Genomic DNA, 72,089 nt, shown 5'->3' with positions numbered 1-72,089 from the left:
GACAAGGAAATTTGCTGGAATGTTGCTTTGCCTTTTCTGTGGCCACCAGCTCCTGTACAAAGCCGAGTTCTGAATATCAGCCAACTGTCCTTTGTGAAAGTCACTTAAAAGAAATTGCAGAAAGTGCAGAATGGAGCATCAACATTTAGAATTTTGAATACTGTTAGAAAAGGGAATAAGAATGGATCTCTCTGCTGGATCAGAACCTTTACTTGTAAATGGATCCATTCAGCTGTTTGCATAGATCCAAAAATGGATCTCAGTTCAAGGATTTCTTATGAACCCTCTATTAGACTTAAGAAGGGCTTTGAAAACTTATTTTTAGACAGTAAAGGACAGAAGTGATCAGCAGAATGATGGAGTCTGACCTCCTGCATAATCCTGCATCTCCTCCACAGCAGGACATGAGCTGCTTTTTGTAATGAGATGAAGTGAAGCCAAAATTTGGAGCGGTGGCTGTTGCGTCTGTTTGAATGGCTGTGTTGGGTATATGCCTCTCTGGATTTGGAAACTGACCCTGAAAATCTTAAGGGTAGCTAGACACATTAAATTTCTCTCCTAGGATTGTATAACAAACATTTCTAAGCCTGACACATTCTGTGTGACACAGGAAAAACCCCACATTTCGTTTTATTGCAGACATTACTGTGAGTCTCAGGACAGTTGCGGTGGGTGAGGGGGCACCTTTGGTCAGGACTGTACAAACACAGCAGGCATTGAGAAGCCTATGGTCTAAAGGCAGGCAGGGGCACAATGTGGAGATCCACAATCTAACTTCAGAATAGCTGGATCAGGCACTGGAAGGAATAGAAATGCTGCTAAAGCACTGAACTGAGCTGCTGCTATTTTATATTACTGCTAAATGTGAAAGAGCACTAAAACATTTCAGGAACTGGTATAGAAACAGAAATCTATATATACAGCACGTTGTTAGGTAAAGGGGGAAAGCAGAAAGTAAAATGATTTCCCCTTTTGTCACAACTTAGTCACAGACCTACACTTAAGAAAGTGACCTTAGTGTGATGTCAGGTTCCAGAAGGACCTGGACTGCAGCCAACGGCCAGAGAGAGATCACAGGAAGATTTGGAAATTGTTCTGGAGGGAGTGACTGGAATTTGCTGAGAAAAGGAAATCAATCCAGACTGGCACTTACAGGGAGATAAACAGAGGTGCTGTATGGGAACATCATTAAGGATACCAAACTCAAGAGAGAAAGATATAAGAGGCAGATAACTTTCATCTCTAGAAAGGATAGTAGTTCATAAAAATTGCACATGTGCACATATCTGGTGTGAAACAAAAATGACAGTTTCTTAAGTGCATTGTGTTAAGAAGAGACCTCACAACCATGGCAATCAACAGAGGATATACCTTAAGGAGGAATCATACCTTATACCTTTGGATACACCTTGGAGGAATTCATTGTGTTCCCTCCAGACTTCAGGATGATGGAGGCTGGGTTAGTCACTGGCAGCAATGTGTCTGGGTTCTCCATTCTGGGACTGGTGGACATTCAGTCACATTCACAGGAAGAAAAGGAGGCTGCTGCTCCCTGATGCTGCCACAGAGTACAGGAGTGGGTGTAGCTGCAGCAGCGGAGGCAGAGCCATGCTTGGGAGCTTCTCTCCTGAGGTGTCATGGAAGAGAGCTTGTGCTTCCAGATATGCTGAGAAAAGGGCAGAGCATACAGATAATTGATTAAATGCTTCTGTAGTCTATTTCTCAGTAGGTTAAAAAAATGGACTTCTAGCCTCCAATGATTTTACAAATTCATTATTTTGTGGCTAATTCATATTCTGTTATACTGTATGTGTTATTGTTGTGGAATGAATGGATCTAATGGGGGCTATTTTCTTACTATCATACAGCTGTAGAAAGCAGGGGAAAAACAACAGAAGTATTATAATGAACCAATTCATACAAACGTTGGTTTTGCACTAAAAACTGAAGGAAGTTCTGTGTCCAGTCTATTCTATTAAAAACATTCCCAAGGCCTCCTTATGCACCTGAGCTCAAAATTGGCATCTGACTTCCAATTACATGACAGGGCAGTTTCCTTCAGCAATATGAGAAAAGAAAGGATCTGCTTGACTCCTCTGCTGCTTTCAGCTGTGACTGTGGTACTGCTCTTCTTCACTCTGTGACTAATTGCTTCTTCAGTGCACCCCTCAGAGAAATCCTTTTCCCTTCTCTTTCCCCTTCCATTCCCTGCTAGTTTTCCAAGAGATGTCCTGGAACTTCTTCCTCTATCCCTTTGTTTTTCCTTGCACAATATTACTGAGATGGTAGCTCAACCATCCTTACCCTGACAACTTGCAGGTCTTATCTTGTCTCCTTCTTTCCAGGATAATATTTTCTCCCTCTTCTGATTCTTTCCTTGGGTGTCAAGTTCAAGACAGTTCATTTACTTGTCTACAAACTTTTCTACTGCTTTCTTAGATGATCAAACACTACCACCACACCATCCACATCAATCAAAGTGAAAAACTGATCCGGAGCTCATTCCCATCCCTCTTAAAATTATGCAAGACTGCCAACAAAAAAAATATCATGAAGCTGACCTCCCTATATCAGATCCAGGGTTTGTTAAATCCCTCTCCATTTTCACAGATTGCATCTCAAATTCTTCCAAAGCAACAGACAACTTTGGAAGGACAATAGCTTTAACAGTTAGTATTCTTCCAAGCTCCATTTTCAGGCAGAATGAATTTAGAGCACTGGAGGAGAACTGAGTAAATATTCTCTATCAACTTTATTTTTTAATGATGTCTCCACAGTTTTACACCTTTAATATTAAAGTTGTGCTAGTAATTAAGGAATAGTGATTGTGCAAATCATTTAAGTAATTGAGTTAGTGAACTGAGGTTACTCTGCAGTTAATGAGGTTAAAATTGCTGGCTCCTGTATACAGTATTTAATCCTGTGAGTAGTCATTTTGAGGTCATTATTGCCTGTACCAGTTTCTTAAGGTAGCTTTGATGCACATATTTTGTCTTTAAATTACCTGCCCTTGACTCACGAAGTACTATTTTAAGGGATAAGAAGTGTGGAGGTATTTGTGCAACTTTCAGTTAGGTTTTGAATTATTGCAGCACTTGAACAGGGGAATTTTTCATTGGTTAAAATGTCACTGAAAACACACTTGTACCATCAATGTGATACTTAAGAAGACGTTATACTGTTGACCTGATGTCAGCTCTTGTGGGTTGAAGCTTTTTTTTTTTTAATAGGAGTTTTGAGAGGATGGGATATAAATCCATATTGAAGATGAAATTGGTGGCTCAGCTATGGCCTTCCAGCAGTGATTTCCTCTGCCTGACCTGCTTTTAAAATCTTGTTATTTCAAATAATCTAAATTGAAATTCACTCAATAGCTTTTTAAAAGAGTAAATAAAGGGCCGCGTCAGAGAGAAGAGACTTAAGCAAGGAAGTCGTGTCAGTCATCCAGCCTGTAAAGCGTTTTCCACAGAAGCAACTGCAATGTATGGAGCAATGCAAAAAGCAGGAAAAGCCCCCCTTGCCTCTGGAATAGCAGTGGTAGAGCCTGGAACATGATTCCACACCCCTCCCAGGAGTTTGGCCTCTGCACTCAAGGCCAGGTCTCTGGTCAGAAAGAGATATTTGAAAAGACTTTTTTGCCTTGGGGCTTTTTTGACCAAAAGCTGGAAGAAGGCTTCCCATGGCAGAGGCTTCCAACAGCTGCTTGGGAATGAGATTGGTTCCTGCTGGGGACACTCTGCAGTGGGTGTTGCAGCCTGTTGCATGTGCCTGTTCACACACTGGAGCCTGGCCCTGACTTGGGGACTGATTTCTTGACCTCAGGCCTGATTATTTATTAAGGAGTGTTCAGCCTGGAGAATAGAGAGGGACCTTGTAGCAGCCTTCCAGTACCTAAAGGAAACGTATAAAAAAAAAGAGGGAGAGAAATGTTTTGCATGGGCATGTGCTGACAGGATAAGGGGTAATGGTTTTAAAATGAAGGATGGTCAATTTAAATTAGATATAAGGAAGATGTATTTTATAATGGGAGTGACAAAACACTGAAAGAGGTTGCCCAGAGATTCTCCACCCATGGAAATATTCATGATCAGTTTGCAGGTTGGTTCGACTTGGTGATTTTTAAAAGTTCCATTCCAACTCAAAGTATTATATGATTCTGTAATTATGGGCTTGCCTGCTCTGAGATCTTACCTCACACAGTGTGATGAGATGGCTCTTGCTGCTGACAGCATTGCCTTTGCTAGCTTTGTCACCATGCTTGGCTTGCAGCTTCCTCTTCCTCATGGAACAGCTCCCTCTTGCTCCCTCCTGACATAGTAGGACTAGAGAGCATCAGAGTACATCAGATAGGATGCAATTATAGCACCACTTCCCTTCAAATCCCTGTGAGTGAGGCTGACAGATACCACGATTTGCATCCTCTGAGGGTAGCTCATTGAAAATGCTATTTTCAAGTCTGAAAAGTAGAGGAAGAAAATCAGAAACACTGTCCTTTGAAAAACTTTGCAAAGACCAAAGAAAAAACTACTTTTGGCTTGCTCAGGCATTCCTTGTTTTTTGCTTGCTGGCTTCAATTAGTGGGTGATCTATCACTGACTTTTCAAAACTGAATTTGGAAATCTTTGTCAGGATGTTCTGGAAATCATAAACCTAAGTGGCTTAAAGAACCTTAAAAAATAAAAGGAATATTCATAGGCCCACCTCAGAAAATCACAGAGTCCTCAGTGTTAGAGGAGGGAAGGATAATTCTGCACTTGTGTGGCTTCTGAAATGCTTTGCCTGCTCAGTCATCAGAAGTTTCTTGCTGCTTTAGGTATGCAGGCACTATTTAAAACTTTGGTATCTGATTCTTCCAAACAGAATGTTTGGAAGACAGTGTGGCCCACTTCACCCTGCCAAGAAACCTGTAACTTCTGGTCACAAGAGCTCCGTGTGTTCATTCCTTTCTTCCATATGGTGGGAAGAGGGATTGGAGAACAGGGGGGGATCAGAAATTAAAGGTGGCTGTCTTTTACACTTCTTTGTCTATTTACAACAGAATATGAAGATGATACACTGGAAAAACCAGCTAAATTTCAAGCATGGCAGTACCATGAGTGCCAAAAGAAAACTGACAGTCAGGCACCAGTGAAGTGTGTTGTAAGTGAATGTCATGGGTCAACCATCGTGGGTGTCATGGGTCATGTACCCCTCAGACACACTCCCCAGTTACTGCAAAAATGACTGGTACCCTCTCTTGCATTTTTAAACTATTTTTTTTGTATTCTAGAAATGGTTCATGGGAGATACTGCCATGGCTCAGTGCCTTAAATAGTAGCCATAAAAAAGGACATGCAAAGATCAAATCCTCGCTGGGAGATAAAAATCATGATCCATCAAATTAGAAATGTGCTGGCAAAACATCTTGTTTTCTTGGTGTATGTGATAAGGTCATAGGCAGTTGCTTAATAATAACAACATAAGAGCATGAAAACTGTTGAAGATGTACCCTAACACAGCCATGTTGCCTGTGCTGTCCCTCTCCCTGCAAGCTAATCAATGTAAGTTGGAAAAAGTCAAAGGCCTTAAACAATCAAAATGAAAATAATGGAGGCTGTCCAGAATAGTTGTTGTACATGCTGAGCACCAGGAGCAGGTATTGCTGTTTGAATATCCTAAGTTGCCTTAGCAGGCATTTTAAGGCTATTAAAGGCACTCTGTCAATCCTCTGAATGTTTGTAGGTTGGTTTTGTGGTTCATTTTTTTATTTTTAAATTTTAATTAATGGTTTCCTATCTTCTTAGTATGCATTAGAATTAAAATATGAGTGTGTATATATATATATATATATATATATATATATATATATATATACAGCTTAAAAACACAGGTTATTTTACACTATTACCATCTGGTGAGTCTTACTGAAGTGAATATAGCTATGCTCCTCTACCACAGGCAAGAAGCTGGAGAAAGCAGCTTGATCTTGAAAAATCAATTTTTTTTTCTATGGAAAAATATGAACATTAGAAGATAGCATTTCTTTCCTACTTTTGTTAAATGACCTTTCATATTCAGACTTAATCTATTGGCTGCTATGCTTAAAAGAAATAATACTGAAATACCCATGAAGCTGGTTGCATAAGCCAGTTCTGCTTTTATGGTACAGAAATTAGTCTTTCCTGTGGTTTGCTGAATTCTCTTCATGGATTAATAAAGATCTATGAAGATAATTTCTTCACAGGATGGAGATATTGATGAGTACATTCAGCTTTATTCTTCAAGTCCCAAGGGGCAAGAGTAGCAGTGCAGTACTGATCAGTAGCTCTTAATCTTCATCCACAAATGGCAGTGTTCTGCTCACCAATACCTGGTCAAGGAATCTTGTTGCCAATGAAAGTTCCCATTAAAAGTACCCTACTTCAGACAGCACGTGGAACCACAGGAAATGAGTTTTTCACCATGAGGGTGACCAAGCACTGGCACAGATTGCTCAGAAGGTTGTTGAGTCTCCTGTCCATGTATCCTTGGAGATAATCTATAGTCCTCTGGATAAGTTCCTTGGCAGCCAGCCCTGGGTGGCCTTGCTTGAGCAGGGAAGATTGGACAAGATAACCCCAAGAGATCCCTTCCTACCTCAGCAATTCTGTGATTCTGTAATATTAAAAAAAAAAAAAAAAGGCTTTTAAAATTTGTTTTTCTTTCACTTCAAACTGAAATTTGGAAATGTATGGGTGTGTGTGGAAGTGGAATGTCGGCATCATTGTTTGCTGGGTTTTAGACAGGAAGGCAGAGAATTTGCTTGGCCATGTATAGTGAGATTTAGTTTTCAGATTATGAAGGAAAATATTTAAATTCTGGTTGGCATGGCCAGCATAAAGGCAACAGGGAGGATTGGTAGGCCAGAAGTGATTCAGGCCTCTGCAGAGGAGAAGCCCACAGGGCAGTGAGCTAAGTCCCTCTGAAGAGGTCACTGAGTACAGCAGGAGCAGAGGTCCCTGCCACACCCACAGTCCTGTGTTTCAATTACCAGCTGAGTTCCAATTAAAGCATCTCATTAAACCTCGAGAGCATGCAGACTGGAAAATGTGTCTACTCAAAGTGGAATTTGGCTAAAATAGGGATGGTAACGGGAAGGATCCTTTTGTAAACATATATAAATGCCCAGAATCTTTGAGCAGTCAAATGACTGTATTTTTACCTTTTCAGACATCAACTTTTGCAGCAAACTGTACTCTGTGCATTACTTGGACAAAGATTGGATCAAACAGATGGGTTTGCTTGCTACTCATGTGAACAAGTGAAAATATCTCTTCTTGTGATGAGCTCTCAATCTTTTGTTGTGTATTTTCATAGAAATCCATAATTATTAACGTGTTGGGTAATTTGCGTTTATCCAGAGTCCTTTACCTCCTAGTTTTATTTATCAGTCTCACGCCCTTACATGTATCCAGCATGAAAAATGGACATTTCCAAGTATGCAACACAGTTACATGCAAGCATTAAAAATTAAGAGAAAATATCTTCCGTTCCATATAACTCCAAAGAATTCTACCTAATATTAAATACTTAAAATTGAACTCACTAAACCATGGACTTCAGAAATATATGTGGTGGCCTACTAGTAAATCTGACTTCTGCATGCACAAAATACAGGGAGAAGACTTCCCTGTGAATTCAGGGAGAGGATTGCTTTTGGGATGACTGAAAGTTCAGATTCAGTGCCATGTTTTACTTTTTTGTCTCTTTTCTGGGTGATGCTGAGTTCGCTATGAAGAGATACCTTCAGCTGCATAAGGAATAAGCTTCAGTTCTTTAATATTGCAGCAGAAGAGAAACTGTTAATGTTTCCCTCCACAATCAAGGAGGTGATTTCTGCATTAAAACTCTTATCTATTATGCTGTGCTAATTATATTACAAGATCTTGAATGGTACTCTTGTTTTTTTTCTTTTTTTGTCTTCCATTGATAAGTAATCTTAGTGCTAAAAGCCCTATAATAATACCATGTTTCTTCAGTGACAGCATGCTGATATTGACTGCCAGCAATGCAAACAATTAATATGAGACTGGGCAACTAAGCTTTAGGATATGTAAAAAAGCTCTTTGTGAGCCATACATGAAGCTTTTCCAAAGACTGAGTACAGTTAGCTGGTGAAATAGTCTATGTGTGAAGGGAACATGTCCTGTGAGTCTGATTTAATATCACACCGTTGTTGTGAGTGGATGTTAGATTGGACCTTACCCATCGAAATGCAGTGTACGGAATGAAAAGTCTCACTGTTACAGTCCTTGAAGAAGGCAGGTGTGAAATCAAGAGCCCAAGCATGGAAAAGTATTTACTTGCAGAGGAGAGGAAGCATATTTGTTGACTGAGATTTACCCCAAAAATGTAAAGGGAGTTGAACTTAGAACAAGCTGATTGGCTGCAGGATGATGGTTCCGTGTTATGAAGATGTAAATATGTGTGGAAGTTACCTCAGTTTCCCCGACTGCTTTAAGTGAGGAAAGCAAGATGTGGGCTGTACATATTTGTCTCTCTAGTGAGAGATATTTATCTCCAGTGAGAGATATGAACAAATGAACTGTAGGGATCTAAGACAGGACTGAGAAGAACTCGAGGTCAGATGTTAACTGTTTTGAGAATTTTACATAGCACCAGAGCAAAGAGCTTTTGCTAGGCTGGTCACCAAATCCCAACTAGTTTGTTGTCCGTTCCAAGCATCTCAGAGAGACAGCTATCCTCATATGTGCTGTTAGTCTTGTCCAAGTCAGATTATATTTGTGGGGGGTGGCTTTGAAAACCAAACAGTTGAAGTGTATATTCCATCTGGTCAGACAGGCTTCTTGATGACAAAATCATATGCTTATCAGTAATCTGGGTTGGTAAAAATGGTCTGTATCACTTAGTCCTTCATTGGGGAAGTGTCTTGCATTCTTGTACTTTTCTTTTACAAGATCAGGGTAGGGGCAGGAAGGAAGGAAGAAGAGATGGCTCTAGAAAGCATTCAAGGATTCCAGGAAATTGGTAGGCTGGACTTTTTAATGCTTGTGAAATAATTTCTGACTCAGGCTTTCAAATGAAAAAATGAGATATTAGAAAGATGATAGTCTTTTATCTGCTGAGGAAGATGGATTGGTATGACTTAAGATGTCATGTATATGAATGGGTGCTATAAAGGGATCATTCTAATGACATGCTGTAAAAGACAACTGTCAGGAATAAATTATTCTTCTCTTCTGATGATATTGATGATAATGCACTCAAATTCCCCATGACACATTTCCTCACCTAAAGTTAAAAGCTTTTCCTAAAATGTTTAAAGGTCTTTGTTGTTCATTTCCAGCTCCATGAAAAACATCAGGTAGTGGCTTACATAAGAGCAATTTTGCCTGCAATTAGTATGTTTGCATACAAGTACACAGGCTTTGATTAAGCAGAGGAAAGTACTTAAGTGCAGATGTAAGTTCCTTTCAGCAGTGAAGCAAAGAAACTGAAATACGAAGAAAGCTTGACTTCAGAAGTAACAGGACTGATAAGAAGAGCAGCTCTGAGCAGCTGAGCAGATCAGGGCTCCATCAGGGATGGAGAGGAGCTGGATGTAGCCACCCCCAGGGATACCTGTGCCAAAGTCACATCCTGCCTGGGCAGTTTGAGACCAGCACCACTCTGTACTTGTTTGAGGAGCAACACTGGGAACAGAGGGAACGAAACACAAAAGGCCAAACCCAGGGACCTGCCCGCAGGTATTGACCACCAGCTGTCTTAAGAGCCTTGAGATGAGGGCCCTCAGGAAGGCTGAGGCTGGAGGAAGCTGCCCACCACTGCACTGCTGCCAGCCCCTCCTCCCTGAAGTGCCCGTGACTCACACGCAGAGCTGTGGGCACCAGTCTGCCTGGAGAAGGCAACAAACCTGCATGCTTGAACATGCTTGGGGAAAGGACACAACATGGGGACTGTAGCCATGGTTGACTCATAATGGGACATTGCTGAGGGACTGGGGTTCATGGGCAACCCACAATGGGGAAGGGAAACTGAGGAACGTGGCAGGAAATCTTAACCATCAAGGGTTAGAACGAATTGCACTGCTTCAGCCTCCTATGCAACCATACCTCCCTGGAGGAACTTTGGTGCACTGAGATCAAAAAAAGGCAAGAGTAAAAGCACTTGAGAGCAGGAAGGGGAAGGTCAGGAATTTAAGTAGGTTTTTGCACAGTGATTTCTGTTTGGTTTTTTTTTCCTCTCACTGTGAACCAGTGATTGTGTATTTGTGTTGGCTGGCAGTAAATTAAGTCAAGTAAAACTCTCTGACTTGATGCAGTTGTAACTTTGACAGACTGGTACAAGAAGTGATGGGCTAAATTACAGTAAAGGAAATGTACCTTGAGCATTTGGAGTTTTCTAATGGTAAAGGAGGCTGATCACAGCCGGGGTTGCTGAGGGAGGCTGCGGAGCTGCTGGAGGATTTAAGAGCAGATTAAATGAACTTCTGTCAAGAACAATTTAGAAGAAGTTGATCCTGCCTTTGGGGCGAAAGGCGAATTAGGTGACCCTCTTGAGGTGCTGCTGAGCCCTGTTGCATTTGATTTCTATGACATGGACATGGTCTTATGTACCCCTGGGAGAGAAGAGGATACTGAGCTTAATTATTGGAAGGCAGTTTCAGTCAGCAGGAGGTGTTTCCTGAGGAGAGATGGGTTGAGACAGAAGGCTGAGGATGTTAAAGAGGTGAAGAGTGCAATTAAATGAGATTATATAATGCTGTATTTGTAACTAAATGACAGAAAAGTGAATCCTTTTTCATTTAACCTAGTACTGACCATGTGCCTCAGAACAGTCTTCCTTAATTCAATGTATATTAAAAAATTAGATCCTCAAGTGCTCTTTAGGTCACTTTGTGGACAGGGAAATGCTGGCCTAGCTGCTGCTTACAAATTAGGGAGCCACCAAGGATGCACTCACAGGCTCCTCAGGCTGCAGCTGCTTTAGCCAAAATGATTACTAACTCCAGCTTCAGCTTGACTGTACACACTCTGTCTCAAGCACCTTGCAGCCCTCCTGGCAAGGACAAGCACAATTTCATCCTTCTGCCTACCACAGTAAAGCAGATGGCTATTTTGAGATTAAGGCCATGTTGGCTTTGAACTGCAGCCTGTAATGAACACCTGGATGGAGTTCTGCTTTATTTGCAGGTGACTGAGGTACTATTATTAATTATTAAGCCATTTCTTGAGATATTTAATTCTTTCTCCCCATTTTTTTTGATGAGTAAGCAGTGCCTTTATTGCCTGTAACCAAATAATCATCCCCATTTATCATACTAATTGTGGCTTAATGAGGAAGGACCTGGGACTGGGGGAGTTGTCTACCCTAAACAACTTTGGAATGTAACTTCCTGTGGTAATGAGCATAGGCTGTAATCATTAGGTATGCTAGGTGCTATATTTATCATGGAGCTTAAATGCAATAAAAATTCATCATCTGGTGGTAGGCTTATAAATCACAATGAATTGTCTTAGTAAACATGGAAATATGAAAATAGAGTATGAATAGATATAAGATTACTTCCTCTTGTATGATTTTGCCACACAAGGAGTAATTCCTTTTCACTCTAGTGTAGATGGATCTGGAAGAAAATCAGAGCAAAGATGCTGTTCTGAACTGCATATAGCTTTGGGAGGAAGACTAGGTTTTGCTTACTTATGCTGCCCTCCTGCTTCCATCCCTGACCCAGCATATTTCACTGGAAGCCCTTCTGTAGAGCCCTTGGATATGCACTGCAGCCTTGATAACCTCTGGGGTTTTTCAGAAGGGAGCAGAATACTGGACCTGAGATCTGACCTGTGGATTAAAATGAAAAGTATGGTCTGCTGCAAACCAACTGTCTATCTGCAGAAAATTACCTTACAGTTAAACAGACCATGCCTTTTTCTTCTGTTTTTATGTTTTACCATGAAATTAATTCACAAAGGTTTTAAGACAATAATGTCTGTACAGCACAGAAGCCCCATATGAATATTTTGGAGAAAATATCTTTAATGCAGTGGATAATTCACTCAATGTTTTGTAGAGTAAGAAAATATACATACAACTACAAGTTGTTTTTGAAGTCCTCCAATGAGACAATAGGAACCAATAATATCTGCAATCAGAAACAATGAGAAGTTGTCTTTTTCCTCTATGCTATGTAATTTCCACAGTAGTTCTTAAAGTGATGTAGTATTGACTATTCAGTATTAATCAATATTGACAGGAGTATTTATTGGGAAAATAAAGTGTAAGCTACTGTAGTTTTTCAAAGCTCTTTTTATAGCACTTGATTGCTTGGAAGATGCAAAGGGAACACTTTGTGAGAAAAACATCCACACTACTCAGAACAGGCATTAATGATAATAATTGCAGGTTCAAATCTGGATTAATTATATGGGCACTAGTCTGTACACATCTGCAAATTCATGCAGTCCAGTGCTAAGGTGTTGGGAAGGAAAGGAAGGAAACAACTGTCTAGCATGAAAACTGTAAGGATGATATTGGGGAATGCGAGCTAAGACTAGTTTTCTGTTATTCCTCTCTTATAATGGTACCTTCACTGAAATTCAAAAGGTGTGCATCACCTCTTTCATTTGCAGATGCAGTCACCCACAAGTTGAATAACTGGCTAGAATCTTGCCTGTCCCTCTTGATCTTGACTGCAGATTTACAGTTCTGCTTTCTCTGTCACCTTCTTGCAGTGCTGCCATTGATTTTGGCATGGGACTGATCCAAAACACGTCCACAAGCTCTTGAACCACCCCTGCCTTGGTTTTGGGCGCAGAGGTTACATGTGACGTAAAACAGGACGTCATTCCTGGGAGCACTGCTCTCCTCAGTGCCAGCTGACCAGGAGGAGAAGGGATTATTTTGGTAAATGCACACCTATCTCCAGTGCATCAGGTTGCTATTCCATTGTAGTTCTGTTCTGGCCTTCAGGCTGTTCTTTTTCCTTGTAAGAGTTGAAATACGGCATCATTGTAAGAAACAGAAACAACAGAAAAAAAGTGTCAAGACTGATTCTTGTGAAAAGGTGACATCAGTATCGGTACAGAACATGTTTGACCTTGCTTTGTTCAGCTCAGGATTTCACGGCTGATGAGATGAGCACAGGGCTGTGGTGTCATGCAGGTTGCCATGCAAAATTCTTTTGGAAGCTTGAACTGGGTAAAAAGTGGTGCATTAGTCAGTGTTTTTCTATTTCCAGCAGAGACAATAACTCCTGTTTTGGGATACAAAGACCATTTAGGTGATCTTGAAATCAAGTGAAGCCTGTTTGTTTTCAGGGAACACTGAGAGAACACTGATCAGATGGCAGAATTAGGTTCTTAGCAATGCAGGAAGATGCTTTTTATCTTCAGCTCTCTCTCAATAGATTAATCCCCCAGTGTTCTTGTTCATAGTTTCAGCCTCACTGTTCCAATGGTGAGAGGCATGTAGGTGAAGCCACACATTGACAATGGTAAAGGTCCTGTTGGGTTCATGACTGACTACATGTGAAGCTTGGAAACACCAGACTGTGATTGTGAGGACATGAAGAGACTCACAGAATCATAGAATGGTTTGTGTTAGGGTAATTTTCGATTCCAACCTTGGTGCCATGGACAGGGAGACTTTTTTCTAGATCAATTTGCTCAGAACTCCATCCAGCCTCTATCCATCAACACCTCCAGAGATGGGGCATCCACAGCTTCTTTGGACAACCTGTGCCAGTCCTTTGTGAAAAGTCCCTCTCCATCTTTCTTGTAGGCACCCTTCAGGTACTGGAAGGCTGCAACTAGGTCACATCAAAGCCCTCTCCAGGTTGACCAATCCCAATTCTCTCAGCCCGTCTTCGTAGGAGAGGTGCTCAATCCCTCCAATCATCTTGGTGGTCCTTCTTGGCCTCAAGAGGGAGTTCTCTTTCTATTGTTTTGCCACAGCAGTCTGGGCCTTTATTTGATAGGGACTGGCTCCTCAGCTAAGAACATTCATTTACCATATGAGTGTGGAAGTGACTCAAAACCCATGGGACACTAGGAACATGTTTGTGCTCCTAGACCTTGGAACAAGTGGAATGATCAGTAATAAGTCACCTGACTGAGCGTCCGTACTGGCATTTAAATATTTTGGGCATGGATAGTTATTTTATCACTACCTTGAGGTTTGGCAAATGTAGTACTCTGCTTTAATCTGACTAAAGGTCTGATAATATTCTGGATATTGAAGCTGTGTGACCCCATCCTTTTCAAGGCAGCAGTCAGATGAAAGTGTGTGATACCTACGCTACATAGGCTGCTGGTTTCTGCTCTGGAACGCCTCAGACTTAGCCACATCCTTCGGGCAAAATGGGATTTGTGTTTCTGTCTGTACATCGAAAGCTATGGTTAGCTCTCTATGCATGTATTACTTTGACATGAATTTTAGAAGATATGTTCCTAGATCGCAGGGATGTAATGCCTGTGTACTGTGATTCAGCTTTAGACTTTAGATTTGGACCATTATCTTGATATTTTTTGTTTGGAGCATTTTAAAACCTTCTTCTAAAAGTTATGTTAGCATTCTCAGGTGTTAGTTATTATCCTCTCTCAATCTGGAGAGATAGTTATCAGTCTGGCTCCTTAAAATGGTGTGCTATAACAGCACACTGAGAGCCTAAGTTTCTATTGATTCAAGTAAAGATACTCTGGTCATTTATTTGCTTATTTCTTACTTGGCTTTTGGTTGCTTTGACCTTTGTTGTTGCTGGTGAATATCATATTTTATGTGGTGCCACTCACCTCATGTCCTTCTTATACTGAAAAATACATGTCTTTCATTGGTGCTGATTGGAGCACCAATAATCCCAAGATTAGAGAAGGCACATTTAATGCATTTACTCTTCAGTGTGATTTTTGTGCTCCTAGGAGTAAGTATGTGCTTGTTGTCATCCTTGGAAAGTTTTTAGACAACTGTTACATTCCTCTGTGAGTATGAAATATGGAGCCATATAGAGCTGCTGGAAAGCACTAACACAGCAATCAGAAAGGTTTCAGGCTGGCAGCACAGCAAAGGCTTCTGTTTCCCAGAGGATACCCTGCCTTGCTGTGTGCTTCAGCCCTGGCTGGGAGGTCAGTAGCTGTGATTCAATCACAGCATTTCCCGGGGGACTGCCCAGCTGCACTTTTTTGTTACTGACCTCTCTCCTCCTGTGCTACTTGCTCTCTCCTCTTCTGTTTGCACTATTGGGTTTGGGCTTCTTTGTTGCATTTTTGTTGGTTTTGTTTGTTTGTCATTTTTTTTTCCTCTTTGCAGAGCTACTCACTACTCTTAGTATTTTCAAGAAAAGAAAAACAATGTTCACGGATTTAAATTTTGGGAGTTGGATTCCACTGGAAAAATTTGAAATATGTTGCCTTTTGTTTTGCTCATAAGAACAGAAGTCTTGTGCTGTTGTTTCATTCCTTCACCCAGTCAGCAAATGCACACATTCAAATGTCAGTACCCAGAGGGAAGAGCCTGGGAATGTGGTGGTGGATGTGAGCAGCATTGCTGGTGAGGAGCTGCTGCTCCCACTGAGCACAGCAATCTTGCAATGCAGCCAGGAGTGCTGAAAGAACTGGCTGAGGAGTTCTCCAAACCACTCAGTTCAGCATCTCTGGGAGTGTTACAGAAGATATGGGGGACACAATAAAAACGAATGTTCTGTCTGTATGTTTATAAATAAACCGGCTGTGCTTTAAATTGGCCAGCCTTTTATCAGTTCTCAACAAATCATGAAAAGAATGATAATAATCAATGTAAGCTGTAATCCCTTAATTCTAATGAATGTTATTCGACATGGTTTTATAATAAACAGTTCATTTATTTATTTGGTATCAGTTTTAATTAAATTACAAATCTGTGAGATAAAGGCAACGCTGTTGTCACAGACTCCAGTGAAACAACTGACTTTTGGCAGAGAAACATTCTGATTAGAAAAATAATTACTGCCAAATGAAATCAATATAGCATATATTAAATGAATTAAAATGTAATAATTAAGAAGTTTCAATGAGCAAGTTCAGATGCTGTGTTTGAAATGGCTGTGCTTGTCCTCTAGCAAGAGTGAGAGATCAGGAAGGTAGGGTGAAAAAGCCCGTACCCTTCTCTAAAATTCTCCAGCTGTGTCAGGGGAAATATAGGTTGGATATTAGGAAGAAGTTTTTCACAGAAAGAGCGATAAAATATTGGAATGGCCTGCCTGGGGAGGTGGTGGAATCACCATCCCTGGATGTGTTGAAAAAAAGACCGGACATGACACTTGGTACCATGGTTTAGTTAAGGTGTTTAGAGCATGGGGTGGACTTGATGATCTTGAAGGTCTCTTCCAACCTAGCCATTCTGTGATTCTGTAAGAATAGTGGGATTTTTAAAATTTTTGCCGGCGATGAACAAAATAATTGCTGATGAAGTTTCAGAGAACAAGAGGTTAATGAAGTGTTATGTAAAGGCAGAAGAGTCATTTAGAAATATCAGGGTTATCATGGGAGAAGATGGGCTTTCCAGAATGACATGTGAACCCCAGCCAGAAAGGGGGGCAGCCAGCAGTGAGCAGCACTTGCTTGCCTGGGCTGGAGCTGGGCAATGGCTCAGGGCCCAAGGAGGTGCAGTGACTGCGAGCCTGAACTGAGCTCCCATTACAGGCTGGTGCCAGAAATGACAAGTGAGGTCCTAGCAAATATCAGTGGGCTGCCAACTGAGTGAAAATATAGCCATGTTTTGGCATTAAAGAAAGTAGTGCCTGGATACTCAGTGAAATTATATATAAGTATGTTGACTATCTGGGAAGACTTCAGAAGGCAAATACAAGGCTATTTTCTGACACTTCATCATAGTCTTTCTTGCAAGAGAGAGGAAAAAGAAATCCAGTTCACTGCAGAGGACATTTAAAAGTAGACATAGTGCCTGTGTAGCAAGAAGCCGTCTCACAGCAGAAGTTTGATGAATTTAAGAGTGAGCTGCTTTTGGCTGGGGTAGGGTTAATTTTCTTCACAGTGGCTGGTATGGGGCAGTGTATTGGATTTGTGCTGAACACAGGGTGGATCTTACAGAGGTGTTTTTGTTACTGATGAGCAGGGCTTACACAGAGCCAAGGCCTTTTCTGCTTTTCCTACTGCCGTGCTGGTGAGGGGACTGGGAGTGCATGGAAGGCTGGGAGGAGACACAGCTGGGACAGGTGACCCAGACTGACCAAAGGCATATTCGAGACCACGTGTCTTCATCCTGAGTATAAGGGGAAGTAGAAGAAGGGGAAATGTTTGGAGTGGTGGTGTTTGTCTTCCCAAGTCATCGTTATGTGCAATGAGGCCCTGACCTCCAGGAGACGACTGAACACCTGCCCAGCCATGGGACACAGTGAATTAACTCCTGATTTTGCTTTGCTTGTGTGCATTGCTTTAGCTCTCTCTATTAAACTGTCTTTATCTCAACCCACAAGTTTTCTCACTCTCAGCCTTCCAAATGCTGGTGGGGGAGTGAGCCAATGGCTGTGTGGGGCTTGGCTCTTGGCTGGGGTTAAGCTGTGACAAGTGGATACACTGGGAATGGACAACTGGAGGCTGAAGCTTGGGAATTGCACACTGAAGTGCAAGCTTCTAGCAGTGAGGGTTGGAGAAACAACTTATTGGTTCTTTAAAAAGATCATGAATTTTCATTTTAAAGACTTTAGGACTTCAGCTTTAATTATGAAATCCTCCAACAGTTTTTGTCCTAACATTGTTTTTCCCCCCAAGTTTCGAAGAGGAAATCCTACAGTCCCTATTTTCTTGCCCATTACCTTGAAATGATGCAGAAAAGTCATGCACTCTTCTTGATTAGTAATAAATTCACATACTTAAAAAAAGAAATTAATTTTTCAAGTATATTGTATTAGCACATATCTCATCTGTCCAACAACAGAATTAATTTGAAGCTAACACAGTTATGTGATTTCTTTTTCTCTGTTGATTACAAATATAAACTTTTCTCATTTGTTTTCAATGTTGTAACTCTGTACAGAAAATTGCAATAATTTTGTTTAACAAAGTGATTTAATTGCCACAGTTTTCACTGTAAGTATAATTGACATCACCTTTCTATTTTCAAACCATTCAGACGCACTAAAACTTTCCCATTAGTTCCTTGCCATTCTGCTCTGGTTTTCCAACAAAGTGGTGGGGATGTTATTTTTAAAAGTAAATAATGGGTAAAAGCTCATGCATGTGCAACAGCTTCTCCTCTTTACTGATTCAGGGTGTATGTACATTCAACATGTTGGCACTTTTTTTCTGTATGAACAGGTTAGGAAGGAATTCCATGAAGGACTTGTTGGCTGCTGTTGCTGCTGGTGGGACTGGTACTGTACTTGTGCAATTTACAGCTTGGGAGAAGAGGGTCTCACATTCAAGTATGCAGTGATTCACACCCAAAGGAGAACAGATTTCTCAGGGAAGAAAGTGATACCCTCTTCCATTATTTCATGGCAGTTTTGCAGTATTTGTTACCATCTTTAAAGCATTTCTGGCACAAAGCTCATCTGCCAGGAATTTTCAGTCCCCGACCCTGTTGTTTATCTCTCAGATTTACAGCAAGTTTTCTGTGATTAGCATTCCCAGCCTCTGCCTGCTAATACAGCGTCAAGAGTTCAACAAGCTACAGCTTTAGCATTTTGTTATAAAACTGTGTGACTCTGCAATAGACTTGTCCCCTCTATCTTATTGCAAATATTTATCCCAATTCTCTTAATCATAAAAATTCTGAGTCATCTTTAGTTCTGTGCTTATAAAAATTCCACTGGAAAAACACATACACACCAATAGACCAAACAAAAATCCCAATTTTCCAAAGGCATATAGAAAAGATGTTTATTCCTAACTAAAAAGCAATTCTTTTATGTGTAACATGTTCATTTAATAAAATTATTAATAACTCTAATTGTGTACTTGAGAGTAAAAACAACTATATAATGTAGAATTTTTGCAATGATTGTTGTTACTGGGTTTTGCTGGTGTCTCTGTGATTTATTGGAAGGAAGCAATATACTCATGCCACCTCTGGTTTATGCTAAATACCCTGTTTTTATTTTGGTTGGTTGGTCATTTTTGTTTGATTTTTTTTTTTCCTCTCGCAAAAAATGACCCAGCTTCTTTTTAGTAACTTGGACTTTTTTCTACATCTGGGATATATAACCAGGCTTTTTTTCTCTTGCCTTCCTTAATTTGCAGCACATGGAAGTCTGCAGTGAGAAGTTGTGTAGATCCTGCTGATTCACTCTGGCAGATTCTAATAGTTAACTGCATCCTGTCTGCAAGGGTGTGGGATGATCTCAGCAGGGTGCAAACAAAACTGAATTAGATATCACCAAGACTGGATAAAGTGACTCTTTGCTTCTGTCTTAAACACCAAAAGAAGTGCAACAACTAGGAAGGTTTCTTAAATTAAATGTTATAAGGACAGGTTCACTACAACACACATTTACAGTACTCTTCATGTTTAAGTTTAAAAAATTAATTATGAAAGGATATCCTGATCCCATTGAAGACAAAGCTACTGCATCCATTAAACCCAGTGTTTGAGCCTTTTGCTCTATAGGGTACAAATGCAGTGTTGCACATATTCTGGTACTGATCACCAGAGAGAACATTATCTGCTAATTCAGTGACTGGGAATATCAGTGCGGTTGGATGCAACTGCCATGGAATTATTCAAGACTGTCTAAATAGGAAAGCAGATCAGAACATCAGATCTCTGTCTTCTTTGCCATTGGAGCTGGTGGAGGAGCTTTTAAATATTTATTAATCTTAATAGACACAAAAGTCTGCAGACGAACTAGGTATTGGCCCAGATACCAGACCACTGCAAAGCAGCCCTGCCCAGCTCCTTTGCATCATAGTTCTGTGCTGCACAGGCAGGAATTTTTAAATCTGATGTTTGCAATTCAGCATTGAGGCTCTGCCATGCTGCCAATCTATTAAAAATGTAATGGTAAAAAAGCAAAATTCCCTGTGACTTCCTGTGAATTCTTGGGCTTAAATCACTTTACATTTATGATCATGAACTCTGATGATGAATGCTTGACTTATTGATCAGCATGAGAGGAAAAAGATATATGCCCCTCAAAATATTCTTTCCATGCACTGAGTTTAAAATTCATTGTGTTGTTGCCCAGTGATGATTTCATCTTTATTGCAGGGAAACTAAGTGAAGTTGTCTTATTCAGTTTAGCTATGGCCCTTTTTCCCAGGTGGGTCATGAAAACAAGTCTACAGTAGCAGCCTTTTGAAAATATTCTCCCTTTTCCCTACCCCAGAATGTTACAGAGGATTTACTGGATAGTTTTATTTGCTTCAGAAAATACCTGCTGCACTTAAGTCATAAGACACTGAAGAAATACTGCGGTAGAGTTCTTTTTATATCACCAACAATGTAACTGCATTGTCAATTAGTCCTGAAACAGTGCTGAGGAGTTGATGGGAGGGTTGTGAATCGTACTGGAATCACTGTTTTGGGATTAATTTCTCTTTTAAATCCCAACAGGGAAAAACATTCATACACTGAAAATGGATTAAAGTGTGTTGTGCTTTTTTGTGGTACGAAGAGGGAAGAATTAATTTCCAAAAGGGTTACTGCTGATTTTCTAGAGAACGTCCACGCAAGTGTTGCAAAAATATGATGCGAAGCTACATAGCCAACAGTGGATTCTGGAATAGCTTTGATCCTTTAACTGTATCTCTGGGACTGCAGATTAGGGTTTACCAGAAGATAGCTCCTGTTATTTGAAATAGTCTAAATTTTTGTAATAGTTTAGAATGTATTTTCTTCCCAGCATGGATCAGAAGAGAATTGCCATAAACTCAGCGGCTAGCACATTTGGGAGTGTTTGGAGAGATCTGTATTCCAGCCCCTAGTCTGAATCATGTCCCTGTGCAACTGGCTACTGTGAAATCTTTTTCCTTCTTCCTTTAGGTTCACAAGAAAAGAATGTATTTAGGAGAAGACATTTTATTGAACCTGATGTTTCCCTGTTAGAGGTGGGGCTTTCTAAGCAGTTGCTTATTTTTTATAGAAGAAATTCCAGGAATTTAAGGCTCAGCAAGTCATTTTCATAGAGCCTCATTATTTGCTCTGTCCCTTGAAACCCTGTCTCCTCAAATCACGTGAATATGTACAGAAGGGCAACCTCATTCAGAAGCAAAATTCTGTAATAAAGGCATGTTTGAGAGGAAGCAGATCATTTTCACTGATCTTTTTGTCTCTCTTTATTTTGTTTTCACCCTTTCTTTTGCTATAGCAACGCTTCTGAGTGTCGATGCCATAACATGTTGAAGAGATGATCTGGACATTAAATTAAGCTTAATCTGTCCTTATTTCATATTGAGAATGGATTGTCACCTGTGAATACTTTTGTAACCTACTCTTGTATATCTCCTTATATATATACTCCCTCCTCCTCAATATATCCTTCTCCATATATCTTACCCATAGGTGGCATATTTATCATAACATTTTCACCTATGCGCAGCCAGTCTCATTTTCTGTTTTCAAATGCCTCTCAGTAATATTTCAGGTGTAAAATGTCCCTTCAGATTGTAATACATCACACCTGGCTGAGGAAAAGTGATGTTGCATCTTTCATAAAAGTCTATCAGCTATTCTTTTCTGGGATAGTCCACCTAGTCACAAGTGGTGGACTCTGCTGTTTCAATCTGTCATTTCTTTTGTTTCTTTACTAAACAGCCTGTCTTTCCCAAACAAATTGCAACATATCTAAATTTCCATCATGGATAATAGCCCTGATGTGGTCTATGTCACTGAAACCTGGCAGAGTGAAATATTGCCCTCCCCCCAGTTTTGGCTCTATCATCAGGTTTGCATTATATCAGGTCATCTAGGAGCTGCTGCAGTAATTCTTCATTCTTATTCTAGCTGTCCACTAGTGGCCTCTTATGTTTCATCAAGTGAAATATTGAAATAACAAGGTGTGCATATTTATAGCCTCATTGTTGATTAAGTATAGTAGCTAGCTTGTGAAGTAGATGTTGGGAAATGGGATCTTAAATCAGAGCTCATTTTCCCCCTTCAGCTCGGATGACAAAGGAAATGAGATATTCCTAGAAGTGTTGTCCACAACAAGATATAATAAGGAAGAGAAGGTACAGCTATTTGACTATATTAATTAACTCTTTTCCAGAGTTACACATCTGTCAGCTGGTAACTGCAGCAGCTTCTCAACTTCATTACTTTAAGAAGGTATTTTTAAGTAGCTTTTTTTGTTGTTGTTGTTGTTTTTTGTTGGCTTCATTTTTGTACAGATCCTTTACTTGTAGTGATACATAGCAAAATGACTTCTTACCAGACTATGAAATTGCAATTTACCGTTCCCCAAAACAAGCAAATAAGATAAATCAACAGAAAACCCCTCAGGGTCTCTGCTACCCATAAAGATAGAATGTACTGTAAAAGGAGATTTTACCAAGTAGCAGTCATCAGACTGTACAAGGCATCAATCTCCTTCATTTGGAGGTATTTCTTTGTAGCTCACAAATTGTCCTTTGGCCTCTTTTTCTGTGTTCTTTAGCCAGAAGACCAGGTGAGATGAATGGATGTTGCAGATGCAATGAATCCTTTGACTTCAGCTTACAGCTCCAGAATGGCATTGAAGTTCCTCATGGCCCAGAGCCTGGCCTAAGCTGTGTCCTTCTGATATTAGGGTGTGTGGTAACTGTAGGGAAGGCTGTCTAGTGACTACCTCCTTTCCTCCTTTTCTCTGGGAAGCTGGTGGGATGATGGCCCCAGGGTGTTCCTCAAGGGGATTATTGGACCATCTCTCTTCACCTCTTTTCAAGAATTTGAGAAGTTCCTTTTTTTTTTTTTTTTTTTTGCTTGCTGACATTCATGTTACATCTCCTGACTCTCTGATGAAAATTCAGGATTCAAGTTTCCCAAAAGCTGTTCTTTTTTTTTTATGTCTGAAGGCTATTTGCACCTTGCTGAGAGAAGTGCCTGACCATGGAAAGCCATTTCTCAGCAAGGACTCTGATCACTCTGCAGTCTCAGGCCTCAGAGCATTATTTGTTCTTGTTTGTTCTATTCCAAGTTACCATTTTTTATCACTGCTTTCTACTAGCATAATGCTCATGGTAATCCTGAGCCTAAGGCAGGAGTGGGTGGCTTTCCACTTTTCATCTCTGAAGAAAAGCTCAGCATTTTTGGTGGGTGGTTCTACACCCCCTCCAAGGGTCTCTCTTAGTTGAGGTCTCACCTACCTCAAATGACAGTTTTCTCTCTCTGTATCTCCTCAAGAGATTTTGAGGGAAGTTGTCTAATGTGGCTTTACTTCTTTGCATTTTCTTTGTTTGTGACCAGAAATAAGAAATTATCTCCCCATTACAAGAAAATAGGAAATCCTGATTTAATGTGTTTGGCACATATTGCTCACTTAATTATTGTGTGATTGTTGTGTGACAACAGAGTAGGAGTAATATGGCCACACATTGCTGTTTCAGGGTGTGTTTTTTTATGGTCTCCCACAAAGAGATCATCAGTCCCTTTCTCCAGACTTCCTTTCGGCTCAAAACCTGCCCTGCCCCAAAATGTGTGGCACGGCCACACACTGCAGGTCAAAGAGAGCTCGCTTCAGTTCACAGAGCACTAGTAACAAACAGGCATCCTCTTGAGTTCTCAAGGCTTGAAACTTTTATTTACTCTCCAGGAAACTTCATTTAATATTTTTGTTAAATAAAAACAATAAACCTGAGATTTGCTTGAACCCCTTTTTGAGACTGTTGTTTCAAGTATTAGTTACCTTGGCCTGCCTAACCTTTTACTACAATTGAATCACTTCGATTCTCTTACTGCTTTAGCAACTTGGTGTTGTGTTATAAATACAGAGGATGTAACACCTTCTGATGTGGCACGAATATTTTTCAAGGCCAGGCTTTTCTGTTGTTGGGAAGTCTTTTTCTGATCAACATATTCCCCTTATTTCAGGTTGATTTTCATTACCTGAAGATTCAAAAGGCAGGAATTAAGTTTCTATTTCTGAGACCTGATTAAGAATTATAACAAATGCAAATTAAATTTTTGCTATAAAACATCACTTAAATGACTGTAAATCCTCATTTGATTACTGCTGTGCTACAGGTACATACTTTTCTATGTAAGTTAACCCAAATCTATTAGAAATTTTGCTTTCTCAAATCAGTTGCTTATATGTAGTAGCTGTTTTTAATGGAAGTAAAATTACATGATTATCTCCAGTAATGAATCAGAGAAACTGAGGAAAATGCTGCCATGGTTGTTCCCATGTTCAGTCAGGTTGTGTAAATGTTTCATAGTAAAAGAGTAGCCTAGAAGGTTGTAGGAGACACATCCTATGAATCACAAACTCCTAAAGGTATGGCATGAGAAGAACAAAAGGAGCTTAGTGCAATCTGAAGGGACAAAAGAAGGTGAGAGGTTTACATCAGCATTGGACATTGAATTACAAGTAAATGTAAGAGGACTGAGGTGAATGCTCACATCAGCAAAAAGTGATGAAATATTAAGTGAGGCTGAAAATGAAGCAATACTGAGTTTGTTTTGGAGTCATGTGTTATTGATGAGCTGAGCACAGAATCTTCTTTCTCACAAGTATGACCTGAAAGATGGTGTTTCTTGTCCTCTCTTCCTAAATAGTAATATGCTAATACTGAGTTCCTTATAGGGCTTTTTTAAAATTTTTTTTTACTGTTATCTTTTAGTAATAGCAATTGCCATCCCTCTTTGTTTTCAGTATATACTCTGAGACTGAGTCATGCCAATATATGAGGGCTTTGACTTCTCTTACCTTCAGCAGAATAGTCCTGTTCAACCAAGATCAGACAAAAAAACTGTTTAAGGAAGAGCAGAAAAAGCATAGAAGATAAAGAAGAAACACTTCTGTGTTAAGAGGATTTTTAAATGGAATCTGAGGAAGCTGCTGACAAGGGACAGAGGTCTCAGCAGGGAGGACAAAATGACTGTGCTGTAGTGAGGTTCCTGATTTTTATTGTCTCATTTGAATCAGTCATAAGCTCATTCACTGTGTATAGGGCAAAATCAGAAAGGAAGTAAAGGCCTAACAAGAGCCCTGAACATGGCACTCAGTTGATAAAATTGTATCTTGTTTTGGAATGTCTTCTCTAATTGTCTTCTGTCTCATCATGGTAAAAAAAGATCTCTTGCTTTTTCTTCATTTTAATAAGAGTCAGTGTATATATATAGATTTTCTATTAAAATTCACTAACTGTGCTATTGCCATTCCTTTTATCTTCTCAGCCAGGTTAATAAGATTCTGTGTATACTGCAGAACAATAACAGTCTTGTCTGGTCAAAAACACATTTTACATCTTCTGGGAGGAAGTAATCCTTACGTAAATATGCTGGTTGCACTGTTCTGTCATTGGGAATTTGCTTGTGTGCCGAAGAAGAAAGGTTCCTAGCTGATTGTTTAGAATTAATTAAAGCTTCCAGAATTGTTTTTTGTGCTACATCAGTGTAAGAATACTGATATACTGTAGCTGCAATGCTCCCAATTCAGATTCAGTAGCAAAACTATACTGTAAATAAGTATAATAGAACAAAGCTAATTTATGTTGGTAAAAGCATTGTCATATATATTCCAGATGTTTCTACTGCCCCAGTATTGGTCAGGTGACACATCTTTTCACTGCCTGGCTCACAAAGAAGTGGCAGATGTATGTCACAAAAGGCATAGTGACTTATTAGCATTTATTAGCATTTTAGTTCATTACAAAAATGCCTAATAAAGAACTTTTTGGAGCTCAGCTCTCATTAATCTCATTATCCAAATATGGAATAGTGACATTTGCAAAGTCTTCTGTGCAAAGAGACACAGTAAAGAGGAACCAAAGAAGTGGTAAGAGCTTCCAGTAACCCCTGTTTCAGTTTGAAATTGTCATGCTAGGAGGACCCTTTATGACCTCTGTAGCCACTAAGGCAGAAAATGCCAACTTATAACTCCTTCATGCAGGACTTGTGGAACAGTTTGATGGAGCCCACAAACATCTGCTGGACTGTAATTAACAGTTCCAGTCATATGCATCAGGAGTCATGTTCCCATGCACAGAACATTTGTCCTGCTGACCTTGTGTGGCCCACTACAAAGAAAAAGGGCATGTCCAAGAGAAGGACTGGTGCCCCCTCCTTGCTCCACATCTGCACTCATTGGTCCAGCTTAGAAGTGGTTGAAACTCGACTCATGTGATCAGGATGACTTGTTCACTGTGCATATTTAGATAAACTTGAGCTAGAGTAGGAATTACTGCAACTAAGGAAAAAAAACATCTAATATGGAAGTTGGACAGCGATAGCTTGGATGGCGAGTCGGAAGAAATGAACTTGACTTGTGTTTCTAACATGGATTTTTGGGATCACCTTAGATAATTAAACTATGCCTCTATTCTCATCTGCTAATCAGAATTAAACCTTACCTTGTCCTCCTGCTGTTTTTTCTAATCAGATGATAATCTCTGGGGACAAGACTGTTACTTAAAATAGTGTGTTCAAAACCCCATTTGTAGGTGGAGCCATTAAGCCTTGTGAGCCACAGTCACAAAGGGATTTATATGCCTTTGCCCACTTATTTCTATGGGAAGTACATTTGTGGGTCTTTGTAGACAATACACATACACAGCAAATATCAGAAAAAAGCTTGCTACACTATTTAAAAGATTATGTTGGAAGGGAAAATAAGGACAGCAGAAAGAAAGACAGAAAAATAAAATAACCATGAAAGAACAAAGTTTAAAATAAATAAAACCCCAAAAATTGTGATATGTAAAGTTTTATATGTTAAAAATCAAATAGACTAGGCAGTAACCTGCAAAACAGGTAATGCTTAAACTGCACTGAAGGTTAAGAAGCTAGTAGAACTGTTTCATTCATTTATTTCCTTCTTTGTTTCGTGATGAAGAACACTACATCCATGTTATTCTAGGATAAGAAGATCCAGACCATGGAATATAAGAGTAGCATTAGTATGAGGAGGCTTTTTGCTGCTGCTGTTCTAGTTTTGGGGTGAAACCTAAGTCCAGATCTTAACACGTGCAGTGATCGAGATCTTGCTAACAGGTGGATTGATTACATAGAAAATCTCAAGCTTCAAGTTTGAGCACGACAGTGAAGGCGCAGAAGATATTAGAAAATGGAGTCTTTTTCTTTTAAAGGTCTCTGTCATTGATATGACTGAAGCAGAAAATTCACTCTGATAAAGCAAAATTCTTCATAGCCAGACGGATTGGACTGAATTTCCCCCCTCTGAACGAGGAAGCAGGGGAGAGCAAACATAATGGCAGTTCATTGCCAACCTGCTGCTCTTGTGTCCTGCTGAGCTGGAGGCATGACTCAAATCCATGACAGCGCCTATCTCTCGTGTCTTGCTTCCACTCCAGCTCTCACTTGCCTCTAAATGAATCATGTGGAGGAGGAAACAGAGGCACAGAGTCCCAGGGCATGGCCCTTGTTTGCCACAGGTAAAACTCAGTCCATGACCAGAGAGGAAGGAAGAGAACTGTTCCATGCCTGTGGCTAAAGACTGCAGTGGTATAGACTGGCATGTGAGGCCTTCTGAATGTGAGGACAGCCATGCTATTGCTTGTGGGGTTTGATCCTTAGTGCTTTGGGGAGCACAGGGAGACTAGTGAAGTCAGCTGCTGCAGGACTTTGTGTGTGATACAAGGACAGAGAATTTAAACCAGAAACCTCAGGAGGGACATAAAGTTATTTTGTTGTCAGCCAGGAGTCTGCAAATTGATTTTTGGTTCCGTTTGTTTGATTCTCTCTAGCTGGATATTAGTTGTTTTTACTTACTGCCACTGACCTCACCTTTTGTTAAGGGGTAGGAATTTAAAAAGGGGTTCTGATGGTGAGAAGACATAAATTTAACACTCTTGTGGGGAACTAGGAATACAAATCGTCCTGTCTTCCATGAGAATTTTTTGTTTCTATTTGAATCCTAAAAGCCCCTTCTCCTCCCATCTAAGCAAGTGTAGATCTGAATTTTTATTTGAATAGAGCTGCCAAACCAGGTGTTCAAAACCAGTGTAAAACCACACAAGGAAACTGCTATGCTGTAGTAATATTGGAAACAAAAGCCATTCTCTCATTTCATTCCCTCAGCAAAGAGGGAATTAAAGGTGTTCTGATTGCTATTTGATTTTGTATCTCTCAAGAAAATTAATTAAATTAGTGTTTTGTTTAATAATGCTTAATAAAAAAAAACCAAACTCAAGGGATTTTTTGGGTTGTTTAACCATCCAGATCTGGAAATCCTAGTGAATCACCTCTGAAGTCAAAATGAGGTGTTGCAGAGGCAGACTTTATGCAGAATGGAAGAAAGGCTGTTCTTCATTTTCTTGGGTGATAATTCAGCATTGAAACATTGCTTGATACTGAAAATGCAAGTAGTAGATTTGCCGTTGTAATCTTTTCAGTACCTCCATCCCTTTCTATGGTGATGGTAGGTACCTATTTAGGTCTCTTTCTGAGCTGTCTGGTAATAATTGCTGCATTGTACTGCTGTAGTTCAACAAAGCTGTGACTGGATCCATGGGGTCCCTTGCTTAGTTACGCTCACTCAACACATCATGGTTATGGAAATCTGACACTGCAGAAGAATCTTTATTTCAAAATGCATAGTAGAAAATGTCACATTTGCAGATAAAGAGTGAACATTCCTGTCTATGCAGGCAGAACCGATTTTCTCCCTCCACATAAATATCACGATTCCTCGGGAAACTGTCTTTTATTGATGGATCCAAAAATAGCCTCCCTAAACCTTTCAGTCAGACTTAAGTCTTTCAGTCAGAATGGTCTGATGTCAGATCTACAAAAGTTATGTTGCCTAAATTATAAGCTTGGTTTACTTTTTGGATGTATGAATTTAAATGTGTTCTTTGCAAATCCTAGCAATTTTGGTGTAATCAGAAGAGATTACGTGCAATTTCATTGTCACTGAAAAGAACATCCACAAGAGTGTGAAGCACAGACAAGACAGTGTTCTGTTTTGTAGGAATAATAGCCTACCTTCTGAAATAGATGTAAGATTTCTGTGATATATGGGGCTGTCCAGTGGTGCCTCAGGTAACATCAGTTTTATGCGTGTAACCAAGGTTCCAAATCTTCCTTGCTCTGTTTCTTTCTGTTTGCGATTTTTCCTCCATTAACTAATCCCTCTCTGGTTATGTTTTTGACTTTGTTGGGAATCCAGTCAAGGAGTCGGTTCAGATCCTGTCCTTCTAGGAGTTTCTATTGAAAAAACCCCTACTGCAGTGATGAAATATGATTAAATATTAAAATGCTTTATTTTAATGATGCAATTTTATAAACTTGTTTTGCAGTTACTGCATTTTGCAGTAATTCCTAGATTTTTTTCTATCTCAGGTAACAGAGCCCAAAGTGCCAAAAGAGGGTGACAGCAGATTTTTCACACAAAATATTGTTGCAACCCATAAAATGCAGGTTTGGGTCTTCTGGTTTACTTAAACATTCTGCATTATTTTCTTGCACAGGAATCTTTGTGAAGTGATTGTTCACCTTTTTATGTGTGTGTAATGGTATGTGCAAAAATGGCTGAAAGCAATGCTGGTAACAAGTGTTCCAAGGGGATGGTCTGGGGTTTTTTTTCCACTTCAGTGGAAGCATTTCTTTGGTGATGGAAGGATGGAGGGGTCTGGTTTTGTTGTGATTCTCTCTCGATGCAAATGAGCTACTAGTTAAAGAATGATAAAATGACTTCACCTTACCCACTACTCAGAATTCTTCCCAGACAAATGTGGTAGGGCAGGGGCTTCTGTTAATGACTTCAGAGCAAATGCTATTGGATTCCTTTAGAGTAGTTTTACCCTGGGTCTGGGATTGTGCCTCACTGGATCCCCCATGGGGTGAGTGCCATATCAATACCAGTTCAGTGCTTTGCTGCATTTCTGGATGCAAGTGTGCTTTCAGTGTTATTTGATCCCCACAAATAAAGCCTGAACTTTCCTGTGTCGGTCCTTAGAAGCATACACTTGTATGAAATACTGCGGTGGATATAAATGTGTGGGAAAACTGACATTACTGTCCTTGGAAATACAAATTAATCAGTTTTCTAAGAGTTTCATACGGTCATATATATGTGTATATTTTGCAATACTTTTTTGGAGCAAATTCCCAAATGGATACCACGTGAGTAAAAATCCACTTGAAAAAATCCACTTGATTGTTCTTACTGAAGAAATCATTGTCTGCACTGTTTCTTACTTTCCTTTAAATGTTTGAAAGATACTATCAACTGAACTCTAATAGTTTTATCTTTATTAAATTTTGTAACAATATGCAAAAAATATTCATTCAAACACATTCAAACAATTTCCAATGAGTCTGTAGTTTATGATAAAATCTATAATAATGTAATTTGAGTTTCACCCATCTTCTAAATGCTGTGGGCAAATTCTTTCCCATATTGAAAAACCTGCTGTCAAGACTGAAGAGGCTGCAGCGAAGAATTGTATAAGTGCTTAGGACTGTGAGGATATGAGTTATGAAGACAGATTAGACAGACCTAGCTACAGGCTGTAGTATATTAGACAGCATAGATAAATTGAGGCTAAGAGGGCATCTCACAGTGGGATGAAAAATACTGAAGGAATGCTATAGATTGATACCTCTCCGTGGTTTAAGACTAGTTGCTTCAAAAATATGAGGTCACATACTATGAAGATGACAAGTAGACTTGGAAGCTTGTAGACAAGACATCGAAGTGAAGCATTTCAGTTCACATAAGGGAATACTGTAGCAAACTGTATGCATTAGCAATAAAATAGAAATTATTTCAAGAGGAAATTGGATTAAGCAACCTTTAAAAGAAAAAATAACATGGTTTCAGGTGAAGAAGAATGCAAGTACAGGGATAAAACGACCAAGATATAAACAGAACCTCTCCTGAAGAAAATACATTTTTCCCCTACTAATTGAGAGATCTACCTTCCACCTTGCCTTGCTGACCTTGCTCAGTTTCTGCTCATGTTTCAATGAATTGGATGTCCTTCTGCTGTTAAAGCTTAGGGCTCCCCCAAGGTATGTAAAGTAACTCAAAAGGATTGTGGGTTGCAAACGTTTTTGAAGCACTTTCATTTTTAATTTGCTGCTATGTAGTAGTAGCACGTACACATACCTTAGACCCAAATGAAATTGCACCCTTTTGTCTATTTACTAAGGTTAGCTCACATGCCTGGAAGTAGAAGGCTTTGTGTTCCCCATTTGGTGCTTTATAGAATTTCAAATTATAGTTATTTGTAGAAAAGGCTGCTTCTATTGTATCATAGTAGTGATTTAAAATAGCTCATCTTATCAGTTGGTCTCATGGTGCAGAAATAAAAACTAGCTGTTTCTTGATAATAATGTGGAATTTACTTTCCTTGGAGGTGTCTGACCGTAGAACTGACTTATGCTGCTGGTTGTGACCTCAGCCTGCACTAGCAGAATAAGACACACCTGTGGTTTGGTGTGACAGGATGGGAGATGGGAGGTGACAGCAGGAGGTGTTCTTTGGCTCCTCCACCTGCAGTGTGGTGGGTTACAATGCCTTGGCCAGCACCGGGATGCCCACCCAGCCACTCCCTCCCTCCCTTGCTCAGCAGGATAGGGGTAGGAAATTAGATGAAAAAGCTTCTGGGTGGATATAAAGACAAGAAGATCTCTCCAGTTATCATCATAACCAAAACTGACTCGACTGCAGGGAAATTAATTTGATTTATCAACAGTTAAAGCGGATTTGGATAACGAGAAACAAATACAAAATTTAAACAAATTCAGTCCTTCATTACTGCCTGGAAGCTGCTGTATCTGGCATGGGAAAGGCCTGGATGCTCCTCAAAGACATTGCCCCTGACAGTACCTGGGCATCTGCACCCCATACCCTGAGATATATTAGTCTTTCTTTTTTTTTTTAAGAAAGAGTAAAAAAGTATTTTCAACAATTTAGATTTTTCTTTTCTTCAGACTATTTGAGGAGACATTTCTTTATTTTCTTTGGAATCAACAATTGTTGCAATCTTGAAATAAATTAGCCCAAAAGAAAATCCTTTTCTCTGTCAAAACGTTCTTTTAAAGTGAAATTATGCTTAAAGACTTTAGTTTTGAATACGCATTAAGGAAAAGATTGCTATTGCTTATTTCACTGGAGGGGTGACCCTAGTTGGTCTGTCTTTTTTTTTTTTTTTTTAATAAATTAGTCGCTTAAGCACTGCCAGATATCTAATTAAGTTCCCAGTTATTATGAATATTCTATCCTCTGATGGCTTATATGGGTAAATAGTTCTCACTAGGTCATTGTTTCCACCTGGCATACAAAAACTTTTCCCTGTTTTTTTAAGGAATGGCAAAAGCAATTTGGCATCTTACATTGCCTTCTTGCAATTAGATTTTAAAAAAACTTTAATAAAACCATAGTCGTCACACTGTCCTGATGTTCATGTGAAAAATATGATCACACTGGAGAATAATCCTGCTGACAATTCACCTATGAAAATTTTACAGCTGGCCCAAAATCATGCCTAGAAGGGAATCTGTAGGTTTCCCTCCTTCAAGAATACCAACCTAAGAATACAGTAAAAACAAACTAGAAGTTTTCATATTGAACTTATAGAGCCAAAGTTTGTGACTGGTCATATAACACAATCTTCTTACCCTGGTGTGTTCTGTTAAGAGGCTGTACCTGCTTTTTTTCCCAGAAAGAAGCATTTCATTTCTTTTCTTTCAGCTAAGCCTGGAGTGCAAAGCACAGCAGCTGCGGTCCAAAGATAGTAGACTTACAGATGTGTGTTTTGCAAATGTGGAAAATGAAGTTCAGCCAGAGATGTTTCTTTCCATTACCTCAGAACTTGCTACTCTAGTAACAGGAACATCCTCCAAATTTCTCTTCTCTATTTTTTTCCTGTCTTTCCTTGGTTTTTTTGTGGTTTTTTTGTTGTTTTTTTTTTGTTTGTTTTGTTTTGTTTTGTCCTTGTTTTAGCTATGGTATGTAAATATTGAGTCAAATATAAAGGCTCCCTCCACAAGTCCATTCCAGGCACTCCTCTGATGTAAGATCCTCTAATATAAAAATCAGTTTCTTTATCTCTTGGCAGAATATTAATATTAACACTTATATTTTCACTTGCATTTTCAACACCTTCATCTCAATGGACAACCAGATCTTCAGGGTAGCCTTTATCCTCCCACCAATCTGAATGAAGCAATCTCTGTTTCAAAAAATTATTGGTTTTTTTTCTGTTGTCTTCAAGTGTGTTCTAATCTTACTTGTATATAGGATGTAATTAAAAAAAAACCTGTAAGGAGCATAGAGCTAGAAACAAAACCTTAGAGCATTTGGGTAAATATGGAAAATATAGAGCAGATTTGAGAGATACTAGAAGTTTGTTTAGGAAAAATACTGCTAAGACAGCTTTACAAATTTGTTTTGTGTGACTGTGACAAATTACAGTCTTTTTTCTGTAATGCAATATGGAAATTTGCAACTGCGTCAACAGCGTATCTAGAAAAATTTACAGACCCCGCCATCCATCCACACATGTCCACTACCCGTTCCTCAGATTGGTTGATATTTAGAGTTTATGTGACTCAAACACGTAGGTTATACACGAAGTAAAATTCTCAAATTGTTATTTGTCAAACACGTACATTTAGTATAAAAATCAGAAGTCAAGATTTTCTAGCGTGGCTGCCTAACAACATGCTCTGCTTTTCACAACTGTCTAATCTCAGGCGAGTTTTTTATTGTTTGCCCTGAGACTTAAGCATTGGGATTTCATTCCTGTGCTGCCTTTACACTGCAGTGCTTCTCCAATGAATCCACTTGGTGTGAGTGGGGAGAAAAAGAGGTCTCGCAGCCCCCTGGGTGGCATTGCCTCCTAAGGGTAGAGACTGAAATCACCAAGGGCCTCTGGCTCTGAAAGGGAAGCCCCAGCCTCATCAGGAATACTATTGTGACCTCTGCTTGGGCAACACTAATGTGAGAGAGGATCTGTGTGAGTGTGTTAGCTCATAAAAATCCTCCTGCCCCCTATTTGGGATGAGAAGGCTCCTTCCTTTCTGTAAAGCATCAGCTTTCCCCATACCTGGCATTTATTTACACTCAAGCAAATCCTCCCACCTCAGGGCTCTTTGCAAGACTGCCTTGAGGGAAGAGTCACACAGACCTCCCACATTAGAGTGATAATGGGCGAGTCTTGTCTCTGGCTTGACTTGCATTTTGGGGTGCTTGGTGTCCAAGAAGAGAGCTTGTGAGGACAGAGCCCAAGCTAGGGGTACATTCTTTAATGGAGTAGTCTGTGGACTTAAGTCAAGCTTCTATGTGAAAATCAATGATTTTTTTTTTTTCCCAAAGTGTGAAGCTTAGGCAGAATACATCTGAGCAATGCCAAGAGCTGTGACTGGTAATGCTGCTCAGCAGCTCAAAGTATAGGTCTTCTGTACAGCAGGTTCTGTGCTGCATGTGTTGTTTCACCTTCTATGAATTATGCTGTTACATGCCTATCAAAGCTCTTCTTGTTTCCTCTTCTGTAATTCAGACTTTATTTTTTTTTTCCACTTTGGAGGCCAAGTCTTCTTTGAGTCAGAATAATGTGTTAATATGGAAAAAATCCTCCATTTGTTTTGAATATGAGCATGAATTTGATTGTACCCTGGTAAAATGCCGTAGTTAAAAAACCTACAAACAAAAACAAATTAAACAACAAAGCACCTACATGATAATGTCCTTTCCCAGGCCTAAACAGCCCCTGGCTGGAAGGCAGAATTTAGGTTCTTCATTTATAAATTGCTACAGTTAAGACAATAATACATCATTTTCTGTGATCACATAGCAGAGACAAATCAGATAATGCAGATAAAATCTCCTTTCTGCAGCTTAAAGTGAATGAAAAGCAGAGATAAATTGCCATCTCAAAATCAGTGGCAGTAGAAACAAGAGAGGAACCTCCTACTAAGATGAATATGATTGCATCTTGATTTCTAAGGCTCCTAGATTTTTAATTCCTAGAAAAATTGAACAGGCTTCACCTAAAGCTATTTTTAGTGTGTATACAGGTGTATTTTGGTAGGAGCTGTTGATATGTCAAAGGTAATTTTGGATGGCAAGATATTGAAGGAGAACACCAAATTGTATATATTACCACACTTGATGATGAGCAGCTGTAAGCCCAAACTAACATAAATTAAATGTGTATCACATTTTTCTGCACCCTGGGGAAGTGCAGAACAAAGTCATGCAGTGATTACACTTCCACCAGCATGCCATTAACAACTCCAGATGGCAGCACTTTAGCTGCAAACATCTCCAGGTGTAATGGGAAGGCTAAAAATAACTAAACAGCAAGGCATGACCTAGTGACAGCCTAATTTGCAAAAGGAATGAAGGGACAACAGGACTATTTAACTGAAGACATCTGAAAGAAATGGCTTAAGCCATGAACAGATTCATGTAAATATAAAATTTTATTAAGGAAAGACATATGCACAATCTGTCTTTTCTTTCTGCATAACTCATCATGAAGATGAAAAATGTATGTTCACTCAAGTGCAAGCTTATATGTATTACTTGGTAGAAAAACACTAAATTCTTCTCAAAAAGAGGTGAACCTTCTTCATTTAAGGCTTGCTCTTATCCTGATAGGAAGGCAGGGAATCCGTATTTACCTTTCAGCAGATTTGTTCTCTGGTTGGTTGCTTGGTTAGTTTATTTGTTTTAAGACAAGATACTGGAATTTAAATATATGCCTTAGGAAGCAATGATATTTTCATTTTTTGCTTGTTGCCCACAAAGTGCCCTGGGACATCTTAAATAATTACCATCCATTTAAGACTGAATTTTATAGGATAATTTTATTTGCTCTGTCACTTATGTGCTAACAATCCTTGTATCTATGGGCATGAAGTAGATGGACTGCTGCTGGCTTTAAATAGAAGTAGTGGTTTCTGTCAAATACATTTTACATCGTTTTCAAAAAAGTTACCAAGCCAAGAACAGAAGTGAGGGTGCTACCAGGGCAGAAGTGAATGACAGGTGCAAAGCTCATTCTGTGAGAAACTGTTATTAATTATATAAATTCAGGTAAATTTATCAGAAGTAACTGCTTCCCAGTTGTGCTTTGCCAATATATGTGGTTGTATTGTGAAGAGCTCCTTCTGAGGAAAAAACAGTATCTTGAAGACAAGCCCATTTTCTTTAATAGTGTGTGAGTTTGCAATCTATTTTAGCACTAACATAACCTTACAGACTTAGCTGGACATATTTCTTTTTACTGCAGCTGATAAAACTTGGGTGTCTTTAAGTTGTCAGTGGTAATTTTATTAGTGTATTTCAGCTCAGATCTGTTCATGGTCTGAAGGGATCATACACAACATAACGGAAACAGTCTTGAACGTCTCTGGAAACAAACACAGAGAAAAGTTTCTGTGATTGCTGGAACACTGAGGGGGATCAGATGAGTGTAGTGTCACAGTCTGAAAGTACAGCCAGTTCCTGAACTGTGTCTTGTCCATTGCCCCCAATGTGCTGTAGCTGTGCTGCAGTCCTGTCTCGTGAAATTTGCATTCATCATTTTGCTTCCTGCTGTTGCCATCATCCCTCCCTCTAGCACATGTCCCAAAAGGAGGTCTTCCTTCTTCCCTCTCTCAGGATAAGAGCTAAAAGCAATCTTTTCCCTCCCCAAACTGAAGGAATTGGTTCCTGCAGTGCCTTGCCCTACTGTCTTTTGAACCCCTCGCGCTAGATGAAAGCAAGGGCAGCATGCTCACACTACAATTACCAACATGTCTCGTGGTCAACATACCTATGTAGGTGCTCAGAAGGAGGAGAAACTTATGTCTGTCAATAACCCGAGGTGTATAAGGTGAACTTTTTGAGAGAATGGGGAACAGTCATTATATAACACACAAAAGGTGAGGCTAGCAGCTCTTCCTTGTCTGTCATTTGATTGTGGCTTTGACAGTCAGGCAAAAGAGGTATCATCCATGATACCACCATTCTAAAATTTAAGAAAAGGCTCACTAAAAATGTGATTTTCTGTCCTGAGCACTGGCAAGGCAGAAAAGTGACTTCTGCTGATAAAATCATATTTTACAAAAAAATCCAGACTTGCAAGACCTGTATACCCCCTGCCTGAGGCACAAGAATGCCCCGAACTCCCATTCATTTCTGCCTGAGCTAAAAAAATCATGAAAACCTTGCTAAATGAAGTAGAGTTTCAGGCTTATGAGGTTTATGGTTCAGACTCAAGAGATAAATCAGGCAAACATCAACACTTTGTCTGCTTATCCAAATTAACCCTCATAACTTCTGAAATTTGTTCATGGCTCATTTTCCCAGTGCAGGAAGGGAAGTTAATGAGACACTTGCTTATATTAATCTCACTTCCAGTTTGACATATGTGGATAGCTAATACAATTTTAAAGATGCAATAGTTCAAGCACACTGTTGTGATAGGCAAATATTTATACATAATCATCTTGTTATAGTAAGGAGTTTATTATTCAAATATGTTCTGCCTTTTGGGATATAATAACTTTTCAACTATCCGAAAGCAAAATCAAATGTGATGACTTTTAAAAGATCTTTCTGTGAATGAATGTTCTGGTACCAGAAAAAATTGTTGTTTGGGATTTATGTATTGTAAAGGACTTGTGTATTTACTGGATATTGAATGCTTTCATCTCTGCAGAGGCATTTCTATTTGGAGTTCTGTCCATGCCTGCCTTCTCTGTCATAGCCACAAGCCTAAATGGAGAAAGATGTTTATCAATTTCCATTTAGAAATTAGTATTCTGGTCCCTCTGCAGTGCATATAAAATGCTCGTTATGCTGGAGTTTCACTGAAGTAGAAGTGATTGTACCAAGGGAAAAATTTCTCTCAATCAGGTTTGAAGTGCATGCCTCAGGGACAGGGGCATCATCTTCCTTTCTTGCACACAGTCACTCTTCTTATATCAACACCAATTACAAGGTAAGGTTCAAAGCTTGCCTGTGAGTTTGTTCATATAGAAGCCTGCTGAGAACAACCTGTCCTTTCCTCTCAGCAGATTCTTTTCTTACATTAGAATTCCCTTTCCTTATTCTATCTAAATAAAATATACAGAAACTTGTCTCTTTCAGCCAAGGACTTTGAAAAGCCGTGAGTTCTGGCTAGTTCTTTATATTTTGAAGTATTCTTCTGAAAATAATCTTCTCTGTCATTTTGATTAGACTGTAGACTTTTTGGAGTTTGTGTTCTACTATGCAAAATTTTAAAATGGGGAACATTGGCTTTTACTTAATGTGCATAGAAGTTGGGGGAAAAGTTCTTGCATGCAGTAACCTATTTCTCTTTAGGAAAAGTGGGAGCAGATTAAAAATTTGCTCTGAGTATCTGGGTGAAAACTAAGGTTGCCAGCACTATTTTGACCTCTAACCCGTTCTCTCTGATAAAAGCATTCAGGAGGATGCCTGCATTTGGGATCTCTTTGGTTCAGGTAATTTTAAGCTGAAAATGATAATGTGCAAAAGGTTACACTGAGGAAAACTAAGGCAGATTGTCAATGCAGGCTTGTGATTTGTGGCTGAAGGATGATAATCTTATTTCTGCAGGAAACAAAATACATTTGTCTCTGTTGCAGCACAAGCAGTCTCAATCACCAGATTTCTTTCTTGTTATTCTTAGTTAAACTCAGTTACTTATTTGAGCTGTTTTGCTTTCAATTTATCTTGTTAGGAAATTCCTGGCAACCCTCTGTGATAAAGGCAACCCCACATTAATTAACAGATGCCTAATTTTGTGCATAAAGTTACACACGTTAGGGAACTGTGCCTGGGAACCTTCCTAGAAACCTCAGGAGGAGAGAGGTCTCTGAAAACTATCATGGTACACTGCTCTAGTTCAGCAAAAGTATATAAAAATTTGGGTGCTTGTCTGTGGAAAACTTTTTTTTTCTTTGTAAAATTCACCCAGATCTTTATCAATAGGAAAAAGTTCTTAAAATAGCTACTTGCTTATTTTCTATTTGAGTGACATTTATATAAAATGACTGTAACAAACAAAACCAAACTGTAAAAAGTGCTGTCCTCCACTTCTGATTTCTGCACTGTTATTGATCTACATTACTCTATAGCTCTGGTGTCTGACATAACCACAGGGTGACACACCTATCTGACAAAATGTGCTCACAGCGTAACACTTTCATTTATTTTAGGAAAAAACCCCAACCCCGAGTGCTCTGAAATTCCATCAGGCTTAATAGGAAAATATGTTATTTAGTATGAAGTTGAGAGGAAGAGTGAATTGAAGCCAGCTCAACTGTTTTTAAAAGTTGGCTAGACTTCTTGAACTTTTAACACCAGAATGAAAATTTAATTGAACAATGGAAGAATATCTTCCCTCTTTAAGCTGCATATAAACTATCATATGGCACAGAAGGAGACACTGCTTTCTTTACTTGACACCATTACTATATTAGATTTCATGCTTGCAAACATAATTTCAAAAGATGTGAGGATAGAGTATATGTACAAGACCCAGTAGGAGTCTTGCTGAAAAATGAATGCAAAATTATCATTAAAGTTTCTTGACACATGGATGTTTCTTTGTTTTTCCTGTATATTTTCTTCTAACTCCTTGTATAAATTCCAAACTCAATAGTTTATTCAGAATCTATCCAGTTGGATAGTTTTCTGTCTCATGGTGGAGCCAACTTGTTTCTCTTTGTAGATCCACTGTTGTTGCATCTTGCTGCTTACTAAGGTGGCCATTTTAATGATGTGTAGGAGAACATAAGTTTGGAGCAATTCCAATTCCTTCACACTGTACCAGGAAGTTGAGTTAATAAGTAAACTTTGCAGTCATGAATAGACCAACCCAGAGCCAGAACTGAATCTGTGCCAGGCAGCATTACTGCTTACAGGGATGCAGTGCTGATAGTGCTCAAGGCCAGGCTGGATGGGGCTTTGAGCAAGCTCATCTAGTGGTACGAGACCCTGGCCACGGTAGGAGAGTTGGACTATAGGATCTTCAAAGATCCCTTCCAACCCAATCCATCTGGTGAATCTTGGATTCTATGATCTTGGCTGGGGAGCAAGGAGGAAAAGCCCTGGCAAGCTGGGCTCTGCTTATGTGCTGTCAGGGAAAAGGTATTCCTGTAGGTCTTAGGACTGCTGCTCTTAGGAAGATTTCCTCTGCCTTTCTGCCCACTCCTTCCCCAGCATTACCTGCTTTCCTACGTGTATCTCCCTCAGACTCACCAGCCATCCTACAAGCCATGTGTTTTGCTAGCTGGAGCAATCTGCCCCCTCAGATACTCTGGAACTGTAGAAACACTGTTCTCATGCCTAGAGCTGGCTGATCAGTGCAATCATCAGCGCAGTAGTGAGGAAAGAAGGCTATGCAAACAGAAAACATCAAATCAGCTTTACTCAGTAACAGCCCTCTGAAAATGGCCTTAACATTCACCAGCAAATCTAATTTGGACACACTGCTTCCCATCAGTCACCAAACGCTCAGCTTAGGAGAGACTAAGCCTCATTATTTAATCCTTGGCCTAAAGCTACATGAATAATACCCTGTGCTGTCAGGGCCGTGAGGACAGCCCCAGTCTCGCCTGTGCCAGCACGGCCCCCTCAGGGCTCCCAGGCCAGCCCCTGCCCGGCCAGCCCCTGCCCCAGGGTTGTGATGCACTAAATAGTTATTTAGATGTTCTGCACTGGGTGTTATGTTACACGAACGGTTCCCCTTTCCCTCAGGTGGTTTGTTCCCTTTGTATCCCCTTGATAAGGTGATCTGTCCCCTGTAGCTCCTCCTTTCGCCCCTCCTCACTGGTGTCCCCTTGGCTGCGGCCTTCCGTCCCCGCCTCCCATTCCGCGGGTATAAATGTCCCTTGGGATGAGAATTCTGTCTCTTTTTTCACCTGGATGGTCTCCAATGCAGGTGTCCCTTCCCAGCTAATAAAACAGGACATCAGAACCACGTGGAGAAAGAGCGCTTCTCGTCCTTTGCTTTGCCTATGTGGGATCCGTGCTGGCCTAAATCCCAAACTAGCCGGGGGGATTTTACAGCCCGAAACCCACGGATCCTTCACCCCAGGGTGCTGCAGCAGGGCCATCCTCCAGCTCCCACAGTCTGGCCACAAGCTCTGAGCTGGGCACAGCTGCAGCTGCACATCTGTGCCCATCCCCAGACCATTCCTGTCCCCAGCCCCAGAGAGGTGCCTCTGCTGGGGCTGCCCCACTATCCTGCAGCTGCCCTGCTCCTGGCTGGGCTGGGCTGGGCTGCAGGCCCTCCCCTGGGGTCCCCAGTACCGGGAGCCCTCCATGGTCCTGGTTCTCTGGCAGCCTGTGGTGCTCTGACAGATGCCACTGACACAGTGCTCCCACAAGTGAATATTGAGATACCGTGAGTTTTTTAATACATTTCTTCACACAGTGAGAGAGCTGTTGGGGTTGGCAGGGACCTCTGGAGTTAATCCTGGCCAAATCTCTGCCAAGGCAGGGTCACCTGGAGCAGGTGACCTAGGAATGTGTCTAGGTGAGTTTTGAATATTTCCAGACAGGGAGACTCCACAACCTCCTTGGGCAGCCTGTTCTAGTGCTCTACCACCTTCAATGCAAACAAGTTCTTCCTCATGTTGAGGTGGAACTTCCTGAGTTTTAGTTTCTGGCCACTGCTCCTCATCCTGTTACTGGGCACTACTGAAAAGAGTCTGGCACCGTTCTCTTGGCACCCAGCTTTGAGATATTTATATGCATTAATGAGATCCCCTCTCAGTCTTCTCCAGATTAAACAAACCCAGCTCCTTTAATCTCTCCTAGTAAGAGACATGCTCCAGACCCCTAATCACCTTGGTAATTCTAGATTCTCGAGACTTTGCTGAATTATATTCCCCAATTCTGCAGCAAGAATCTTGTAGAAGAGAATGTCTCCTTTGACCACATCCAGACCTCAAGGGGAGATTCATCAGGGCTGACCAGTGCCAGGCTGCAGGAAGGCTCTACAATTCATCTTAGGAGGAGCAGTAACAATGCCAAAAGAGCAGAAATGCCTGCAAATGCAGATTTTAATACATTAATCTTGAGCTTATCTTTGGCTGCCTAGCTCTATTCTTGTACAATAAAAAAAAAAAAGCCTAGATGACAAAATCATTTTGAAATCAGAATTTTGAGGGGAGGGAAAGAGGTAAGTCTGTGTAGGGGAGAAAGTGAGGTAACCACTGGGTAGCCTGAAATATACATTCTACGTATTTATTTTTTTTTCTTTAATAATTTAAAATAAATAAATAAATACAAAATGTTGCCACTGATTGATATACTCTTGAACTTCTTTGTTTTACTTTGTAATCACTCCCCTAGTGCTTACATAAACAGCCTCAAGGTTTGCTTTTGGTATTTTACCTTGTGGTCATGTTTAGAAGCTGCTCCATCAAAACAAGATTTTATTATTTTCAGAAGTTTATGAAGCAAAGAACTGGAATAGCTGGAAACATACAAAACAGTCTAATGCCACTCAGTAGTTCAGTTATAAACCTGAAATATGTAAAGTAATAATAGAACATCGACATTTACCACTCAAAATATCCTCTCAGGTTTTCTACAGGAGAGAAAAATTTGAAACCAAAGAAAAATTACCTCCTGAGACCTCCCCAAGTAAAACTCAAAACAGCCTCTGAGAACATCATTGTAGGGGAAGGCACTAAACATCAGGAAGTTGGTGATAATCTCTGGCAATCTAAAAATGCACCATTTACAGCAAATGATTGACGAAATGTCAGTGTATAACTTTGCAATTTTGTTCCCATATGTGTATAACTAAATGTATTGCTTCTGTTTATTTCTTGTTGCTGTTTGAAAGAATTCCTGCAGCCAAATACCAATCTTTTTTTTGCTGTTAGCATTTAAGAGGCTGCCTAATGTGAACAATTTACATCCAGCTGAGCTCCATTTTATATTTTCTCAATGATATAAAGATTGATTAATTGGAAATGAGTTTAAATAATTCTTAGTATTTCTATTGATCAGAAGGCACCTTCCTTAGAACCTTCATATGCATAAATATGGAATTTCATTCATATTGCATTCATAACTGCTTAGTGTTTTGTCCTAGTTTGGTGGGATTTGATCTTAAATTTGGCTTTAATTCTGGTGTAAGGTAACTACATGCCAAGGTAACTCCCCTGGTTGATCAAGGGAAGTCAGTTGATGTAATCTTTTTGGATTTCAGTAAAACTTTCAATACTGTCTCTCCCAGGATCTTTCTGGACAAAATGTCCAGCACACAGCTGGATAAACACATGATGTGATGGGTGAGCTACTGGGTCACGGGTCAGGCACAAAGGGTGACAGTGAAGGGTGACATCAGCCTGGTGACCTGTCACCAGTGCAGTTCCACAGGGCTCCATCCTTGGCCCTGTGCTCTTCAGCATCTCCATAAATGACTTGGACGCAGGACTGGACGGGATACTGAGCAACTCTACAAAACTGGGAGAAGGTGTAGACTCCTTGCAAGGCAGGGAGGCCCTGCAGAGAGACCTTGATAAATCAGAGGACTTGGCAATCACCAACCATGTGAAATTCAACAAGGCAAAGTGCTGGATTCTGCACATGGGACAGGGCAGCCCTGGATGTACGGACAGACTGGGGAATGAAGTGCTGAAAAGCGGTGCTGCAGAAAGGGACCTGGGGGTCCTGGTTGATGGAAAGTTGGACATGAGCCAGCAGTGCCCTGGCAGCCATGAGGACCATGAGGGAGCATGAAGGGTCATCAGGCCCAGCACCACCAGCCAGGCAAGGGAAGGGATTGTCCAGCTAAGCTCTGCTCTGTGGCAGCCTCATCTTGAGAACTGGGGGCAGTTTTGGGTGTCACAATATAAGAAAGACATTAATCTCTTAGAGAATGTCCAAAGGAGGCCATGAGGATGGTGAAGGACTTTGAGGGGAAGACATAGAAGGAGCGGCTGAGGTCATTTGGTCTGTTCAGCCTGGAGAAGGGGAGAGTGAGGGGAGACCTCGCTGCAGTTACAACTTCCTCATGAGGGGAAGGGCAGACACTGATTTCTTCTCTGTGATAACCAGTGACAGGACCCAAGGGAATTGCCTGAAGTTGTTTTAGGGGAGATTTAGATTGGATATTAGAAAAATGTTCTTCACCCAGAGTGGCTGGGCACTGGGACAGGTTGCCCAGGGAAATGATCACAGCACCAAGCCTGACAGAGTTCAAGAAGTATTTAGATTATGCTCTCAGGCTCATGGTGGGATTTCTGGGGTGGTCCTGTCAAGGATCGGGACTCGATCATCCTTGTGGGTCTGTTCCAGCTTGCCATTTTCTGTCATTCTGTGAAGTCTGTGTACAGGAGATTGGTGACATCAGCATAGCTTGAGCACTCATCATGTCAAGTTTGCAGTGGGTGAGAGCATGGGATTCTTCTTGCTCATCAAGCCCATTTTAAGGGATAGGTGCCTCACCACAGTTGAATTGCAGCTCATGATGTGCTGACTGACTTTCCTGGTTAGCCCCCAGGAGATTACAGTGGAGTTATTGAGCTTCCACACCATGCAAAGTGTGCAGGTGCTAGAATCTTTGCCTCCCCACAAAAGTTTAGGGTTTCACTATAAGTCCCTTGAACACCTCCACACAAGTGTAGATGGTTTGTCATATGTGTTGATTTTGCTGGGAGCCAAACTGAGACTGGCTTTAAGATTTAACAGTTTTGGATGACTCACTCTTTCAGAGAAGCAGCTGCAGGGTGTTCAGGAATAGGTAAAATGGCAATCCAGTGATGAAAGTCTTGAAGGAGCTGACAGGAATTGCTAAATATGGTGCAGCACCTGAGAGGTGAATAGATATGCTGAGCCAATAACATTAAAATACTCAGACATGTTCCCACAACTCCTAGTATTCCTAGCAAAAGAAAAAAAATGTCTAACCTTAGGACTTCATAGGTAAATAATTACCCTGTTGCATTTGGAACTAAGTTTAAATATATATGTTGTTGTCATTACCCAAAGTATTTTAATCTTTAATTTTTGAGCTTTGGGTCTTTGTATCCTTAATGGTAAAGTATTGTTTAGAGGTGGCACTCTGGACTTCAGTAGAGATGTGCCAGCCTCTGGAGTGGCCTGTTAGTGCATAAATTACTGAAATAAATTTTGCTATTTGTTTAAAATGTGAACTAATGTAGCCAGTCTATCTGCCTGCCTGCCACCCTGTCATTTCTGTTACCTCTACTAAGCTGCAGAGGAATGGAACTAAAAAACAAGCACTGATCTTCTTCAGACAGATTTAAAAAAAAAATAAAAGGGTAAAATTCAAAAACCTTATTTTTCTCATTGTTAAGGTTCTCCTATCCTAAAAGACCTTCTTCTTAGGAGTATCTGTGGTGTAGTGTGAAGATTTCTGGTCTGAATACATGAGAAGACATTAAATCTTCCATTTGGCTAGTGTCACCAGCTTATGCAGGTTCCACCTGTTTACCCTGTTTATTAAGTAACCCCAAGCTCCTACTGGACCATCTTTTCACAATAATCTTTAGTTTAGTTGTGCAATTTTCCTTTTCTTAACAGACCTATGCTACAAAAAGCAAAATTTTTACAAAGTCATGCCTTCCTGAGAGATAAAGGTCTTGTTGTGATATATTGCAACAGAGGCTCCAGCTGGAAGCTCGGGCAAAAATTTACACAGTCTTGTTCCACACAGACTTTAAATAACATAGATGATGGTATCCAGGAAAGTACACACAGAGAAGAGTGGACAAATTTTCCAATCTGATCAGAAAGCCTCCATGATTTGAAGCCCATTGAGATAGAGATTTGATCTCCTTCAGTCCTCTCCTCCCTCTTCCCCTTTCTCCCTTAACTGCTTCTCACATCTCTGGGGATAAGGGATACCCTGTGAAAGCTGTTTTAACCACACAAAGAATTCATCCAAAAACTGAAGCCTGAGTTTGTCAGTGTACAAAATGTAACTGGGTTAAAAGCAGACCAGGGCATTAATGGGAAGAAGATGGCTGCAGCCTATTAAGCCTCATATTTGTGGCTTTACAAACCTCCTCTTTGGGTGTTCTCCAAACTCCCAGAAGTGAGGAGGGCATATGAGAACAAAGTGTGATTGTGTTCCTTCTCTCTCCTTCCACTCCTACCCAGTATCTGCTAGTGGCTGTTCTCAGAAGAAAGATACTGTTTTGGAAAGGCCTATCTATATGACCTGGTATGTATAAGATCTTTGGCAGTCCTAAGCAGAGGACTAAGGTGTCACAATACAAGAAAGTGCAAGCAGCACTGAAGGTAAACAGTCTTTTCTCCCTCAGAAACAGTCTCTGTCTTTAAGGTTTGTGGAAAAAATGTTGGGTTCTCTTTGCTGTATTATTCCTCTTTCGTGGAGAGTATCCTTCCAGTACCAGCTCAGCCTCTTTACTAGACACAGATGGAATTTTTCTTTGATTCAGTGCCCACTGCATGACACAAAGGACTGCAGCTAATCTAAGGCAGGTAGCAAAAACATCCATTTAAAATTCTTGTATTTTAGGACTTGGTATTTAAGACACTCATATAGACATATGGATTGAGACTTACTTGTAAAGAGAATAATTTAGTCTAAACCTGTTTGGAAAGAAAGATTTAGATTGATATTTTCATCTAATATGAACACAAATCTCAATGATCTACTAAACTATATACCTGAATATTTCTAAAGCTTTCTGAGACAGAACCTTCTACAAACAGTGTGAAATTCCATTACTATAACTGGGTTGAATCACTTGGTTTTAGACTCTTTCCCTTTCTTCTTTCTAATTGCATAACATCATCTCTTGAAATGGTTTTTTAAACAAAAGGCAGACTTTAAAGCAATGTGGGCTTTTCCCCAACACCTACACTAATATCTAAAAATACTCCTAAAATTATTCAAGAAGGAAGCTTTTTAAGGTGAAATTCCTCAGATACATTGTGTTTTGCTTTTCCAGGACTGAGTCAGTTTTTTATTCACTGTAATACATTTGGTTTGTGAATATTTCATTTCTACATTTGCGGAGCAAAGCAAAAAGGTGTCTGCTTGTGATTTGATCAATGTAATGCCTTTAATCCTATGCTTTGGGGAGGGAGTATGTTTGATCATGAGAGCTGGAAAACATACCCTACTCAATCCATGAAAAGTCAAAAAATATAATGGTTAGGTTCCTGCTAATTAAGAAAGTCGTGACTGACCAAGAATCATCCATGGTTATCTGTGATGGTACCATGAAAAATGCATTGTAATTAGGTAGCACAGCTTGAATATGAATTAGCATTATTCAACAGATGCATGCCTCTGTTGGTTCCAAGCATCAGTTTTTCATTGAAATGGAAAATCAAGTAATAACAGCAACAACAACAAAGGAAAGAAATTTACAAAGTGCTCCAACATTTCATTATTAAAGAAATAAATATTTTTATTTTATTTATTATTCACTTTTCAAATCTTTTAGGGAAGACCAATAGGCTATTTCAGAGAATATACTAAATTTTAAGAAAGATGGTTTAAAATGAAAAAGCTTCCTGTCTTTTTGTATCTTCCATGTGGGAGAAAATGAAAAAAATAAAATATCTGGATGCATATGAAATGAATTAATCTTCAGCCCACATCCCTCCTGAAACTATAAGCTCTGTCATGATGCTACAGACAACATGACAAGAATTACATGCCTTGTATGCAAGAAGTAGTGCTTGCAGTAATGATGAAGAGCATTTCATAGCTACAATATGCTTGTCTAGTCTGTCTAAATACCCTTGGTTACTCTTATATTCCCTGTCCCTGTAAAGTTGTACAAAGGAGTTTATATTGGTAGCTTTGCAAATACCCATTTGTTCAAATGTTCACTTCAGTTAAAGAGCTAATTTCGATCTCAGAATTCTTTTTTCCTAAGTTCCTGATTGAGATGTGCATGCTGGCAGTAGTGGTGTATGAACGGTGCACAGCTGTGTGTCTGCATTCGCAGTGCGGGTGATCCTGCTCAGGTGAGCAGGAGACTCAACATCCACGTTTATACCCTCTTAAAGATGCACTTCCACCCTGCTGAATGAGTGCCCATGAGCAATGGAGCACACTCAGGGCACCCCAGTTTAGTTCCATCCCAAATGAGCACAGCCTGTGCTCTGAGATTGCCCTGCACTGAAAAGCAAAATGATGTAATGGGGAATGCTCAGGAGAGTCTCTTCAAAAGCACACTCCTGTTCCCAGCTAAAATACCAGTGGAGCTGGGATTTTCAAACTGAGGTAGAGGGTTAGTCACCCCAAGGGTTATCCTCAGACACCTGGAAAAAAGTCGTTCTCAACAGTGATGGACTGCTGCATCATTCATTTGCTGAGCTGGAACACAAGGTCTGTATTTTGAATTCTACAGAAGAGTCCAAGGTTTTGGTTAAAATGTTTTTAGGTCTTAATACAACACTCAAGTGTAAGACCCAGGGAAGTTTCATTAAACACAATCTCTTCTGCTTCGGCTTCCAGCCATATCCTGCCATGTTTAATAGGAAAGCTAACTATCCTACCCTGCAGTAGAGGCTTGAAGCCCTGGAGATAATGTAACACAAAGCTGCAATAAATATGTTTTCTGCACACTGTTCCAGTCCAGGCATGGCACTGGGAGAGGGTTTGCATTTTTCTTACTTTATCACTTTGTATAGGGCCAGGTGGGTTGTGTGCTCTGCCTGCTGGCTTTCACTGGGAGTTAGAACTCCATCTCTCTGATGTTTCTTGAGTTGAAAAGCTCATTTCCATTTCATAACTACAGCTCTCCAGCCTCCTGCTGACTCAGCCTTTCCTCCTGCAGTACAAAATGTCATGTGGACACAGTCATTTTCATATATCCTTGTTCAGACTTCATTATAATTTATTATTAGCGGTATTAAGTCTCTCATACATAAGTCTTGAGCAGCTTACCTATCAGTATGGTGACTGAGTGAGCAGCTGAGAAAGTGTGTCAGTAATTTCTTTCTCTCATCTTCTTAATATCAAATATTACAATTACTGCAATTCATTCTTGGCACCCACATTTTTTCATTAGCAACATACTGTTCACACCTCTTTTCTTGCTACCTACTGTAATCAGAGAAATGAGGAGCTAATCACTTATCTGTGCACCATAGTATAAATGAGTAAAATGATCACAGTTTGGGAACTGCTGTTACACACACATGGAAGTGATGCTCAACACAGTTATACTGATAGAAATAAGATATTCCTGGACAAAAATCACTTGTGGTTGCTCTGAATAAACTATATTTATTGTGTTGTCTATTGTGTTCCAGCTGTGACACAAACCTACTTTTTGTTAAGTAGTTTATTTTTTCAGTTCTAACTCTGGTATAAGTTACACAATTTTAAACACATGCTTGATTTTAAAAAGATTTTTAGACTTAGATTCCTTGTAATATTATGGACTTTTGGGCATGGATTTTTATTTGAGTTCAGCAATCATAAAAGTTTATAATGTTCAAAATTCAAACTGAAAAATAAAATTAACTTGTAGAATTTAGGGGTGTGTCTATTATTTTGAACATTATTTTGAGGTTGGTAGGTATTCAGAATGTGTTCTTCATTTTGGCTATATAGAACACCTGCACATAAGCCATGAAAGGCAGTCTAAAGGGCCTTTGTGTTTTCTCAGCAAGGTTATCTCAGCAAGTTTGGAGCAAAGAGCTTCAGGGTCTTGCAGGTGCCCTACCTTTCAGATGATGTGTTTCAGTTCTTTCACCTCTATAGTGCACCTGCTGGCAGAGCCTCTCCTGATTCAATGGGTTGCAGTCTTAAGGTGTTGGAAACCAGGTCCTGGAAAAAACTTCTTGTCTCCTGGCAGTGCTCATTACACACTTCAAGGCAGCCTTTTCCTCAGGGCCTGGTGTATTTTGTATCTCTTCACAAATAGACAGTGAAAAGGTGAAACATCTGTATCAATAAAAGCCTGTCATCTAGGTCCTATTTTTATTTTAGTCTCTCCTTGCAAGTTCTGGCTAGTTCTAAAATTTCCTCTGCTGTAGAGATCCTTACCCTGCGTTATGTAACATTTCTCATCTTCCTCTCTGATTAGTGATCACTTACCCCTGAATACAACAGCTCTAAATGGTGGCTTTAACATGAACTCCAAACACTTAAATAAGCCTGAAATAATAAGCCTGACTTAAAATAAATTTGTCTGAAACCAGAGAAACAGTTATTTTTGGGGTGGTTAAACAGAGATTTTCACATCAAGGTCCTTTTTCAGTTCATTCCTTAATTTCCCCTTTGGTTTTCAGCAGATCTGAATTACAAAAAGATGCTTTTACCTACCTCTTCCATCACAGCTGGCTGTCAACTCTCTTGAAAGGTAGGCTCTATGTTAATAGTTGCATTTGTTGATACATCCCAAATTATCTCTTTGGTAGAAGTACTGAATATGCTACAGAGCTTCACCTAAAGAATCTAAGTACACTTGGAGGCTGTCCACAAAAAGGGTGAAGATTCTAAGTACAATATAATAACTTAGCCACTTGTGTCACTCGTAATTAATTTTTCTATACCATTTTATGTGTGAATAATAAGACTGCAGATACCTGCATTTGTTTTCAAAAAGTAACCTGGAAAGCACACATACAACTTAGTTTCAGATCTGCAGAGGAACCACCTCTGGATGCTGAATTAAAATATTGCTGTGGAAAGTGTGGCAGAAGCAGTCAGATAGGCCCTGGGGACATGAACACCCCGCACTTATCATAACAGCACGTGGTCTGGGCATCTCACTAAGGTTCTTTTGAAAGACTGAACTGTGGAATTAGATGGGGGAAAGCTTTACTCAGTGCTATAATTCACTTCCCTGCCATGCAGGAGAGGAGACCCAATGCTCCAGCGTGGCAGCAGGATGAGAGTCCCAGACATGAGCCAGGCAGTGGCATCCCATTGTGCTGGGTCTTGGAGAGGCATACATGAAGAAGATGATGGCTTTTCCTCAGCTCTTGACTTACTTGGCAGTAGATATTTCTTTGCTTCTCTCAAGAAAACACTGCCTCATGTATTATGGAAAGATCAAGGATACTGTCTTGCCTGTGCTGTTTAGTAAATGACATAGTGCTTCATGGTAGAATATAGATGTCAACACGACTATTGAAAATGTCCAAGGGTGTCACAAGTCCTTGCATGCAGGGGAGAGACAGCATGCTATTAATGATCCTTTCTTTCTTAAGCAAAATCCAGTCATGTTATATAAAGCTGGGACAGAAATAAAAATAGCCCTTCATTAGAAGCAGCCTTGTCTGCTGTACCTATGGCATACTAGACTTATTTAAATATCATTGTGAATTCTTGGGGAAAACAGAACCCAGAGATGCAGCTATTACTTCTGCTGCAGTTTGGCAAGGACTTTGCTGCTGTGAATAATAACAGCCATGCTGATGGGTAGGTCTAAATTAAAAGTGAAAGAGGTTATTCATTCATTGCAAAAATCCATCTTCATGTGAAGATGAAGGTGTTTGGGGAGTTTTTTAATTTTATTTTTGCTTTTAGTCCTATGTTCTATTCAGGGTCATGTTAAAGTTGGAAAATTGCTAATGTTGTGATAGATCAGCAAAGTTTTAAATGATTTGAGTTCCTTTTTTGCTTCTCTTCTACTAGGCAATTACAAACTCAGTGGGGGATTTTTCTTGGTGCAAGGTGCCGTATCTGATGTCTAAAAGAAAGTGGTGACCCTATTCTTCATTTTTTTTGGTGCATATAATGGTCAACACTATTCAAAATGCTTCCTAGCTGTAACACTTGAAGTCCTTACCTGCTTGGAATTAGGAAATATCCTTGGTATTTGAGAATGGTAATCAGTGACAAACATCAGCTGATACGAGGACTTAGGGGAGTATAAATAGCATATTTGAATGGGCAGGGAGTAGTGGTGAATGTGGGTCAGTGGGACAAAGTGCTTGAGCTGTTCTGAGTGCTTTGGATGTTTCATGGCTTCAGGGACTCTGTGGTAGCAGTGTACTCCTTGTGGCCCACATATATTTTACTGATGGAAACTGGAATTCACCCTGCCCCCAGCCACAGGAATGGCCATGCTTAAAAAATGTTTCTCAGATTGCTGCTGTCAGAAGTTGTAACAGTGACTGAGCCACTTTACCAAAATGTAGTTGTATGACTGACTGCAGGTGTAAAGAGGGAGGGTGAGAGTAAGAAGAAAAGAATTTCCTTCCATCTTGAATTATGTATAAAGTAATTTAATGAAGCCAAGTTGCAGAACTGGCTGATTTGTGTGCCGGAAGATATAAATCCAGGCACAAATAATGGAGAACGGATACTGAAATATCCTTGAAGTTAGGCTCTATAAAAAGGCCTTTTTATTTACTTCTTTTTCTCCTTTGGAAAAAAAGTAATTTTTTTCTCTGCTGTATGTAAATGCAAAAATGTGTGTTCAGTGGTCCTGATACATTTACTCTGCTTTCATTGATGTCAGTTCCCGAGGAGGGGAATATGAATTTTGAACCTATTTTGAACTTTGTGTGTTGGTAATTTACTCAAGAAGGTGAACTGTTAAAAAGCTTTCATCTTCCATTATTATAGGCCCTTGAAGCCAGAAGTCTTCACAGCAGCATGCTGAGAATGTCAGAAGGAATCTGTCCTTTAGTCCTTTCCCTGGATAAATAGCTGTGGTGTTCAGGAAAATGCAATCTGAAGACTGGCTAAGGAAATGAAAAAGCAAACAAGCAGGAGCTTTAGTTTTAAGGAGGAATGGTGCTTGGAACACTTAAGGATCTGCAACAGGAAAGAGAAATAAGGCTGATAAGTGGTAAGATTAGGCATCAGCATTCAATTAAAAACAAAGCTGAAGTTCCATAAATGGAATCCTAATATGTCAAGAAGAACAAATACTTGGGACTTAGTTGTAGCTGGGTTCAGTAGTAGAACTTCAGCTTTGAACTAGAAAGTCAATTATCAATACCATGTAAATAAAATATTATTTTCTTAAGAAAAATTACCAGTGTCTTATTGCTGTGAGGTACATTATTTAGTCTTCCCACCTGAAGACCAGGCCAGACTAGCTAGAACCAGGCCAGTATTTCCAATGGGCAGAAACATTTCTTGTCACTTGTGGGGTTTTATCTTCACACTTTTATTCTTACAAAAGAAAGTAAGTGAAACCCATATGAGGCAGTGATTCTGAAGGAAGAAAGTTAGGAAACAGTGCAGGAAGCTTCTAGTGACTGTGAGACAGGTAAAACATTTAACATTATCTGTAAATTCAGGTTAGAAGATTGGTGCATAGTGATGTGGACAGGTTGGTACAGAATGGAGTGCATGCTGCAATGAAAGTCGAAGACACAGTGAGAACACTGCCAGCTTATGTTAACTAGATACAACAAATATTACTGAATGTGTTTTGTCTTTCCTTTCCTTCATCCCAGCCCTGTGTCTGTTAGAAGCCTCTGGTGCCTGAAAGCCTTTGGTCTATGTGCAGAATCCCAGAAGGAAGAAGTAGACTTAAAAGCTCTCCAGTAGGAAAAACTTTCAGGACTGTGATGAGAAATGCAGGGTGATGTAATACTTTGGTGAGTTCAGACCTAGTGTAACACCTTCCATCCTGGGAAACACAAGGACAGTGGTGTTTCTCCTGAGTGTGTCAGAGGGCCCCCCTAAGCAAGACAGCAGCAGTAGGAATGTGATATGGGACACAATTACAAATGGAAAGAAAATCTCTGCAATTCTGCCATGTGCTGTCATTTTGCATGTGTTAGGAATGTCTCTTTTTGTCCTACATCTTTCTCCTCTCTTTTGCACACAAGCCCAGGACTAGCCAGCTGCCCTGACTGACGGGGTATTTCCTCTACTGAGTCACAGCCATGCTAACAGCAGCTCTGAGATCTGAGCACAGACCTTGGCAGCTGCTTGGGAATACGAACAGAAGAAAAGTTTGGGGATTCTTTCCCGGGTCAAATTAATTTCCAAGAAGTTGCTATGAATCCATTTACACCTACCTTGTAGATGTGCATTTCACCATTTGTATTTTTGAAGTACTGGCAGTGAAGTTTTGGCCAGGAAAGGATCTGTGAACATACTTTGACATTCCATGAATGTGTCATAACTATTACTCCGTAAGAGGCCTGGTAATTGCTCAGATGCTAAAGGCCACAATAGCTGAAACACTAAATTTCTGCCATAATTCTGAACTGACTGACTAGATAAATAATGTGGAACTGTTTCTGCTCCAGAATTAGATGTCTTCCAGGTCTACAGACAATTTTGTCAAATAGTGCATCAACCTTTCTGCCATAAATGGTCATAAAAATTATGGCAGTGATATGGAAAATATTTTTTTTCTTCTCATAGCCATTCCTGTAATTAAATATTGTTTTCAAATTGAACTATAGAGTTGTTGTGGAGTTTTAACTTACAGGCAACCAGTTACAATAACTTTAAAAAGGCTGCAAGGGATAAAAAATTATTTATAGCTTCCCCTTTAAGTGACTACATAGAAATCTGTGTCTCTAGAGGTAAAGCTGTTTATTTCTGTGGTGTGTGAGCTTTAGCTGACATATGTGGGACATGCATGTGAATGCCTGCACAGCCATCAATTGTGACACCATTGCAGAGACAAAATAATCCAGTGACAGCTAGGTATCTGGAAACAAGAGTCTCAAAGATGAGGCTTTGATACCAGTGACAGAAGGATGTCAATGGATTCTAAGTAGTCCCACAAGACTTGTCAGATGTGCCACATTAAAATTAAAATTTAGTGAATGAGGATAAAACTTTAATGTAGCTTCAATGGCCTGACCTAGATAAAGTTGTTAATTTTTGATTTATAACGGGTAGAGAATTTTGATCTGCATGAAAAAGAGAAATTTTTCCATTTCTGTGAAAATATCATCTTCTTTAAATATGGAGAATCCTAGACCAAACTCTCTTAATGTAACAGTGATACCAAACTTACTGCACCTCAACACTGAGTGCAAAATTTGACATATCCTCTGGACTCTCCCATTCTAAACTTGCACGTTTGCTCTCTCTCTCTTTTCCTCTGAACAAAACTGATTGTGAATAGATGCTCTTTAGGATGCTAACAACTGCTGTGATTCTTGGTCTGAAATGGGATTCTTGCTTGTTCATATGAACACTCAATTTTCCCTTAAGCTCTTGCCTCTCTTCTGCTTGTCTTCCAGAATATCACCTTGCCAGGAGGTCCCATTACCTGCTGATATCCCCTGATCTAATTAAAGGCCTGCCGATGACACACCAAGCATTCCAGGTTTTGCAAAATCCCACAAGTCTCCGCCTAATGAAATGGATTCTGTTTCAGTGGTGTCCTCCTGTAGACCTGAGCGAGGCTGTTCTCGTTTCCCCGCAGGGCAGAGCCGGGGCTGGGCGGTGCAGGATGCGCAAAGCCGCGGGTACCGAGTCCGCAGCCAGGGCTGCCCCGGGCTGCGGGCATGAGGAGCTGCCCGGAGCTCCTGGAGAACTCAGGCTGGGCACACGGGGTGGCAGGAATGGGACAGCTAAAGTGCTGCATTGCCCTCTAGTGACAGGCTCCTAATTAGCTTGTTTCCACCTAACCTTTGCAAGTTGTGCCAGATGTTGCCTCCACTGGATTTCTACACATCCAGGCAGGGCTAGCACAGCAGCGCAGAGTAAAGACCTGGCTCTGGAAATGACTCCAGCAGTCCTTAAGATGAGGTTTGGTTGTGTAGAGGCACTGAAAAAACCCTCTGGCCCATCTTTAGTTTTGTGTTATTGGTTTCCAGACCAAAGAAGCATTTATTTCCAACCTGCCAACATCACACATTCAGGCTGCCAGGAAGAAGGGGATTTGCCTCATCTGTGCCCATCCTGCCATTAATGCATATTTTTTTAAAGGAAAAGTGAGCTTCGAGTTAAAGCCCATCCAACAGCAGCTACAATTCTCACCTGCAGAATTATAGATAAGAGCTGAAAATATTTTCAGATTTTGGTGGTATGGCAAATAACATTATAACATTTATTTTTTGCTAATAAAAAGTGAGGCAGCTGGAGCAGAGATCACTAGTGATACAAAAACATCTAATAGCAAGAAGGGATTTAAAGCTTCACATATAGAGGAAAAAAGCAATTTAAAGAGGCTATCAAGCCAAGGTTTTTATGAAATCAGTGAGGATACCTTAAAAAAATAGCTTATTTTCTGCTTACTTTCATAAAGTCTTTGAATTCAGATGTTTCTTGGCAGCTTCTTAAGCTCTGTGATATAATTCCAGACAATTAGACAGCAGGTCAAAGGAAAGAGATTGATTTTATGATGATTTTTTTGAAGGTTATACATCTATTTTTGTTCCAAACTGGCACAAAGTCACAGCATTATAATTCTGTTTGGTGAAAATGTTTGAATCAAAATGTTAGTTTTGAAACTGAGAAAGGAAGTGTTTTGATTCCTTTTCCTCTTCCTTGTTTTCCTTTTGAAATAGTCATGGACCCTCTTTAAAATGTCATTGAAATAAATGCTTCTCTGCAAAACATTTTAGGCTCACCAAGAAATTGTCTGGTTGACTTTAATCTACATGCCTATTTCTCTATTCAAAAATATGGTTAAAGAAAATACTCATTCTGTAATTACTGTTTATATTTTCTGCTTTATGGCTAGTTTCTTTCTCTCATTCTTTCCTGATTTGTGCCTGAAATTTCAAAAATTGAGTCCTCCACAGTTTGGGAGAACACAAAAACAATTCAATCATAGTCCCCTTACAAGAGGCTTCAGTCAGTGGCAAATAAATGAGTCATTGGATTACAAATTTTAGCCATAATGGTACCCCAAAGGCCCTTAAATCTTCTGTCCATTATTTGTATTTGAGTGATGTTGTCTTGAACTCATTCTGCAGGTTATTTTCCCTTACCTTCTCTTATGGCACAGCAGCTCAAACAGACCTTGTTTCTTTCTTAGCAGTGATCTACTTCCCAGTGTGCCAAGCTGAACCTTCTTTCAGACAAACTACCTGGGGGAAGGACCTCTACCGAAGAATAACATTTTTGGTTTATTGATACTTCCAGTATCAAAACTGAAAGAGGAGCTTTTTGAGTTACCCTGCTTATGACTGAGATGGAAAGGAGTGAGTGTGACAAACTCAGGATCTCAACCAATTCAGTTGCACAAAAAAGCAAGACAAGAGTAACACCCATATGCCAGCTCTGCCTTTCACCTCTGGCTTTGTCTGTGCTTTCTAGTTTTACTGGTTGCAGAAAGCACTCCTCTAAGCATGTGGAGGTGATGTTCAATTGTTTCAGGCCAAAGTTATGGGAAACCAAGTGGTTTTATGTTTTAGTTACAAAGACACAGAATTTTAAAGGCATTTCTATTGCTTGTGTATTTCTCTTGGTCATTATTTTCCTAGGTTTAATACATTTAATCGGATGAAATAATTATTCAGTCCAGATTTGTGTGTGATATATTTTTTATATGTCTGTGATACATTAAAGATAAACAGAAAAGTACCTGAGGTTGGGCAAATTCTCCTAGAACAAGACTATTTTCATCAGGCTTCAGTTTTTTCCTTAGAAGACTATTGGGACACTGAGACCATTTAGCCTGTGTTCACATTTAGCCCCATTTGAAGCACTGTTTTAAACAACTGGCATTATCTTTCCAAGAATTTCTTCACTCTGTTGCTCTTTACCTGCATGCTATGGTTCTCCATTGACAGTACTGAAAACCAGTCAAAAACCTCTTTTTCTAATATCTAGCTCAACACACTCAGACAAACTACTGCTTAGATTTCTTTGTGGTTGAATTCTTCTTTTAATGTGCAAGGATTAAGGTTTGTAAAGTCAAAATCAGAAAGAGGAACAGGTTGCCACACGTGTTGGCTGTGGATATTGCCATATCAGTGGCGGGCGTGTAGATTACATTTGGATCACCGCGAGGAAAGGGGCAGTGTGTGCAGGCAAGGGATGCCCATGCAGCAGCAGTGCAGTTCATAATGACTGAGAGGGTTGGGGCTGATCCATCTAGAGAAGAGAAGGCTTTAGGGACAAGGGGCAATGGTTTTAAACTGAAAGAGGGCTTAGATTAGATATCAGGAAGAAATTCTTTTGCTGTGAGTGTGCTGAGGCACAGGAATGCATTGCTCATAGAAGTGCCCAATCCCTGGCAGTGTTCAAGGTTAGGTTGGATGGGGTTCTGATAAACCTGGTCTAGTGGAAGGTGTCCCTGTCCATGGCAGGGAGATTGGAACTAGGTGATGTTTAATGTGCCTTTCAACCCAAACCATTCTATGATTCTGTGATAAAGCATGCCCACCTTGCACTGGTGTGTAGTGAACGTGTTATGCTGAGGCTGAGTGACTGGCTTTTCATTACAAGCAGCAGCAGGTCGTTTAAAGCTAACTCAGACTTGCTCACACTGCAGTAGAAAACCTGGGGACTGCAAAGGAGTCTCCCTAGGAAGACTCTGGTCAGAAAAGTGGAAAAATATGTGAGGAGCTGCAATCCTAATGCCTACACAATACAGGTTAATAAAATATAGGTTACTACTTATCCTACACAAGTTGTTAGCACTATTACCTGTACTAACTCTTCTGTGTGGAGTAAATAGTCAAGTCCTTATTCTGTTTTCATTTGGTCCTTATTGAGGCTTTTAAAGCTTTGCTTAACTCTAAGGGTGGGGTAAGCCAAGTCTCAGCTCTCCCTGTTTCCAACCAAGCACTTCTTTTTTCCCTCCATCAGTGCAAAACCTCAGCTTATTAGGAAGGTCTCTCTTGCAGCAGTGTCTGAATGTACAAATTTGCTCACAATCACAGCTGGAGCGGCTTAGAGTGGAGACAGGTCATGCTGGGATCTTTCACATTGGCACCAATTAAATTCTTCTATGAAAGCAGAGGGGGAAGTATGAGTTTGCGTTTTAAAGTCAATAGAAGCTGCAGAGCACAGAGCAACTTGTCTTTTCCTGTGCTGCTCTTGTAGATAAAATATTGTTAAGAAGTGAAACTCATGCCTAGCCCTAGGGCTTAGTTGCCTATCTGTACTGTCAAATCTGTCCAACTAGGACAAAAACATCTGAAAAAAAGGCCTAAGAATATTTTGAAGAATGTGCTGTCAGGGTAAGCCGTGGCAAGTCTTTGTTATGATTGAACTGGAATATCTTCATATGCAATGTTTGAAAACAGTAAAACGAGGTGTACTTTGTGAGCTTTTTAAACCTTGCTGCTTAAGGTGATTCAAAGACCATACTGGACCTCAGCGAGCCTTGGCATTATGACCCTTGAAACTTTCAAAAAATGTTAGAAATGCAATGATGCAGAAATACTAATGAGTTGGTGGTGAACTTGCTCAAGAATTTGTTGATTCAGCCCTACACTTTCTTATGGCTTTCATGGCTTTAATTAAAAAACAGCTAATCTGTTAAATTTTTTACTCAGAGTTAATAAATGCTGAAGCCTGATTTGGAATTTCCATTCTTTTTGCTCACAAACACAGGCAAATTTTGCCAGCTTTGGCTGTGATTGTGCTTTTAATTCTTAGGTTCATTCCAAACCTCAAGAAGAGCTAATAATCAAAAGATAATCTATCTTAAGTTCAAAACAAGAAGCCCATAAATTCAGATCTAAAATAAAAGCTTAAGTGTTTTTGCATGACTGAGAATTTGCAATACTGTATGAGATCACAATAGCTACCACTTGATTTTCTGCATTGACATGGAAAACTGTAATTTTTAAAATAATCTTGCTACCAAATTAGTGACTAGTTTCAGATCAAGAGAAGGAATCTGACTGTTTATCTGGTTGTTTCACAGAACTTGACCTAATTTGCTTTTAAGACGTAAAAAATATTGCTTCAAGGGCAAGAACAGACAGTGCAATACATAGTCAAGTGTATTGACAGTCCAGGCATTTTGCCTGGATTAGATTTTGGTTAGTTCAGACTTCTTCTACCCCAGAGTATGAATGTGAAGTGTGAGCTCACATGTTCACATGGATCTTTACACCACCTGAAGTTAGAATTAGTGGATATTTGCTCTAGAAGTATTTGCTCACCATGGAGAATTGATGGAACAATATATGACTCATTTGATCAATCATAGCCAATACAACTAAAACGATAAATACTGAGCACTTGGTAGAATAGCTTGTGATGCATCTGGAGATAATTTCCCTCCTAAGTAATTGTCTGGGTAATTGTATTGCATAATTGTTTTGGATAATTATCTGAGTAATGAACATATTTAGAGAAATTGTGGTTTTCTCTTACAATATAATGAACATAAAAGTTACCAATTAATATGATAATCTATTGGTTTTGGTCAGTGGGTAATTTATTTTAAATTACAGTGGAGAAAAAGAATGCTAATTCTCTTTTTGAATTAAACTGCAGTAGCAAATTTGGTGCACAAGCACTCACATTTGAACCATACTGCCCTGTAGTCTGTTTTCTTTACCATTTAATTCTCCATGGAGGAGTTTAAAGAAAATGGACAGTTGTGCTTTATGGTTAGAAGGCAGTACAATCTCTGCAGTTATGTCAGCTTTATAGAGTCATGTGCTCAGCAGAGGTCCAGACTTTGTGTTTTGTCTCTCCTTTGTGTGAGGATTTTGATTTTGCTGTAATTGTTTTGGAATTAGATTGCGCTGTGGAATGAGTCATCTCCACAGACCATAGACCATGGGTGTCTTTGCAGTTTCTTTCTCAAATAATAGCTGCACTGTTTGCTTTTTTAGTTTGTATTGATTATTACTGTGAGGTGACAAGAGGTAAAGTAGCTTGTGGTGCTGCTGCCAGTTATCCTGGAGTAGCAGAGGAGGAGGGAAAGCTGGAAGCCCCTGCTCTCAGACGTACCAAGGTCCCCCCAAAGCTCTTCTTAATCAAGTTTACTGGGTTAAAATTGAATTCAGTGGAAGCTCAGCTGGGTAAAAATAAACACAGGAAAAAGCCATAGGTCTGACTTTTAAAAAAAGCCTTCCAAATTTAGTCTAAAACCTCACATAAAAATGAATGTACAAGAAGCATGAAGGAAACTAGCTGGGAAACTGCCCTGGTTTTGCACAGCTTTAAAAAGATGGTGTCTTATCTAATTCTCTAATTTACTGGCAGTGGGGAGACTTCTCTCCAGTGGTTCAGCTGAAGTGGGTTACTCTTCTGGTGTTACAAAAGCTGCTGATGCATGTGTCTGTCCAGCATTGAATGGAAAACCCTGCCCTCCTCTGGGAGCTGCCTGGGCCTGACGTCCCTTTGCTGCGTGTTGCCCTCCACCAGCAGAAGCTGGGACAGCTGGTGGCTCCTGGAAATATCTGCAAATGATCAGGATGCATCCTGCCTTGGCTCTGAGGGATGGGAGAAGGGAGCCCATCTTCTGCCCTCCCCCCAGAGCTGCTTACCTGCCTGGCTCAGAAGGGACTGATGCTGGGAGGATGTCGCACCCCCTGGATGCTGCCTGCGCACAGAACCTGCCGTGCTTCTGTTTCATGAGCACAGGGCTGTGTTTTGCCACCTTGCAGTGTCACTGAGGTCCCCTGTGGCTGCATGGCACAGGGATGTTCCAGATTGCAGTCACAACATGAGTTAGCTGGGTGTATCTGTACCAGGGGATTTCGCATTTTTGGATGGGAATTGTTTAGTTTGATAAATTAGAAAAGGCAATCTTAAGGCACTGTGTGTGCTGAAGGGATAAATACAACCATTTTTCCAGTAATTTGAATAACTAAATTACTATTGCCACATATTTATTTACTGTTCTTTATGCTCCCTGAACAGCTAAAGTTCTCCAGAAGAAAAGGTTTTCACAGAGAAGGTAATCTAAGCACTGAGAGAAGTAATTATATTCTTCTGCATTACTGCTAAGCTGAGCAGGTTTTAATTGTGTTTGATTCTTTTAAATTTGCAATGAATTGAAAGTATTGATTCCCTCTTTTTTAAAGTATGTATTTGTATGTGGGTATTTTTGTATCACCTGGTAGAAGTTTAGTTTCTACACAAGCTAAAATCAACCTGTGAATTCATGGAAGTTTAATACATTGACAATTTAATTCAGTTAATATGCACTCAGAGTTCCTTGTGCTTTGATCCCTGCTGGCATCCTCTATTTCTAATAGTAGGGCAGTTGAGTGAGCTATTGATGAATGATGGGCACAGTGGGACATCTGAGGATTTATGTATCAAATCCCTACTCTAGTTTCTGGCTCAGTTCTTAACAGGGTTGTTTCTTAACACATCTCAGAAACAGAATACAATTTTGAACCAATGGAGGCCTGTTAATGCTTGATCCTCCGAAAAAAGTTGTGGAAACACAACTACCAGAATGGAAATCAAAGGAGTAAAGTACTAAAGAGCTTTCTAGTGCATATTTTAGAGAAAAATATGAGTATCCAGGGATGTGAAAGAGGAAAGCTGAGAGAAATGTAATGTGTCCATGTAATGCCTATATACAAATATCTAACATTCACATAATTGAAATACACCACCCTCTGTAATATTGCTTTGGACAATGCTTCAAGGTACTGGGGAAAACATAGATAGTTATTGGATGGAAGGGCTAGGGACCAGAGTTCTGACCTTTCTTCTGAAAGCAGAGCTATCCCTGGGAGCAATTCCACCTGCACACCCAGGTATCAGAATCGTACAGTCATAGTCATAGGGCTTTTAAGAGGGCTTCAGAGCCCAGCTTGAGGAAGCAATTTGAGCTTTTTCAGAGCTTCTTTCACCTCAGAGAAGTTTTATGAGGCAGAGAATAAACTAATGTCTTTTGAATTCCAGTGCTGTGTTGTGGATAATGAGGATCCTGACTGCTTGATAGCTGTTTCAGAGGGAGCCAGTGTCTCTGGAAATGCTACAGTGACTACTAAAAGCCAGTGGTTACTGAGAGGATTGAGAGGCTTTGACAAAAGTGGCTTTCTTCAAGTTCCAAGGAACTGGTACTGAATTCCCAGAGATGCCAGCTCCCTTCTTCTTTTTCCCCTGAGAAATCATATGCTTGACCCTTTCCCCTTCTTGTAAAAAGTACACCAAAAAATAATTGGATTGACAATGTGGTATTCCTTCCTTTCTGTGCTGATAGGATAATACAAAACCCTCAGAAGCATTCTGATAACATTCAGTAAAGCTAATTTAATAGTAATTGAATTCTTGAAAGTTCTCATTAGGATGCTAAAAGCAAGCATCTGTGTAATATAAGCATGGTCAGCATCACAGTGGAGCATGGGGAACAGATGCTGAAGCTGCCTGTTCTTCATACAAGCAAGACTACTTATTTTGCTTCTTAGTGACTTAATGCAAATATATTTGGAAGTGTTGCACTGGGGAAAGAAGAGGGAGAGACAAAAAATGTTCACACTGTTTTCTTTGCCAGAAACCTAATGGTGTATGTGCAGCTGTATATATGCTCAGTATATGCTAGGCCTGATCAAAAGGTATTGTACTCCCTCTAGCTTTAATTCAGCTGCTTTATGTTGTGCTGCTGGTATTGTTCCAGTTCATCATATGCTTAGATGACTCATAGTGAATGCATTGTGGTATTTACCATAATGTTTTCCTCTTTGTAAATTAGTCTGCAGTGTATGATGTGAAATACAATTTACAATTAGCATTTCAGCACTATTAAATCCAGTGTGAAGTGTTTTGATGGAAACAGAAATCTGTTTTATTCTTCAAATTTCCCCGAACAAAACAAGTGTATCAATTGCTAATAGTGTACATTATACAGAATTAACTGGTGCCTTTCAAATAAAATAATATTTAAAGATTGTTTTTTCATAAGCCACTAGGAGTCAAAGTACCCAGTCTCACATCTTCAAACAGTATTTAGTTTTAGCAGGTTTGATATGCTTTTGGGTTATCCCCATCACTTCTGTTGGAGATGCTTGCTCATAACCTACACGAATCTGACAACAGAAAACTAAGCAGGTTGGCTGATGTGGTGCAGGATTGTTTTGGTAAGTGAGATAGTCTGAGCTGTTGGCATCTCCATGTTGATTGTGAACCCCTTCCATGTCTGGCACTTAAAGGGATGATCATTGACAAGGCCTTAAGGGCAGAAATCCCAGCTGCAAAAGCTGAAGAGAAGCTCATAGGACATTTTCATATTCTAAATGGATGCAAGCCATGTTGAAACAAAAGGAGACATGGCTCTGAAAAATTGCTACAAGTAGAAGAAATGGAGGAGATGCACGGGACAGAAAAGAACCCTGAAAGATGAAGTAGAGAAGGGGTTCAGGTAAAACAACGAGAAGGTGGAAAAGAGCAATGATGTAATTGACCATCAGTCAAAACCAGCATGGAAGTCAGATGGGGGAACACTGGGGCTCATGGAATGAAGGACGGAGGTCAGCAGGACGTTGTTGCCCTCATTAGCACCCCTACGTGCAGTGTGTTAATGCAGTGTGAGCAGCAGTGCTGCCGGGGCTGTCTGATGATCACATGTGCTGTATAGGGAGTCTCTCTCCCATCTAACACTGCCTGTGCATACACAGTAGGTGGGATGCCTTGTGCAAGTTTTGGACTAGCCAAGCCAGTTTATCTTCTTGTGGAATTTGCAAAGTATTAAATCCCAGTATATCTTTTTGTCATCTGCAGAGCAGAAATACAAAGTGTAACAGGCAGACTGCAGGCTATTCAGCTGAGCTGTGTCTGCCATCTGGACTTGGGGTTCTTGCTTCAAGCCAAGATCCCTCTACCTGTGACATTTCTGACAGTTTCAATCAAGCAGTGCTTAAATCCATGCTGATCGAGATTTCACAGCTTCCAGAAAAATTTATTCTACTGGTTTAACCAATATAAAAAACTTCTCAAAGCTCTTTGCTACAATCTAGACTTTTCATATTTCTTCTGATTCACAAAGAACGTATTTTCTTTTGTGCCTTGCAAGCACTCTTCCCCAGATAAAACAATTCCAAATTTCTTTTTTTTTTCCCCAGAGATCAAATCTCTTTCACCTTATTCAGCATTCTCCTTTGTGTCCTCTTTTGATTGCCTGCATCCCTCTTGAAAGGATACGCAACACCTGACATATCAGATCTGCTGAGACTCCGGGGCTGCTGAAGAAAGTAGGAAAGAGGATTATTTTGTACCACTTAGAGATTAAACTCCTGTTTGTATAAGGAGTATAAGCTCCTAGCATAAGGGGCATTAATTTCCACAGCAGTAGATCAGTGCTGAGTCATTTTCTGTTTGCCTCCTCCAGATCTTTTCCAGCATGGCTGCTGCCATGGTTAGTTGTTTCTCATATTGTATTTGTGTACACTAATCTAGAGCTAGAATTTACACTTAGTGAATTGCAGTTTTCCAGACCATTTCTCCAGTTTGTCAAGAACATCGTGCATTTAATGTCTCCCAGTATTTTCAGTCCTGCACATCCCATTATCTAACAAACCATGACCTCTGTTATGCTTGGGTTATCAAGAAAGTGTTAAGTGTACACGGCTTCATTATTACTGACCACTGAGTAACCCTGCTAGGAAACTAATTCACTTGCTCTGAGACCTCTCTGAACCCAAGTGGAGAGAGAAGATTCACTTTTGATCCTAATTAAAGCAATAGCATAATTGCATGCAAGAAAAACTGTAATAAAGTGAAGGAGAGAAGAAAAAACTGAAAATTATTGTCTAAGTGGTAAGATGCAGTAGTATGTGCTTTCCAGTAGTTTTAGCAGCAAAATAGCTTGTGATTCTCTTCTATATTTTCTTTTTTTATTTGGTTTTTTTATATTTCCTTTTTTTAATTTGCTTTTATTTTTTCCTTTTGACTTTGAATATAATGTTATATGTTTCCTGTAACAAAAATTCAGTCAGAAGGAACTGACAGACTTAGGTATTCCAAAACTGGCAAAATCTTTCCCAGCTCTAACTTTGGACTAATAAATGACAAGCCCTGAATGGAATCCTCAGATCTTCCAATCATGAAATCATAGTTTGGTTCCAACCCCCTGCTGTGGGCACCTTCCACTAGACCAGGTTGCTCAGGGCCTTATCGAGCCTGGCCTTGGATGCTTCCAGGGATGGGGCATCCACAACTTCTCTGTGCCAGTGCCTCCCCACTCTGACAGTGAAGAATTGTTTCCTAATGTCTAACCTGGACCTGTTCTCTTTCCGTTTAAAACCACTCCCCCTTGTCCTATCCCTCCTGCTCCTGTGAAAAGTCCCTCTCTGGCTCTCTTGTAGTCCCTTTAGGTGCTGGGAGGCTGCTGGAAGGTGTCCCTGGAGCTTTCTCTTCTCTAGGCTGAACAACCCCAGCTCCCTCAGCCTGTCTTCCGATCATCTTCTTGGCCCTCCTCTGGACTTGCTCCAACAGGTCCACATCTTTCTGATGTTGGGGCCTCCAGAGCTGGATACAGCATTCCAGACCCACTCCAGGTTGGGTCTCACCAGAGTGGAGCAGAGGAGCAGAAGAACAGAGCCCCCTCCCTGGCCCTGCTGCCCACAGGGCTTTGGATGTAGCCCAGGACACTGTTGGCCTTCTGCAAGTGCACATTGGTGCCTCACATCCAGCTTCTCACCCACCAACATCCTCAAGTCCTCCTCTCCAAGGCTGTTCTCAAGCCATTCTCTGTCCATCCTGTGTTTGTGCTTGGGTTTCTCCTGACCCAGGTGCATGACCTTTCACTTGGCCTTGCTGAGCTTCATGAGGTTCACGTGGGCCCATCTTTAAAGCCTGCAAAGTCCCTCTGGATGACATCCCTTCCCTACAGCATCTTGACCACCACACAGCTTGGGATTGTTGGCAGACTTGCTGAGGTCACATTCAACCCCACTGTCCAAGTTACTGATGAAGATGTTAGTGCTGATCCCAGTACTGTCCCTTGAAGTACACCACTTGTCCCTGGTCTCCACTTGAACATCGAGCCATTGTCACAGCTCTTTGAGTGTCATCATTCAGCAAATTTCTTATCCACTGAGTGGTTCATTATCATGATGGTTTTTGCAGATTGAAAATGTGAGTTTCTGTACTTTTTGATGTCCTGCAACCAGGTAAATTCAGTGACAGAGTTAATTTCCTCCATTTATGAGATTGACTTCAGTCAAGAGCCTGAATTCAGTAGAAAGACAACATAATAAATGAATTACCACAATTATAATGACAATTAAAACTCCAGAATAACTCAGACATAATGTCTCAAAAGCAGATACCGCAGCCTTGAAGCACTGAAAACATCAAGTGGCTCAGAAAACAGATAATAAATTAATGTAATTGAAGAACTGGGTATAGTAAATAGTATCTTGAGAAATAATGAATTTTCTTTATCTTCATTGTTTGACACAGACCCAAATGTGCTGCAGTTCAGAGCATCTTTGAGGTATATAGGCTCTATACTTGATTTTGTTTTATATTCAACCCTCTTACAGGATTCTTGGAGTGTGCTTAATGTATTATGGATATTTTCCACATAATGGATAAAGCCTGTGCTTAGTGTGCTGTGGGCTAAGAACCTCCAACAATCTGGCCAAGGAAAGAATTTGCCATTTTTGTTTGATAGTTGTACAATCTGATAGAATGAGAGGCATATACAAACTCAGCTTAAGAAAAATTAATATTAGTAGTACTAAATACCAAGTTACTAGCAGCACAAATAGAATGAGATAATTCTCTAGGTCCCAAAAATAGAAGTATATCAACAAATTGACAAGCAAACAACCAGCAAACTTATATTACTGTTCCAGTCACCTTGTTATTCCTAATGTCCTGTGTAGCTTTTCTTCCTTGTCATTGTCCTGCAGAGTCAGATAGTCTTTAGTGCAGGATCTCTTTAATGTATTCTAAGGCTTCAGAAATCAGGTGCTTTAGTCCATGCTAATGATTTGGCCTGCATTTATCAGCGTGGAGAGAGAGCAGCACCTCTGCAGAGCAATTATAGGGCACATAAGATGAATGAATTGCTGCCTGGAGTCGTGTGTGGCTTTCCCATCCCCTTTTCCAGGTTAAGGGAGACTGAGTGCATGCCTCTGATTTCCACTTCATCCTGCAAGCTGTTCACCTTTCTCTGTTTAGTAGCACTCAGCATTCATGTCAGCTGATTCTGAGATCCTTTTTGGTTTTAAAGCCTGCTAAATGACTGCACTGGCTTCATGTTGAAGACTAGGGTGAAAAAAAAAAAAAAAAAAAAAGAAACTATACTCCAGAGTAGTAAACAATATATATAAAGTAACAGTAAAAAGACCAAAGAATAAAATGTATTCCCTCAGCTCCAAGGCAGCATTTCATTTGAGGCATTAATTTTCCAGAATTATCTGAGCTGATACTTACACTGTCATTTGCAAAATGGCTTTGCTATTACAGTCATTTCAGTGGAGAGAGGCATTAGTCTGTCTATAATCTCCATACTCTGTATGTGTGAGCATTACAGAGCACACAGGTGAATAGGGGAGCTATTAAATATTCTTTCTGATATAAATCAAATAAAAATTAAAACCTGAGGTAAGAGTTTTTCTTTGCTTGAGCACTCCAGGTCCTTGGGGCTGAGTGCCAGTTATATTTTCTTCTGCTGGAACGTGGTTTGGGAAAACTTTATCTTTCACCTTAGCTTTTTTTGCCTCCTAGAGGGAAGGAGGCATCCTAGTACCCAGTAGGCATGAAGCATGTTTTCTATCCATCCTCTAAAGCAGTGAGGTTGTCAGGGTTTGGGTTTGTCCCACAGCTGCTAAAGAAAAATTTGCTTGTAGAAAATCATTTGAAGCGCCTCCCTTTTCCCCCCTCTGCTCCTGCAGAACCCTCAGTCCATTGTCTTTGGCTTCCTCACCCACGATCACCTTTATCAGGACATAAACAACATACTGTATTTCAGCTATGACTTCTCCAAGCAACATTGTATGACAGTCTGAAGTAAAACCATTTCGTTCATTTTACTGGATTGTAATTTTTAATATTGGGTGGCTAAGTGCATATAATTCAGCACATAATAAATATTCTAATTTTGAGATTAATCAGCTTCATGGCTCATATTTTTTTAGACTTCTTAGTGTTCGAAATAATTTTTCACATATGAATAAAGGCTAAGTTCATGGTCCTTATGTTTTGAGCCATTGGTTGTTTTAATCTCTTGCTGAAAATGATTTTTTCCATTTTTTGCTGCTTGATACAAAACTGAGCATAATTAGGGACTCTGAAGAATTTTAGTTCCCCAAAGTGATTTCTGGATAAAGACTTGTCTGCACGATATAAAATACCTTGACTGTTTTTCTTCCTATTTTGCCTGGTTTGTAGTGATTACACTTAAAGTCTTGGTGCACACTCCAACTTTCTCCTTCCCATAATACATTGCTGCAACAGCCTCTAAGAGCATCATTTTTGTTCACATTGTAGCATACTTGTGTGAATATTTCTTCAATGCTTCCACTTCTCAATGTCTTCTTAAGTGTCTTCCTCTTTCTGTGTCTGCTGCCCTGGACATTTAATGCTCTTCATTCTCCAGTGTTATCTGCTTACTGCTGTTCAGTGTGTACAGTGTGCAGGACTCACAGTTTGCACTTAATTTCTGGCTTGTCTCTAGTCTGTCTGCTTTTTACTGTCTCTCAGCTCCAAAAGTTGGTTTTCACCTGAATGGATTTTGGTTTGATTTGGTTCTGATTAAATTCTCGGCCATTTAAAAGTTGTACTATGAACTGATAACATGGGCACATTATTTTCTCAGTTCTAAAAGTAAAAAATGGAGAGGTTTCCAAAATACAAGTTTCCCATTGGAAAAATAATTTTTATTTATAAAGAGTAAAATTTTGTGTGAGGCTTCACTTTCAATAAAATCTAATTAAGGATAAATGATGAAAATGTCATTGTCAGTCTTATCCATAATGAAATTCTGTGGTTTCTTATTTTAAAATACTTCTTATTTTTCCAACCTATAGTTTAAACATTACATTAAATCAAAATCAGAACAAAAATACTCAGTTTGAAGTGGAACCTATTAATTTATCCAATTATTTTCCTTACAAATAAAATTCAGCTTTTTCTTTTGTTCCTCTCATAATGAAAACAAATCTGGTGTTTTCCAGTAGAACAGAAAGTCTGTGTTCAAATCAGCATGGACTTTTTTTTTGCTTAGCATTGTAGGTTAATTTTATCTGTCATGCTATGTCAAGTAGATTCAACATTAAAATGGTTGCTGTTATTGGATATATATGTCTGCATTTGGAAAGAGGGAGAGATTCTGCCCAAAACTGTAGTCTTTTCTGGATAACCAGACTTTGTGGTTAACCATGTGCCCCAAGTGCATTGGAAGTAACTTTCATGGGTTTTTCTGCTCATTATGTTCAATCTTTGGTGTCTTTTATTTATAGTTTCATAGTTTACAGATATGCATGAAAGACTTTATTCAAATTTCTGTTATTTTTCTGTAACGGAAAGCAGTTTATAAGTGATTGCACCACATTTTCATTTGGATTATTAGTGATCTCCTTAGTGAAAAAGAAATTAACATGGAAGGAGACATGTGATGATAATTAGAGAAAGTAATGTGTAGCTTGACAAAAACCAATGATTTTTAGAGACATAGTTAAAAACTGCAGTAATTGGAAGATCTAAAAATGGAATAAAAAGGAGATCCATTTAGTGCAGTTAGATGACTTTGACTTCCGTTCATAGTAATTGAAGGCCTCGTCCATTGAAACTACTTTTTAAATTTTGTTTCATAACATTTTGGGATACAATGTTTAAATGACATTATGGGATATATTATAAAAGATCAAAAAGAAACTGATGCTCCTAGTGATGTACTGCCTTATGTTTGTCTTCATAGTTGCCTTTTCAGTTTTACATATCCACTTGAAATTTACATCTTAATTTTTATGTAAGCCTTGCTTTTACTGAAAGATTCGTAACTTCCAGTGGAAAGCAGGAATCTAGTTCTGGCCAAAATAAAGCTTGTAATACTGGGAAATCAGAAATCAGTCAATGCAATGAATGCAGACGACTATGAATCTAATAAAGGAAAAATTATAAGCCCTTCACTGGAAATGTGTGAACCTACCTTTGAGAAAGGATTAAGAAAAGTGCCCTTGAAAGAATAGTCCTGCATTGTAAGCTCTGAACCAGAAGAGGCCCAATAGCTTTTGTTTTCAATAAGTTTGTTGTTTGGGTATTTTCCATAGCTCGGCAAATTGAAAACCCTCATTCCATGATTCTAAGGCATTGAATTATCAAAGATTCTGCTAAAGTTCATTCTTAAAAAACACTGTCTATAAAGATGAAGTCACTTAATTTTTACAGGCTATTTCCCACTGCTTTAGCATGAATGTTCTTAGACTGATGCCTGGAAAATGAATGTGTCAGGCTGAAACAAGAATATTAATCTTTAGCTTTCTCTCTCTGTTATTTCCTGTGCTGGTGTCCTTTTGTGAAGAGATCTGGGGACAAATTCTTTTCCCCCTGATTTTTTTTCTCATTAATACCTCGGGTTATGAAGACTATTAATTTCCAGAATGCGTGGTTTTGAAAAACAGAGTGGCACTGGGACAAGTGGAAGCCATTGGTAATGAAGTATCCAGAGAACTCTGCCCACACTAGAATTGCATAGCTATGGAAATTGTTGATTGACAGGAAAATACTGCATGCTAAAGGATAGTCTGGTCTCCAAAGAGAATTATCTTTACTCAGATAAACACAATTTTCAGAACCAAGAAAAAGCAAAAAAAAATTAGTTTTGAACATTTATTATAGAGATATTTTTATGGTTATTATTTCACTATATATATTCCTAAAAAGTTGGTGTCTTTACATTTCTGTCATCCTTTTTTGTTTTCATGCCTAAACATTTAATACAGGTGCTGTATCATAAATTTCAAAAAAATTGTGATTGTTCTAACATGAATCATATTTTATGGGATAGAATAACTATGACTTAACTGGAAAACGAGGACTAAGACAGTCTTTTGAAAACAGCAAGGCCTCTTTGTAACCTGCACTATTAAAACCAATTCCCAGAAAGTAATTTCATGACTTTTTGCTTAGATTACTTTCACAATGGAGAAATCCATCAGATTCTGTGCAGAGATCTAGCCACTACAGAACTTGTTGACTCAATGGTGCCATTTGCCTATTTTACCAATCAGGAGCACAGGATGGCATTTTTCTTCTGAGGAAGTTGTATAGATTTTCTCCCCTGTTTAATATTATCCTTATCCTGATATCATCAGACATCTCTGTGAGGTT

The sequence above is a fragment of the Motacilla alba genome, chromosome 1, assembly GCF_015832195.1.
Source record: "Motacilla alba alba isolate MOTALB_02 chromosome 1, Motacilla_alba_V1.0_pri, whole genome shotgun sequence".
Lineage (NCBI taxonomy): Eukaryota > Metazoa > Chordata > Aves > Passeriformes > Motacillidae > Motacilla > Motacilla alba.
Note: the sequence above shows the minus strand (reverse complement) of the source record.